Genomic DNA, 65,069 nt, shown 5'->3' with positions numbered 1-65,069 from the left:
CTTTCCATCAATATTTTTTATAGATAAATATCTAATCCATTAAAAAACTACATAATTTTTAGCTTTAGTTTTTTCTCTATCTCCTCTCAGCCACAGAAGAAACCCAGCTTGAAGATAAGTTTTTCAGTGATGTTTGAACAAAATATTTCAGCCACAGTCTCTAATATCCTACAAAATTTTTATTTTTAATTTAGTTCACAAGTTTTTCTAGTGATGATTTTTTGAGTTCATTGTATTACAACTATTTTATCTAGTTTGGAAAGAAAACAGCCAGATTAAATTATACAAGTTAGGAAGCCTATATTTACTTAGTAGTTCAATAAAGTAATAATGAAAAATCATTTTTGTTAATTTTTTAAGATTTATAAATTAATATTATTTATTTAACTTAAAAGAATAAAAATCTTGAAAAAGAAAAGGTTTCCATGAGAACTAAAACTTAAATTCACACATTTTATAAGGATTAAAAGCTGTAACTTAAAATTTTGGTGAAATAAAAAGTAAAAAGAAAAAATGCAGAATCTAAAATCAAAACTCACCCATCTTATTAGAAACAGTGGTTTCAAATTTTATAAAAATTAAAAGAAAATACCTTATTAGAAATCAAGTTTATTCTTGTTAATTTTACAGAGGCTAAAAATATATTTAAGGTTTTTTAATTTATTATGAGAGATAAGAATGAATGTAACATCCCAATATCTCACATTGGATAATTCATAATTTATATATTGTAACATTACATTTACGGTAACATCCCGTAATCTCACCCTTTAAAAATTCACAGTTGATATATTTTAAACTCAGATTTCAACTATAAACTCCTAAATATAACTTGAATTCTTCTAACTTATTCTTCTATCTCTCTCTTCATTGGCATTGGATCAGACGACATTCCTTCATCTGCTCCCGTATAACGAATTATACGATCATCGCACATACCCAAACAAAACAAACACAAACAAGTAGGGTGAGCTAACATGCAACAAATCATTTATAAAACATATATAATTACCTTGATATAAACATCATATAATAATTATGTTCGACACTCTCATACCACAATTCCTATTAGACATTCGTCTCACAATACCCAATAGACACCACAATACCCAATAGACACTCATCCGGATGATACGTTGATGAGCGGTCACGGGAGGTTATGCACTTGTAATGACTTCTACTTCTTTTTTTTTTTTTTTACAAATACACTTTCAAAATACTTCATACCATTCACAAGGTTAATCCCCTCACTATGTCCAAAACCGGCACATAGACCAGGACCTCCTGCTCCTCTCACCACATAATTCATCCCTCTCTACTTGAGACTAGATGATTATTAGAGTATCAGGATAACCTCCAACTACGGGACCCTCAACATCAACATATACACAAATACCATAACATTTACTTAATCTCTCCACAAGACTCATACCATACTAATATTCCTCAACTCACATTATACCCTTACAAAATTTCCCCATAATACTCATATCATGTTCAGACGCATAAAATGCAATAATCACAATTATAATTCATAATTTCATATCTACCACAATAACATGAATTAATCAAACATTTCCATTCCAACAACATATATTGCATAATAATTTAACAGTACAAAATCTGTTCAATAGGATTTAAGTTAAAAACTTGTCGAGTAGACTTCCAGGAAAGAGAGGTGCGTCACAATAGACAACTTAAGTACCAAGTCTTTCCTTAGCCAAAGTGTTCCTCAACTAGTTTTTAACAAATTTCTTATTTACAGATTTAAAACAACAGCATATAATATTAACACCGAAATTTAATATAGATATCAAAAAAATAGAAATTTAGCAATATTGAGATCCCTGAGAAGATACGAAATTAATATCTCTAAATCTGTAACTCCGATTTCAAATCTGAATGGTCACAATAATTCACTATTTGTTATAAACTACATATTAAAATTTCAGGTTGATCCAACGGTTAACTAGATAGATATTGAGGTTTTACCGAGGTAACTCAGGTGCAGAATTTTAAGTGGTTTTCGGTTATACTCAAAATGCGAAACTAATTTCCCTAATCACAGACATTTAATTACAAATCTGAACGGTCAAAATGACTTAATATGTCTTATGAATTACATACTAAATTTTGGGCTCAATCTAACGGTAGATGAAATATATATGAAATTTGTACCATGATAGCTTAAGAACAACAATACAGTGTTCATCCGATTGTTTCACACTTTCGAAATTTCTTTCTCTAAACATAGACCTTCAATTACAAATCCGATCGGTCAAATTGTATTAATATGTCCTAAGAATCATATATCAAATTTTGAGGTTGATCTAACGGTTAAATAGGTCAAAATCTATATTTTTACCGAGACAACTTAGTAACAGAACTACAGGGTGACTAATTTACTCAAACTTGCAGTATTTATTTCTCCAAGTACAGACTTCTATTTTCAAATCCGAACGGTCAAAGTTTAGTAATAGGTCTTAGGATTCACATACTAAAATTTTAGCTAAATCCAACGGTGAAAACAATTAATAGAAAATTTTCACAACAGTAACTCGAAAATAAGAAATTATAATAATGAAAACTAAATTTATATAAGTGAATAGATAACTACCATTACCAAATTTTAACATACTCATAACTCATATTCATTATCATAACATGGATAAAAATCATAAACAAGAAGGATTAGCTCCCCTACCTCTATTCCAGACTTAATCTCATGCTCCGAATTTGTTTCCCTGAAACCCTTCAGAACCTCTACTCTTCTTGCAACTAAAAATTTCTCCCTAACTCTTTCTTCTCTATTTCTCAAGCTCTCACTTGATTCCTCTTTTCTTGGTGCAAAATACCCTTCCCTCCCATGGCTATTTATAGTAAAAAAAAATTTACTATTCATTAATATTTTAATATTATTTATTATTTTAATATTATTTAAAAATAATATTTCAATCATTTTCTCACCAAATCTGATCCTAATTTCTACCTACTACTTTCTTCCATGCTAAGGAATCTTAATGCTGAAAATTTATTTTTACTATTTACTTTTTACTATTTACTATTTACTTTTTACTATTCCATTTAAAAAATTTTACTAAATAAGTTACCAAAAATTTGAACCTCTCCTTCTAAAATTACTATAATTTTATATCCAAAATTTACAATTTTCTATCCATTAAAATTATTATTACTAATAAAATACTAAAATTTACTACTATAAATATATATATATATATATATATATATATATATATATATTTTTTTTTTATGGGTCTTACATTCTTCCCAACACAAAAAAATTTTCGTCCTCGAAAATTCAAAAATTCGAAATAAAGTTATGATTATTTCACCTTATCTCCTAGTTTCCTTGTAAATTCATTTACTCTACTTATTTTGTGCATCAAATTTCTAGCATGTCAAATTTGAAATGTATTCACGAAAAATTTAAAATCATAAACCTTCAAAACACTTTTACTTGACACTTTTAGCCCCATGAAAACCACCATTAAACATACCTCACTAGTCTCAAAATAATTCATTAATGTTTTAAAAGAACTCATCACTCATAAACTATTAATCACAAGATTTCATAAAACTTTTCATTCCTACTATAACAAGAAAGTAATTCTCCTTATAGATCCCTATTTAAGACTTCCATGATCCCATTAAACTCTAAGAATCATTTTTTTTTTTTCCGTAACAACTTTCCATTATTTAATACAGTTTCTACTCCTAGAAATCGTACGCCTCCAAAAGCCACTTATGTTTACCAAAATTTTATACTAGATTGCTCCACCTTACCCTATACTTCTATTTTCCGTAAAATTTCTAATTACTCTGATGATTACACGGAGTCCAAAACTCTATTACTAAACAATTCATCCTTATGTTTTCTTTTCTATACCCATTTAACAAGGACTTGTCCAAAAATAATACTTATTTTGAGTATGCTTTATAACATCCATAGAAACTCTTCCACACTTAAGATTATGCATCATTTCCTTCACTCGTCCTTGATGAACTTATCTGATTCTCGGTAATATTGCATTCACCCTTAACTACACTTAATGTTCAACAATCAACTCACAATTCTTGAAGACCATAAACTTCTAAAAACATATTGTAACATGACCAAACTATCCTTTCGATCATACCCTAGACTGCAATATCTATTCTTCACTTGCATTGGTCAGACATCCCTAAAATACTCATCCTCATCCTTTACATCACCATTGAGGTTTGAATACTACCACATAACTATACCTGATGAAATTTCTCCAATCACAACCTACAACTTCTTAATTATTCCTAATTCCCTAATCACATTAGTGTTGCAACCCTCCTTTTTATCTATTTCCAAACTCTTCTTCTTCCTTATCTTGCCATATTCATAATAATATCAATTCAACCTACACTACCTCTACTAACTTTAACATTCCAAAATCAATAAAATTTACAACCATAAATCATGACATTTTAATCCTATCATAAAAATACCAAATATTTTGCATAAGCCGAAAGCCAAAATTTTCGTACCTGGATTTTCTCCACTACTCCTCATACCAAAATCACATATTCAAATCTTATCTCTAATGTATTTACTGAAAAAAATCTAACCATCTCCTTTTAATCATCCATTTATCTTAGAATCCTTCCAACACTTCATTCTTCTCTAAAGACCTCGTGTTCTCTTAACTTATAAATTTCTCCTCCTATTAAACTTTCTCTCAATCCTCTTTATGCCTTATACAACTTCTTATTTACTCTTCTTCGTCTAATATTTGATTTATTCTTAATCTACTTCAGTATTCCTATCCCTTTTTATTTTAAACTTTATCTTCAAATCTTCCACCATTTTCTTTCTTCAGATTCCAATCATCGCTGATACATCAATCCATGTTACCAATCTCACACAATGCCACTCTGTTTCTCATCAATACTTCCTTCTCTTCTGACTTCTAACGTTACTGATATACTAAACCAAACTGATTTCTCAAACCTTGCCACATTCATGCTTATCCAAAGCTTCTCTTAATCTAGCCTTTGAACTCAACTCCTTTTTGTGAAACGTAAGATATCTCATCTATTAATTTTGTTCTAGAAACTTCTAAAAATTTACTTCTAAACACCAACATCTTCACTCATCCATTGAAACTTAAACTCTAGAATTATATCTCCCTATCAAGGCTTTAACTAATTCTAATATATTTCCTCAAACCCTCAGAATTAAGAAAGGAAAATCATCTATGGTAAAAGTCATGGTAGTTAGACACAATACTCTACTATCTAGATTTAGAGGAAATGGTAAATTATACCATTTAGACTCAATTCTTCACAGAGAAGACACGGAAGACCCACAACACAGAGGTCATCCTAAGGACGAACTGCTCTGATACCATTAATGTAACATCCCAATATCTCACATTGGATAATTCATAATTTATATATTGTAACATTACATTTACGGTAACATCCCGTAATCTCACCCTTTAAAAATTCACAGTTGATATATTTTAAACTCAGATTTCAACTATAAACTCCTAAATATAACTTGAATTCTTCTAACTTATTCTTCTATCTCTCTCTTCATTGGCATTGGATCAGACGACATTCCTTCATCTGCTCCCGTATAACGAATTATACGATCATCGCACATACCCAAACAAAACAAACACAAACAAGTAGGGTGAGCTAACATGCAACAAATCATTTATAAAACATATATAATTACCTTGATATAAACATCATATAATAATTATGTTCGACACTCTCATACCACAATTCCTATTAGACACTCGTCTCACAATACCCAATAGACACCACAATACCCAATAGACACTCATCCGGATGATACGTTGATGAGCGGTCACGGGAGGTTATGCACTTGTAATGACTTCTACTTCTTTTTTTTTTTTTACAAATACTCTTCCAAAATACTTCATACCATTCACAAGGTTAATCCCCTCACTATGTCCAAAACCGGCACATAGACCAGGACCTCCTGCTCCTCTCACCACATAATTCATCCCTCTCTACTTGAGACTAGATGATTATTAGAGTATCAGGATAACCTCCAACTACGGGACCCTCAACATCAACATATACACAAATACCATAACATTTACTTAATCTCTCCACAAGACTCATACCATACTAATATTCCTCAACTCACATTATACCCTTACAAAATCTCCCCATAATACTCATATCATGTTCAGACGCATAAAATGCAATAATCACAATTATAATTCATAATTTCATATCTACCACAATAACATGAATTAATCAAACATTTCCATTCCAACAACATATATTGCATAATAATTTAACAGTACAAAATCTGTTCAATAGGATTTAAGTTAAAAACTTGTCGAGTAGACTTCCAGGAAAGAGAGGTGCGTCACAATAGACAACTTAAGTACCAAGTCTTTCCTTAGCCAAAGTGTTCCTCAACTAGTTTTTAACAAATTTCTTATTTACAGATTTAAAACAACAGCATATAATATTAACACCGAAATTTAATATAGATATCAAAAAAATAGAAATTTAGCAATATTGAGATCCCTGAGAAGATACGAAATTAATATCTCTAAATCTGTAACTCCGATTTCAAATCTGAATGGTCACAATAATTCACTATTTGTTATAAACTACATATTAAAATTTCAGGTTGATCCAACGGTTAACTAGATAGATATTGAGGTTTTACCGAGGTAACTCAGGTGCAGAATTTTAAGTGGTTTTCGGTTATACTCAAAATGCGAAACTAATTTCCCTAATCACAGACATTTAATTACAAATCTGAACGGTCAAAATGACTTAATATGTCTTATGAATTACATACTAAATTTTGGGCTCAATCTAACGGTAGATGAAATATATATGAAATTTGTACCATGATAGCTTAAGAACAACAATACAGTGTTCATCCGATTGTTTCACACTTTCGAAATTTCTTTCTCTAAACATAGACCTTCAATTACAAATCCGATCGGTCAAATTGTATTAATATGTCCTAAGAATCATATATCAAATTTTGAGGTTGATCTAACGGTTAAATAGGTCAAAATCTATATTTTTACCGAGACAACTTAGTAACAGAACTACAGGGTGACTAATTTACTCAAACTTGCAGTATTTATTTCTCCAAGTACAGACTTCTATTTTCAAATCCGAACGGTCAAAGTTTAGTAATAGGTCTTAGGATTCACATACTAAAATTTTAGCTAAATCCAACGGTGAAAACAATTAATAGAAAATTTTCACAACAGTAACTCGAAAATAAGAAATTATAATAATGAAAACTAAATTTATATAAGTGAATAGATAACTACCATTACCAAATTTTAACATACTCATAACTCATATTCATTATCATAACATGGATAAAAATCATAAACAAGAAGGATTAGCTCCCCTACCTCTATTCCAGACTTAATCTCATGCTCCGAATTTGTTTCCCTGAAACCCTTCAGAACCTCTACTCTTCTTGCAACTAAAAATTTCTCCCTAACTCTTTCTTCTCTATTTCTCAAGCTCTCACTTGATTCCTCTTTTCTTGGTGCAAAATACCCTTCCCTCCCATGGCTATTTATAGTAAAAAAAAATTTACTATTCATTAATATTTTAATATTATTTATTATTTTAATATTATTTAAAAATAATATTTCAATCATTTTCTCACCAAATCTGATCCTAATTTCTACCTACTACTTTCTTCCATGCTAAGGAATCTTAATGCTGAAAATTTATTTTTACTATTTACTTTTTACTATTTACTATTTACTTTTTACTATTCCATTTAAAAAATTTTACTAAATAAGTTACCAAAAATTTGAACCTCTCCTTCTAAAATTACTATAATTTTATATCCAAAATTTACAATTTTCTATCCATTAAAATTATTATTACTAATAAAATACTAAAATTTACTACTATAAATATATATATATATATATATATATATATATATTTTTTTTTTTTTATGGGTCTTACAATGAAGTAATAGAAGATATATAAGAAATTTCACGAAGTTAGAAATTATAAATGTAATTTATTTTAATGACAACAAATAAATTAGGGGCAACGTATAAAATGAAATAAACCACATTAGTGAACGGGGATGTCACAACAATTTCAAATATTAAAAAACATGAGATATTAAGAAAACATCTAAACAACGATTTTTTTTCTTCTAATAATTAACTCACAAAATCATTTTCATTATAATATTTAAATTAATACAAAGAGTACATATAGAGAGAGAATTATTAGTTTAACCACAGTTTAAATATAATTGCACCAACGAACCATGAAGGTTCTTCAATGTTTTTATGATCTCTATTTTAAAAAAATAGTTTTGGAAAAGTAATTGTTTTTGGAAATATGAGTTTTTATGTGAATGAACCAATATAATTAATTAATTAAATAGAATAATTTTTAAATAAGTAGAATATACTTTGTAAGTTGTACACGTCTTCTCTGAGAATCAAAGATTGTGTGATGAAGATATTAAAATTTAATTAGTCTAAAATTTAAAAATAAAAACAAAAATAGAAAGATTGTAATATAAGATAAGATCTTCTGGAACTGATTGATTTTGTTGAGTGAAAACAAAGTGTACTTAACCTACATAGGTCCCATTTTTAAACATTGATTCCACACTGTTATGGGGAAAGAAAATCACATGCATGGCTTTGTTAGGTCTTTCCAAGAGTAGTGTAGAGTAGAGTAGAGCTTCTTAGGTTAGGTCTACATATTCTTATATATTTTCATATCAAACAATAATTTCAAACGTATTTTAATACATAAAACTATACTTATACACTTTTTTCAATTTTTATTTTATTTTCCCTAAACATATTTTCTTTTGGAAGAAAATTAAAAAAAAAATACATCGAAATTAATAAAATCTCTTCATAGAAATTCACCATTAATAAAGATAGTAGACAATCAATTCACACTTACAGAAAATTACATACTAAAGATAGAGACTTTTATGAGAAAAATTCAACTTAATTTTATAATATTTTCTTTTTTGATTTGACACATTATTATATATACTAAATACCAACATTAACATTCAAAAAGTCAGTTCCCTACTTCACCAGGAACCATCACTTTTTTTTTCGTATATATACAATCTAATTAATATTTTAAATCATAATCAATCATTTAATATACACCAGCCACTTCCTTTCAATTCATTCTCCAATACAAAAGTATTTTTAATTAGTTCTCATTATATAAGATAGTTTTTCGTCGAATTTATCTAAATTATTTAGAAAAACTTTCACAATAATTATCACGTTTAGTCTAGAAGAAAAAAATTAATCTTTCACAACCTACTGAATTAAAGTTTGAATTTTTCATTAATATAAGAAATAATAAAATTATTATAGTATTATTTTTATTATTATTATAATTATGAAGTTAAATATAAATAATTTTTATAATTTTGTTATAAATAATTTTTATTTATTTATTTTAAAAATCGTGTACAGTTGTGTCACTACATAGCAAATATGTCCAGTTTTATTATATATTTATCGTTTCTTTTACTTTCGTGTGTAATTCGAATTCATATCAAATAATAACATTTTTTATTATAGAAAATGAAAAATAAGAAAACTATAAAAATTTTATATCATATTTTCTCAAAATGCTTAAAAGGAAAATAAATTTAATTTATTACAATATTATGTGACGACTAAATAATTTTTAAACCTTTTATATATAATTGTAGATGTAAACTTTTAAGAAAATAATATTCTTAAAACAAAAACGTATTCTCACTTGATCAACAAAAGAAATTAATATGATTTGCACATAAAACTAACCATCGGATCCGTTGACGGCTGATAGCGACTCTCCCATCCTGCTCTATCAAGTCTATCTACTCTATAATATTATGAACAACTTTATTTCAATTTTTTAAACTAAATTTTAAAAAACTACTTATTTAAGAAGTAGATCATTCTTTCTAGAAAAATATTGCTAAAATAAAAAAATTTGATAACTACATAAAATATATAAATATTTATTAATGTAACAGTTTACAAAATATGTTTGGAATAAAGGAACTCAATTATTTTAATAATAAATTTTTTAAATATAAATAGAAATTCTATAAATTAGTTTCATTAATTTAAAAATACATAATTTTTTCAAACTATTTTTCTCTTGTAGTTTTTTCCTTTTTCTTTAGATTTTTTCACTAATGATGTATTTGTTTGAAGATTGAAAACTGTTAGGATGATATTTGAAATAAGTTCTCCAATTACTTTTTTTAAATAAAGTGGATTTTTTATTCCTTTCTTCTTGGTTAATATGTTCTTTCTGTACATGTAGACCATCTTTGTTCGCATGTTGAGTCTTTTTTTAAGAGTCTTTACTAAACAATGATCTTAATGATATATCTTAATCATGTTTGTGTTATTTATAATAAAAAATAAAACTTCATGTGAGTCTAAGGGTGTTTTAAGGGTTCTTAAGCTATTTGGTTATCTTAGAGTTAATTTGTCAATAAGAAAAGAAAAAATAAGTTTCCTAAAATCATCAATCCCAAGTATTTTTTGATACTAAGAGAACTTCAACTTTTCTAGCAACAGGAACACTCAATCACACTTAAGGTACACTTAGTGAAAGTTCTCGTTCTAGTCACACTAGGATTTTCAAAGCTCATTTTCTTTAACAGGAAGAGTTTTTTTAGCAATCACAACTTTACATCTCTGAGTGAAATAAAGTCTTACTTTTGAAAATTGAATCAAAAGAGACCGAAGAGTCAGGTCACAATTGCCACTGATAATCGATTATTATGATAATTGATTATCACATAAATATTTTCAAAAAACATTTTCTCATTATAATAATTGATTACCAAAAGACGATAATCGATTATCACAAAGATACTTTTTGAAAAACTTATTTTAATTGAAAAATCGATTATCATTAGTTATAATCCATTATTATAAAGATTTTTATAAAAAAATAAATATTTTCTTGAATGTTTTGTTGCTTGGATTCTACTTATTAACTCTTGATAATTTAAATAACTTGATAATTTAAATAATATACAAAGATTATAAAACTTCAAAGACTAAATTGTTAAATGTATTTCTTAAATCTCAAAGTTTTTTAAATCTTCAAAACTTCTACATGAATTTTAATCATCAAAACTTAATAAGATGTCCATCTTCTTTTGTCAATAGGTTACTTTAGAATTCCAAGTTCAAATTTTATTTATTAAGATATTTCATAGTCTTGTAAACTGAAAAGAACACTAACCTCTACGAGAACTTTTTAATGTACCTGCACAATTTCAAATTTTCACTCTAAACCTTTAATGGTATAATATGTTGTAAAAATGTAAAAATTTATAGTACTTTGTCTGTCGTAGAGTCATAAAAATGTAAAAATATAGTATCAAACGTGACACCGAAAACTTCCACACAGCTGTTCTGATAGTGATTTAAAAGATAATGGATCATATTTTATATAACTAACTGCAAAAATTGTGGATAAACGATCTATATCCATTTTCTAATAAGTGCCATAAATAATATTTTCCTAGTTATAAAAACAGAAGAAGCAAATCTCATCTAAGTCTCTTATATTTTTCTCCATCTTTATTTATAAATTCCAATATTATAGTTAGTATAATTATGATTTGACGAATAAAAATACAACTGCTACTGTGTGAAATTAAGTTTCAATTTTATATTCATCATTGTCATCTTGAAAATGATTTATAATATTTACTTAACTATCTTTACATAGTCTTATAACAGTCAATCTAGTTAGATCTTTTCCAGGGTTTGAATCTCTTTTATATTGATACGTTCTAACTTTTATATATCTAAAACGTATGTTTGTCTAAAATATTTTTCAAAAAAAATTTCAAAACAAGAAATCTACAAGCCTTAATTTTTTGTCTCTCGTTATTTTGAGTTAATTATTAAGATAAATAGACTATAATATTATCTATAAATATCTCAAATGACTGTAATATTATTAGTAATATCATTTTCAATCAAAAATTTTAAAATAATAAATTTATAGTTTTTTTCTTTTATGTATTGTTCAATTTGAAAACAACCCAACAAATCTAATGCATCATTGTTTTAATTTATGTATTCGTGATCATTCTGTTAATTTATGTATTCGTACATGTATAGATATCATATTCATTATAGCGTGGAATTGGTGTGTGATGTCAGCGTAAGTAGCTGGATACAGGTGTAAGAGATGTTTACATTAGCACATGAAAATGAATAGGAAATAGTGTAAAAATGTTCACATTTAAAATGATGTTTTCATTTTCTATTACAATTATTTGTTTATTTTGTGTAAGCGTGTGAAAGAAGTTAATGGTCGCAGTCTCCACATTTATCATTGTAATAAGAGTCCCAGCCAACCAGGATAGTAGTTAAGACGTGGAAACACTGTTTTCAACTACGTAAAACAATTGCACGACTTAATCTCTTCTTCTTTATTAATTTTATTTTACCAAAATATTCAACAACATTTTTAACTTTTACACTTATTTCTATTTAATTAATGAAATAATTAATGAAATGCTGACAATTATAATTTAAATGTAATTTTATTTATAAATCTTCTTGTCAGATTGAACAAAATACTTTTTAGGAATAATGATACTTTGACAACATTCTAACTATCATCTACGTGTCATTCTGTGATTGGTCCATGTTGGTGTTTATGGTTATTGTTGAGTAATTTTGGACCAATAACAGAATGACACGTAGATGGTGTTAAAATATTGTCAAAGTATCATTATCTTATTTTTTTTATATAGAGTACGAGGTTATCACGAGTTGAGTTAATGTCTAGTAAAAGAGTTTCGATTTCTGAAGAGAAGTGAATGAGAAATTTAAGTGCAAAAGATTTTCTTATGGTTAAAACTCTAAGAGCTTTAAACAAATTACAATATATCATTATAATATAGTATGCAATACACAAGTTCTCATGCTCAAAATCCATAAATGAGATATATATGTACTTAATTGGTGGATGAATGAGTTTTATCACTCACTTGTTATCAACTAATTAATTATATTTCTAAATGATTTTAGAAGATTACTTTAACTTGATTAAATGACCATTTATTTAAAAAAAAACTCATATTTAATTTGGAATAGTTTGATGTAATTAATGGAATGCATTAAGTAACTTTGATTTAATTTATTTTAAGTAGAAATTTGATGAATTGATTCAAACTTTAGTGGATTTTATCATGTAAATAACTTTTGAATATTTATAATCCAAGCTTTAATGAGCTTAATGAATGATTTTAATTTGAGAATCTTTTAGATGAACGAGACTCGAACTTAATGATTTGACAGGTAAATAACTTGTGAATATATAAGATCTGACCTTAGTAACTTGTGCAGGTTAAGACATTCGAGTCTACTTGTATTATGATAACTATTCTTCAAGTGGTATGAATTTACTTACAATTCAAAAGATCTATGACAAGGTCGAAGATCAAAATACGTCTCTTTTGAATCTTATAATGTTTCATGAACAAGAGAACTTAAAAAACATAAAGATCATGAACACAATTAAAGAATAATTTAGAAAATTAGATAAATTTTAATTTTATTTTAATTTTGCAGGATGTTAAATTCGCTGGGCGAGCTAGCTTATGTATATTGGGTGAGTGAACCTCACTAGGTGAAAGCTCGTGTCTGTAATTTTTTATTTTTGTTTTTTATGTGTTTTGGGATTTCTTTTAGGGTTTCTAGGTTTTCTTAAACTTTTGTTTTCTTATGCAAACAATTTTTAATCATATTATATGTGTTTTCATTAAGAGGGGATTCTCTTGGTTTTTAGATTAGAACTTTGATTATTATAAAAAATTAACATCTTTATGACAGATCATCACTTCACTTATCAATCTGTTAGATTATGGCGTCCTCGTTTCTGTCTTATTTTGCATTCTTTGATTTATTTTTGTTGTTCCTCTTGAGAATTCAAATTCAGAATTTTCAAAGATTGAAAACATTTAACAAGTTCTCAGAAGAACTTTGAAAATTCTGAATTTGAATCCTAAAAAAACACAACAAATATAAATAAGAGAAAAATGTGAAATAGAATAGGGATGAGGACGCTGTAATCTAGAAGATCGATAAGTCAAACAAAGTTTTGCACTTAAGCGCTACAAAGAGACAAAAGTTGCTCGTAGCTCCTTCAAATATACTCACCACCACAACAGTGTCACAACCACCATAGGTCCTCCAGGTTGTCACAAGCAAACGAGAACTCGCCACAAGATTCACCATGCACAAATAAAAAAAAAAAGAAAGAAGGAAGAAGATGAACTAAATTGCAGAATTTATCGACGAAATTTACTGAGAGATTTTTTCTTTGATAATTAATAATAAATTTTTTCTTTGAAAATTATTGATGGAATTTACCAACATATTTTTCCTTTGAAAATTATTGAATACATTTTTATTGACATATTTTTATTCAATATAAGAAATGTTGTTGTCGATGGATTTTGACGTTTTTGACAGATTTTCACCATCAGCTATGCTTGTTTTATTTGAAGTATGTGACAATTATAGCGATAACTTGGGGGCAATGACTTGATGGCGATACAAAAGCGAGACGATGACATAGAGGTACAACGGTGGTGAAAGAGGAGGAGAAGTTGAAGGAGAGAATAAATATGATAAGTTAGAGGTGATAGCAGTTGCGACGGTGATGATGGTGACAGTGAAGGAAGAATAAAATAGATAAAAAAGAGAAGGGGTGGAGGTAAAAGAAGACTAAGTTGCTACTAACAAATTACTAATGATTAGAATTCGATAATAGTTACTGAAATATTTATTGACAAATATTTACTGATGAATTTTTATTATGATAATTACGATCAATCATGAAATTTGTCGATAAAATTTATCAACAACTTTAAGAACAAATTGTTAGTATTTGATAATTAATTAATAAAATTGAATTAATGACAAATTTTGGCTATTATCAATATATTACGTGTGCAATAATACACAATTATTTTTGAATGACATATATATACATATACATATATATGTATATGTATACATATATAATTATATTGATACTATTTTTAATATTTGAGAAATTATGGCTATAATTTGTTTATTTTGGAGACAATAGTCTTTAATATTTGTTTGGTCTCTCACCTTAATAAATTAAAGAAGTAATTTATTTTTAGAGACAAGAGTATCTTAAACAATAGTAATACTATAGAAGTGAAATTGGAATGTTTTGTGAATATTAAAGAGTGGAACTTTTTGCAAAGGCCATCTTATCTAACACCATAATCCTCTGTGGTGTCCAATTCTTACCATATATTTACATTAAAAAGATGATTATGAGTTAATGGTAGAAAGGAATTGAGAAATGAAATGTGATTACTGTGATTGAACCATGCCATTCTTTGTTTGTGATGTGTATTTATGCTATTCCTATTCCTCTCCTATGGCTATGGGCGAGCTAGGGAGGAAGGGCAGGCAGTCATATTCGAAAAAGGCAAAGCCCTTAACATGTGGGACCCTCCGTCATTAAAATAAAAGTAATATCATCATCACTGTGTGGCCATAAAGAGCTATACGACACACATGAACGCAGTACAGTGGTGAACCAATGAGACGCCGACAACGCATCCTCCATAAACTACTTCTCCTTTCCCAAACCAGAAACCAAAACCACTTGTCACCAAACCCCAGCTTCAGATATTTTTTCACCACTTCCATTTTGGTTCTCACCTTTTATGGTTACCATAACATTGCACACTTCCGCTCACTGTGCTTTTTTCCCATGACACCACTCTATTCCTGTCCAGAAGAAGAAACATCCATGAACTAACATTCCCACCCTCGCTTCACCATTTTTGCCACCCTTTTACCCTTCCTTCTTCCGTTTTTCCTTCCTTTTTTCCTTCTTTGGCTCCTGGGTTTTCTTCCTTCAAAATTTTACTAATTGCTTAACTCACTACCTTTATATACGCATATATAACTCACAAATAATCATTTAAACAAAATCAACGTAACAACAACTAAGATGGGAAGGGGTAGGGTACAGCTCAAGAGGATAGAGAACAAGATCAATCGCCAGGTAACTTTCTCCAAAAGGAGAGGTGGCTTGCTCAAGAAAGCTCATGAGATCTCTGTACTCTGTGATGCTGAGGTTGCTTTGATTGTCTTCTCTCACAAAGGAAAGCTCTTTGAGTATGCCACTGATTCATGGTAATGCAAATGCCCTATATTCTATCATAATAAATATCTATATCTATGCATATCAACCATATAGATCTATATCAGACATATATATATATTATGTGTGTTGGTCGTTAATTCAGGTCGTGTAAACATATATACCTAGTATATATATGCACTCAGTTTTCTATTTCAGTCTTGAATTATTTTGAACTACTATTTTTTTCTTAATTTTCTTGCCTTTTTTTTGCTCTAAGGGCTTTTTGTGGTTTGGGGTTCGAAACTTGAAAGGAAACTTCATTCCTCTCCTTTATTTTGTTAATACTTGTTTTTTATTTCATATCAAGCCTCGTTTATGATTTATATTGATTGTGCAGAGACAGATACAAAACCAGTTGATCCTTTTTTTTGAAAAGGAGGTATTGTTGTGCAGATAGTTTTCTCAATTTGAACCAGCAAAATATACAGTTACACTTCTCTCTGAGTTTGTTTGCAATTTTTGGGGTAAACACGCGTCAATGGTTTAGTAGTGCTATAATTAAGTGCATATATGTATATATATATATATACTCTTTCGAGTGTATATGTTTCTCTCATCAGAAAGAAGAAAATACATTACCCCGAATGCGAGATTCTGCCTGTCCTAGCTAGAAAATCATAGAGTACGACCATAACCGGTACAAGAACCCTAATTTTTGTTTTTCTTTTGGTGAAATTCAAGACGGGGTGAATCTCTTGCAGACTGTGTGGAGGTTGTGACAGTCCTTGCTTCATATTTGTCTTCTTGTTTTCTATCTTATGTCCTTTCAGTTCAGCACCTCAAGCAAGATTTGCTAGACCTTCTTTTGGTTTAGAGTTCTGTACCTTTTCTTCTTCTTTTGAATTATCAAAACTCAAAAGCATCACGATTTGACATTCTTGTTATTAAAGGGTTACTTTTCGTTGATGGGTGCAGCATCCCAGATAAATAATTTTTACAGTAAAACTGAGGAAATTCCTTAATTTCATAGATTTGGATGAACTTATTTTAAAGATTGTCAAATAGCGCTATTAACATACAGGAACTTTTAATTTGAACATGATAAAATATCTTCACAGTAACTACTAGAGTCATATCATACAGCATATATTTATAAACACCTATTTCATCACGTTATTGCGCAACACAGATATATTTTGTTATTTAAACGCAGTAATATGTACTGCAAATACAGTGTAAATTGATATCATCATAGGAGAATAATATTCATTGAGAACTCTTATGATTGAACAGCATGGAGAAGATACTGGAACGCCATGAGAGGTATGCCTATGCAGAGAGGCAGCTAGTGGCAAATGATTCTGAGACACAGGTTTGTCTTGAAATATACACACTCCTGAGTGTAGGCATGTGTAAATTCTCATTTGCATCATTATTTTGCATTAACGTTCTGCAGTACACAATTGATTCTTGTTATACAATAGGCACACAGTTTGGTCTAAGCTATATAGGAACTTAAAAGACTAAGTCATGCATATATGAATGTGTTGGAAATATGCAATGCTGCAAAAGTGATGGAATCAAAACCAATATTTAAATAACAGTACCGGGCAAAACTACAAAACTATGCTCTACATGTATATGTGTAAATTGTGCAGGGAAACTGGACCATTGAATATACTAGACTCAAGGCAAAGATTGACCTTTTGCAAAGAAACTACAGGTACACGAGGACCTATATCTAATCTACATTCATGCTTTAATTTTCTGTCAGTTTGATTTGATCATCCTCTCACACTTGAACCCTTTTACAGGCACTATATGGGAGAAGATTTGGCTTCGATGAGCCTCAAAGAGCTTCAGAGTTTGGAGCAGCAGTTAGATACTTCTCTCAAAAACATCCGCAATAGGAGGGTACGCATAGAACATATACCTTATCATGTTAATTTGCTTTCATATTTCATGTGTATGTGTGTAACTTTGGCACTGATCTGTGTTATGTTTTAATAGAACGATCTCATGTACGAGTCTATTTCTGAGCTTCAGAAAAAGGTGTGGCTTTAACTTCAAGTTTCTCTTGGCTTTATTTTTAGCTTTCTGTCCCTAAAGTGAAAGATAATTATAATATTGGTGGAAGCAAATATAAAATGGTTGTGTCTCTCTGTCTAAAAGAAACTGATATGGAGATTTGTACTGTCTTCTGATTCTCTATGTGTGACAGGAGAAAAGGATACAAGAGCAGAATAGCATCCTTGCAAAGAAGGTGACCAAGATTTTCCTTTACAACTTTCCTTTTTCTCCGACCAGCTAAACTTCATTTTACCACAATAATCAATGCTTAATTTAGTCCAGTTTGTTGCTTATAGACACTATTGTAAGAGTGTTTCATAATATTAGTTTGATTGTTCTATTACTTTTTCACATATATTCTCTCTTTTGCTTGTTAATTCTTAACCTAATGTGGTCATAACATAAGAACTTCTAGATGTTGAACAGTGAAATTATTTGTATTCCTTAACATAAAATTCCTCGACAATTATATTCATTTGAGTAAATTTATAAATGTCCAATGAGTTACTTAAGAAAATGCTATCTTCCTATTGGTCTCACAAATTCATACACACCTTTCTTACAAATTATTTTTTCTTCCTGATTTAGCCCTAGGTTTATATCCATGCTTCCAATCATCTTAATCAAATCTTTCCTTCATCACCACAAAACCATTGTTTCATGTCTCATTCCTGTTTTAACAATTAAAAGAACTAACTGAATTTGAATCTAATAATTCTCTATAATGTTTCCATATCCCAGTATACATTTTATTTCTAAAGAAAGTTTCAATTTTAGAATCATATTTATTATTTGTATAAACTCACCTTAGGTTACAATTGCCATTGAAACTAATACAAGGTTATTATTGTCTTAACTTTTGACAGTTATAGTTGTAATTTGTAACTGACAGAAAGTGATCTTTCCTATAATTATGGAATGAGAACTCAATGAATGAAGTTTTAGCCATATTATTGTAGGTTGTTATTGCTTTATTGTTAGCCATATATGTGTCTTCCTTTTAACTATATCTGATACGAAATCAGATCAAGGAGAAAGAGCAAGCTGTAGCACAACATGCTGTACAATGGGAACAGCCAAACTACAGGGTTGACACATCTTTCTTACCACAGCAGCAACCACTTCCAAGCTTGAACATAGGGTAGGGTAACCTTTCTTATGACATGAAGTTATAATTTCTCATCTTCATTTTGTTTAATTACCCTTTTAAATTTTTTAGTTACAAAAACATTATCTTTTATCTTACTTAAAAAAACCATCTATTTTACTGAGAAAGTAAAAAGAAAAATTGCAGTTGCATTTGTCCATATTCTTGTTGGAAAATTGCTTTACCTCTTTGGAATTCTTCTTTTGGTACTGCAACCCTCCCACCATGTGTAATGTTGTTTGTGCAGTGGCAATAATTTCAATCAAGATGCTGCACCAGAACTAGGAAGGAATGGTCTTGATCTGACCCTGGAACCACTGTATTCTTGCCACCTTGGATGCTTCTGAAAACTTGTTTCCTCTCTGAGGTGGATAACACTATATAATTGTTCGCATATATAACCATAAGTAGTAGTATGTTTTAATGCTTTATATGTTTATTTGGGTCTATGGTTTTACCCTACTTTGAAGACACTAGTTTGAGAAACTCTTGTTTGTAAACATATTGAATTTGAAGCCTAATAGTGTAAACTTTTGTTAATTTATACTGTTTTCCTTACTTTGAAGATCACCTTAATTTGTAAGGTTTGTGATATGTAATTTTTAGTGTTCCTTTTTTATGTGTGTTGTATATTTTATCTTTTGTTGAGTCTATGATTTTAAGATTATTACATTAATTGTATTGGATAGGAATAAAGAAAAGGGAGAATGGTTAACAAACAAGTGTAAATTGTTTAGTTTAAAAATTAACAAGACATCAATAATATTGATTAATGATGATCTTATACATGCACTTCTAAAAATCTGTCATATTTATTATTTTTATTCACTTGTGTTAAAAAATAAAATCTATAATATATCCTTACAACTCTTTCTTCCTTCTTCTACTTCTTCTTTTACCAAATACCACTCTATTTATTTATCTCTTTTCTATTTCCACTCCTTTGTCATTTTATTTCTACAAATCATATTTCGTATTTCCATTATAAGGTATAATTATGATGATATTAACTAAAAAATAATGCTTGAAATAAATTGAAATTCTTTTGTTCTAAGTAACTTGAATTTGGATATAAATTGTATTTTCGGATGTGATGAACTTTTTCATAAAACACGTGAATTTACATACAACCTTGTCAAAATAGATCATTTTTATATACATTATGATATTTTACCTATTTATTTCCTTTAAGTTTTCTCTTTTTTAATTTTTACATTAGAATTTAATAGTTTTAAAATGAAATTGTCAATATTCAAAAAATGTCACAATTTAAATGATATATTATAAATCTAAAATATAATTTATATAATTGTACGGAAACTTTCCAAGATCATCTCAGTCACCTAATATGATAAAATCTCGGTGTATTCTCAATATTGACTCAAATCAATAAGTACCTAACATCTCATATCATGTCTAGATGACTGATATTTCCTTGATCAACACCAAACAATGTCAGCTAGGACTTAGCAAACTTGGAGATAAATTTATTAGTTAAGTTAACCGCTAAAGCGTCTTGACAAAGCATTAAGCAAATTAATAAACCTTATACTTGTGGACAAGACTCATGAAGGTAAAAGTCTATGAATATAGTATAAATAACACAGTTCACGAGGTAAATTAACTATGTTCATTATTACAACATTTATTACTTCTAGATGTATACTCCTAACTTGAGCGGAGTGTCTTTTGCTAGCACACTTCTTTCAATTTGGAGCAATACCAAGATCTTGAAGCATTTTGGCTTAAGAGTTGAAGAGCTTACTTATGAAGTTTTTGTAGGGTATTTTTGGTCATGTAAGAACAATAGGCAAATATATATGTTCTTATAAAGTAAAATATATCTGCCTATTGTTCTTACAAAAAGTAAAATATATCCTACGAAAACTCTAACAAGCACTACAAACACTCAAAGCTTCCAACTTCAGGGGTACTTGTCCTCTCCTAGCCGAATAGGGGTTATGTCTGCAGAAGACACTCTAACCCTTAAATTATTTAAGTGCGTTAGTGATGAATGCATATTGATATCTTCATTTAGCCTTTAATATTGGATTCTTAATTAGTTTTTATAATTTTATAGAATATTTTAATTAGGATTTGCTATAATTGGGTTTATTTAGCATGAGATACAAAAACATGTTAAAAATAGTTTTTTAGTTGCATAAATGTTCTTTGGATATTTTGAGGTGTGTTAGTGCAACTGCAGTTAAGTTGAACTCATTGAGGTGTGAAAATAAATTAGTTAAAGTTTCATGATACCTTAAAGATAAATCCAATGATAGCAAATAATCAAGACCATAAGAAGTCAATCCAAGCATAGCATGAAAAAGTGAAGAAATTTGGCTAAACCAAGAAGAGGGAAGATGCATCAAAAATTAGATCTTGCGGTTTTATTTATTTATTTATTTTTCTAGTACACCAGGTTTGATAATTGATAAATGTTTATGATTAAAATAATTTGGGGAAATATATCTTAAAATATTTTATTTGATATTATTTAACTATATCAATAAATATCAAAAGATAATATTTACCAAATCTTTTTTAATCTAGTGTATATCTTCTCAAATATTTTTAGATCTTCACAACAATCAAATATATTTTGAAGATATTGGATTATTTAAAAGATAATTAGAGGAGATTACATTATCATTAAGAAGATTACATCAACAAAAAAGCCTTAAACAAAGCTCAATCCAATTTCTATATAAAAAGACTTAGGAAACACATTAGGGAACTTAGGAACCTTTTGGGGGTTCAAATTTCATCCTCTCTTCTTTCATGTTCTTCATCCTATATTCTTCTATTTTCAGGTTATTTCATCATTCCATGGATGTTAAGTCTCTAGGGTTGATTGTTTCCATTTGTCTTGGACAATTTTCGCAATTTTGATCACATTTCTTGTTCTCATGCATGGTGTTTTTAGAGATATTTTCTAGAAATTCCAGTTTTGATTTTAGACTTTCATTTTCACTACTTAGAACCTCTATTCTATTTTTCAGCCACTTGTTTTCACTTTTATACTTGTTGTTTGAGTACTAGAGTTTTCTAGCTTTCTCATGCAGTTCTTGAAATACATCAAGTAGTTGATAATACTTATTTTCAATGCTTTCAAATTCAAAACTACTCACACTGCTTTCAAATGATGTAGATTCGGCCATCAAGCAAAAATTTGTTTCTTCTTCAAAGTTCTCATTGGATTCATTAGAGGTGTTGGATGCATTGTCCTCCCATGCTTTCTTTTTCTTTTTGTGTCTATTGACATCATTTTTCTCTTCTAGTTTCTACTTCAGTTTCAGTACACGACACTCTAGCTTGATATGTCATACTTTTCCACATTCAAAAGTGGATTTTGCAGTAGTTCTGACAACAGATTTCAACGCAATCGTGTCTCTTTTCTCTCCTTCTTCTTCTTTGAGTCTCCATAATTTCAACTCGTGTTCTCTCAATTTTCCAAACATTGTGGCCATGTTCATTGTAGTGAGATCTCTGGATTTTGATATTGTAGTGACTTTGGGCTGTGACGTTCTGTTTAAGCTCTTCAAAATCTTGATGTCTAGTTCCTCTTATCAAATGTTTTTTCCAAGAGCCAATAGATGATTGACTATATGAGTAAATCTTTTCTACACATTACATATGCTCTTTCCATTTTTCATCCTAAACATTTCATACTCTTGAATAAAGGTGTTCTAGCCCTTTTAACTTCATATGTACCTTCATGTGTTACTTGAAGAACATCCCACATTTCTTTAGATATTTCACACATAGAAACTTTATAGAATTCATCAAGGGTTAGTGCAAATGATATTATATTTTTACCCCTCACATCATAATGTGCCCTCTTATTTTTCATCCAGATTCCATTATGAAAACTCCTTAGGCATAATTTTCTCATTTTCAATCTTTGTAGGTTGAAAAGGTCTGTTGACAACAACATCCTATACACCTTTGTCCACTGATTCTAAGATTTTCATTCTACTTTTTCAAAAAAGGTACTTTTCTCCAGCAAACAAAGGTAGTCTATTTATGGGTGCCCCTTCGTAAAAGTTTGAGATATATTGACCATGATAGGATCATTTTATTGATTAAAATTCGATTAACAAGCTCTGGTGCCAATTGTTAAAATTGAATGATCAATATATCAATCAAGAAATGGGTGAATTGGTTTAAAACTGGTTTTATCATTGGAAAAATTAGGTGTATAAAATAGGTTAAAGAGGAACTTGTCAATTTTTTAAAGAATTAAAAGATTAATAAGTAAGAACAATAAAAGAAATCACACAAAGATTTATACGGAAAGCTTGAACCTTTGAATCTTCACAATTTATGTTGGCTCCTCCAAAATTACTCCAAAAATTCTCACAAAGGATTATTGTTTCACACATTATAGTTATGAGAATATTTCATTACAAAATTTGGATGATATGTGTTTTCAAAACTTTACGTTATTTATATATATCAAAATTTGGATCATAGAAGAATTTTCCTTGTGATGAACGAAAAATCATACATCAATATCAAAATTAATTATTTAAAGGGTCCATCAATAATTAAGATAATAAACAATAAGTAAAATTGAAAAAGATTTAATATTATTCTTCATTGTTTACTATTAATAAAAACTAAAATCCTCAAAATAACCTATTTATCAATTATTTGTTTTCCTAAAAAAGAAATTCAAAAACACAATTAAGTAATTAGCTTATCGCATATAAAAAGAATTCAATCACTACCTTTAAATACCATCACTAGAAGCAACGACGTTATTTTTAAAAAAAATCTAAATATTGCAAGCAAATATTGATGTATTAAAGTAAATAAATAAAAATTTAAAATGTTCAAGGTTTTTGAGATAAATTCGATAATCTTGACAGATAAAATTTTAATATATCAAATACATAGTCTTTAATTCATATTTTTCCCCATCATTATGGAATCAAGAGGATGTAGAAATTCAATAGACTTTGAGAAAAAGAAGTACAACGAGATAGTAAGCCATGATATACCAAGAGAAGCATATATGAAAGAAGAAGAAAAAATGAAGACAAGAAAATGAAGAAAAAGAAGGGCTTATTGGGTTGGGGAAAAGATAGAAAAGAGTTATATATTTTTTTTCCATATTATTTTTATTTTAGTAATTTGATTTACCTTTTTCTTTTTCAGAATTTGATAAGCCACTTTTTCAGAATTTGATAAAGCCAATGATTTTTTTCCTTGTTTCATGTTAACTAATCGATTACGATAAATTGGATTGGATTTTGCGGTTTTTTCTTCTGCAGTGCCTCACCGTGACATAAGAGAATCCATTTTTTTTAGAACTTTTAGAAGGGTTAAAATTATTTATTTTGGCTTTTTGGCACCATATAAGATCTCCCTCCAAGCGATACATACGACTTCCATAGAATATGGCTTTCCAAAGAATTTTATATGTATTATGATATCTAGTATGGAATTCTGTGTACTCAAAATTGAGTCCGTTTAATAAAAAGTTTGTTCCAATATATAACTTTTACTAATTTTCCGAATTAGTCTATAACTCAACCATGATGGTTACAATATATTTTAAATGACTTAAATCTCTAAAGAAGCTAACAAATTAGTTGAGATTACACAAAATAAAATAATCTAAATTACGATTTAAATATAATATTCACGGATGAATGGAGATGTAAATAAAGAAAAAAGAAAATACATAGTCTTGATTCTGTGTTAAGCTATAGTTCATCAAAATCAATCACCTGCACCCACATAGGAACAAAAGAGTGTCAGTGTTATATATATCAAATCATGCATTTTCTGAGTCTTTGTATAAGAATAAGAGTAACAAATTGTTTAACTAAATTTTATCTCTGGAAGATTTCATGTACTTACCTGCCTACAAAATGGACAGGTGTTATTTCGCTCCTGCCACTCTAATATACAGCAAAGGTGATAATGGTGATTGCACTTTGTTGTAATCTTGGGGTTTTCTTCGCTGTATTCTGTCACATATAAACAAACATGTACCCTAATTATCAATTCAATTATAAGTATATGTTAATATTCCTAATCTTTTTCTCAAATGGATATTTGAAAAATATTTATTAAAAATCGTAACTGCATATACGGAAACTATCATTCACTAAAATATAATATATATAAAACAGATTAACTCTTCCTTTATCCTTTATCAAATTTAATTTCAATTTTTCAAAAATTATATGTATGAGTTTATAACAATAACTAACACTTAAAATTTCAATTTCAATTTTTTCAAAAATTATATGTATAATTTTTTAACATAATTTTTATGAAAAAACAAACTAACAAAAAGTCACGGATAGTCATATGAAGAAAATTTCGTCTTATATTAAATAATTAAATAATTAGAGAAGATATTACTCACTTATAAAAAAAATTAATTAAAAAATATAAAAAGTAGAATTTAATAGACAAAAATATTTGATAAAAAGTCAATAGAAAACATTTAAACTTAATTAAATTATAATAACATAAAACTAAAATCACCTTCAAAACAGGTAGGACAGTTATCGTCGTCGGAAGAAGAGTTAGGAGTCGATTTTGTATAGTCCTCCATACTTTTGGGCGGTATAGTTACACCAGCTTCCGCCGCCACCACATGTACAGGTGTCACTGAATTATTTGATCCATTCTGCCTTGAGGGCTGTCAATGCCAAAACAAAAACAAATATCAAATAATCAATTTATTTTACTATGTAAAAAAACTAAACAAATATGTGCTACTGCATGAGATGAAGTTATAATGATGAATTTTTCCAAAGAGAATAATGAATAGAAAGAAACAAAGACTAATAAAACATAAAAATGACCTTGTATTTCAATTCAAAATTATAATGCAATAAGTTTATGAGACATTTTTACATGAAAAGAGAAGAAGAGGAAGTAATCACCGCAAGGAATCGCAATTCATTGACAATATCTATATCATCTACATTTATCTCATCTTCCCGATGTTGCCTTCCCCTAAAACAAGAAACAAAGCAACCCATTATAAACTTTATCACTAAAACCAAGTCTTCAAAACACACTTATATATACACACAACAGAATAAGTTACAAATCTTCTTTTTATCAAATCAGTTTCTAAGAATAACTACCACATAAAGTTTTAATTTTCAAAAATGATATGCATATATTCTTTTATATTTTTTTATTGAGTTTTTTTTATTGGTAATGATAATGATGATTAGTTATTTACCATAATTTATATGAAAATTAAAAAAAATAGCAAAAGTCACTTAGAGTCCAAAATAATGTCGTATATTAAAAATCAAACTTCAAATTTCTTAATGCATGAAAGTTGGTTAAATAATTGGAAAAGATACAAACTATATTACTTGATAAAAAAATTAATTAAAAAATAGAAAAAATTAAGAATTTAATGGACAACAATATTTAATAAATGGTCATTTAAACTTAATTAAATCACATTAATTTAAAGCTAAAATCACCTTATTCAAAAGAGGTAAGACGATTTTTTTTTTCTGACATAACAGAACGTATTTAATATTACCCAAATAGCATACTGTTTTATATTTACATTAGCACATTTTTTTAATGTCAGAATTCGAATATTGGAAAAGCGAATTTTAACATATATTTTCTTTATAATCTTACGATAGAATTCGATTTCTCGGAACCGAATCCTGAATTATATATATATATATATATATATATATATATTCGCAATTTATTTTCCGAAAAACCAAATTCTAACCTAAAATTAAAAAAAAAACAAGTTAAAATTCAAAAACCAAATTCTGACCTTAAAAAAAATGTTACTAAGTAAAGATAAAACTGTGCTATCTGCGTAATATTAAATTCATTATGTCCTATGAAAAAAAAATGGACAGAGATAGACGAAGATGTTACTACGGTGGATTCTGAATAGTCCGTACAATTTGGCAATGTATATAGTTCCATCAGCTTCCGCCGCCGATACAGGTGCACTGAATTTACATTCATCTTATTTTATCTTGATGCCAGCTGTCAACAACGCAAAAAGAAAATCAAATATCAAACAATCAATTTATAGGAATTGTTATTACATAAAAGAAATTAAGTTTAATCATTTCGGAGGTCTCTATTTGTAGACAGAATCTCAATTTGGTTCTTTTTTTTCTCGGTGTCTCAATTAGGTACTGTTTTTGTAAAAATTGCAACAAATTCGGCCCTTGCCGTTAAATTGAGTCAAACGGCGTCAGTATCTTATAAACGTGGCACGCTGTACTGATTTGTACTGATTTTTTTGCTTGACGTGGATAAATGATGTGTATTAAGATAGTTTTAAAATTAAAAACCTTGTAAAATTAGGAGAAAAGTTAAAGGATAGAGTGGAGGGATTTTAAAACCCAGCAAAAAGAATTAGAAGCTGATTGACAAAACAAGAAACTTCATCAAAAATTTCAAAACAATTATTTAGATCAAGGCATGAGATGTGCAATTTTCCAATAAGCTTTACAAATCAGTAAATAACATACACAATCAATAATTACAAATCCAAAAGTAAATGACATCCAGGCATGAGATATGCAATTTCCCAATAAGAAAAGATTAAAAACTTAACCTTGGGGAGGGGAAATAGGAAATAGGAAATGGGGTTTGAATATACGAACTTACTTTCCCTCATAGACTTTAGCATGAGTTCCCTCTTCAATCTGTGGCCCAACAAAGAGATGCTTAGGATCAATCAGCCATTTGGGGTCCAATCTGAACTCATCAACTGAGTAGAACCTAACTCCAGATTCCATTTTGTTTTTCTTTTGCTTCTGCAATAATGGAAAAAGATTTTCTCAAGTAAAATTCTTCATGAGCCAGTAATGAGCCTCCAGCTTGGGAGAGTGAAATCAGATGGAAGAGAACCCTAGAAGAAGGGAGGCATTGTAAGAAGGTGGATTTGCAGAAACCACATCTAAAAAAGTCAGTGAAATTGATTGAACTTTGCAATCTGTCAACGTGGAACGACAAGGGTTTGGGTTTGTGCATGCTCTCTGTCAACGTCAACTTAATTAAAACCTAAATCCCCAAATTCATACCCTAAAGGTAAGAGCTCTGCCTCCTCTAGACTCCATCGACGACCACCGTCAGGGTCAGTGGGTTTCTCCCCAGCCGCCACCTCCGCAGCTACCATTTCTGTCTTTAGCACCATCATCAAAAACACCAAAACCCTACTTTTCATTTGTTTGTTTTTAAAAAAAATATAAATATACACGTCAGACAGAGTAGCCCTTACACATACTCATTCCAGCGTGCCACGTCAACAAGACACTGACACTGTTGGGTTCAATTTAACGGCAAGGACCGAATTGTTACAATTTTTACAAAAATAGGACCCAATTGAGACGCCGAGAAAGAAAAGGACCGAATTGAGATTCTGCCTAAAAATAGGAACCTCCGGAATGATTAAATCAAGAAATTAAAAGTTAATTTTTATATTATGGGTACTATGCTACATGAATTTTAATGATGAATTTTTCCAAAGAGAATGAATAGATACAAATAATACTAACAAAACATAAGAATGATTTAATATTTCAATTAATAATTATATATAATGGAATAAGTTTCTGAATTTTTTTTTACATAAAAAAAGAGAAAGAGGAGGTTACCACGAGAAAGAGTAAAATTTCATCTTCATACAATAAGTATATCAATGAATACACTATACAAACACACACCACAAAAAAAAACATACAGATATACATACAAAGACACACAAACATACATATAAAAACACATACACAAGCACAGAGACAAACACATACAAACATATTGAGACATAGAGACACACACAAAGATACAAACAGAGATACACATATACACAAACACATAAAGACATAGAGACATACAAATACAAACAGAGACAGACACACAAACACATATAGATACATATATGCGCAAAGACACATCAACACACACATAGACACAGACACAAACACATACACAAACATAAACGCAAACAAACACACAGACACAAAAAAACACAAAGACATAGAGACACACCAACACAAACAGACACAAGCACACATAAACACAAACAAACACATATGTAGACACAAAAACATACAGACACACGGACATCACAAACACAAACGCAAATAAACACACACAGACATAGAGACACGAACACATACACAGACACAAACGCAAATAAACACACACAGACATAGAGACACGAACACATACACAGACACAAACACAGACACAAATAGACACACATACACACAGACACATGTAAATACAAACACATACAAATACTGACACAAACAAACACATACAAACATAAACACACAAACACATACACACTTTCTCTTTGTACGCTTGTTATATGTTGTGGTTGACCCAATCAAAGAACATGGTGTTGATAAGTATAAGATTAGAATGATTGGGCTTTGTATATGTTTTGTTTTAAAAATTTTAGCATATTTTTGACTCAGTGTAATAATATCTTTAGTTACATAAAACATGTATATATATGTATGTTTTTTATATTAGAGTTATATTTGAAATAATTGTAATGACATAATGTATGTATATATTTTTCTTGAGCTATATGTTTTTTCATGAGGTTTTCTTTAATAGTTTGATACTATTAAAATGAAATGTTATAAATAATAAATTAATATTTTATTGAGATTTATTCGTGATAACAAATATTCTATTTTTCTCGTTTAAGATGGTAATAAGACTATTATTTAAAGAATTAAAAATTACATATTAAATGTATTCATGTTTAGATAAATATTTAGGAGTACAATAATTTTTTGAAGAGAAAAAAAAAACGTATAAGACATGAATTTGATTTATTAAATTAAAATTAATTTATATATAAAGTAAAAGCATTTCTTTCTAAATTACACGTAAAAGGCTTTGCAAATTAATCATAATAATATGTATAAAAAATAAACCTATTTCTTTTAAGGAATGTACAAAACCCGATATACATTAAATTGAAACTCATTCAAGTTTTATTTATAATTTTCAACATTAATACTCTATTAAAAATATTAAAAAAATTAATCAAATTAAATTCACCTGTGTGCATATATATATATATATATATATATACATATATATATATATATATATATATATATATATATATATGGGTTTGCTAACACGCGTACGTCTGTTTTTCCGTACGTCTGTTTTTCCGTTGGTACATTTTAGCAATGTGTACCGGATTTTAGTATACAAAAATACCCTTATATATCATGGATTCTAAGTTTTAAGGTTAAGGATATTTTAATAATTTTTATTCTCAAACCCCAAACCCTTACTCACCTCTCTCATTCTTCTGAATCCTTTCTCTTTCATCTCTCTCACTCCAACCTTTTCTCTGTCATCCCCACTGTAACCCCAATTGAAAAAATCAGAAACACTTGTCTTTAAAAAATTTGCCTTTGTAAAGAGTTGAGTCATTGACATATTCACCTTCAAGCAAAGCTTCATTCAAGATCTCTTCAATTTCACCATCTTCACTAACCGCTCTAATTTCATCATCTGCATAGGTTGAATCATCATCTCTAAAGGCCAATTACCAATTCTTTCTAATGTCATTATGCTTGTGAAAATTAGATAAAATTATATACGACAAAAATTATAAAATGAAAACTCATTATAAAGTCATTTTTTGTAAGAAATTGTTTAACAATGAGTGTTTCTGATTTTTTTCCGAGCCAATTACCAATTCCTTTGATGTCATTATGCTTGTGAAAATTAGATAAAATTAGATAAGACAAAAATTATAAAATAAAAACTCATTATAAAATCATTTTTTGTAAGAAATTGTTTAACGGCGAGTATTTCTGATTTTTTCCAGGTCAATTACCAATTCTTTTATGCTTGTGAAAATTGGATAAAATTACATAAGACAAAAATTATAAGATGAAAACTCATCATAAAATCACTTTTTTGTAAGATTGTTTAACTGACAGTTTCTGATTTTTTCAATTGGGGCTACAGTAGGGATGACAGAGAAAAGATTGGAATGAGAAAGAGAAAAGAGAAAGGGTTGAGAGGAATGAGAGAGATGAGTAAGAGTTGGAGTTTTTTTTTAGTTTTGAGAATGAAAATTATTAAAATATCCTTAACCTTAAAATTTAGAATGCATGATATATAAGGATATTTTTGTCTACTAAAACCCGGTACACATTGTTAAAATGTACCAACTGAAAAACAGACGTATTAGCAAACCCATATATATATATATATATATATATATATATATATATATATATATATATATATATATATATATATATATATATATATATATATATATATATATATATATATATATATATATGAATAAAAGAATTCGTTAAGAACAAGGATTTTTCGATACTGAAAAAAGTAGAAATTCTGCAGCTTATAATTTTTGTTTTCCACTGTTTATATACATTAGAGATTAACTTACATAGTTTTTAACTATAAAAAAATATTTTCAGTTGACTAATAGTGTTGTGCATTTCTCCCATTTGAAATCGTAATATGTCCCATCATCTGCATTTTTTTTCACAAACAAATATTTCATTTAGGAGTTAAAAACTATTTAATTTAAAGAAAAATTGTATTAGGTATTCAAAATAAAAATAAATCTCCAACTTATGTATACCTATAAGGAAAAGAAAAAGAAAACAGATGTTGGACCTTCAGTGTGGGCTTTTTTATCTTTCCTTTTTCAATTTGTTTCTCCCAATTTGATTAGGGAATAAGGTGAGCATTCCTAAATTAGACAACGAGGCAAACAATCACTTTTCAAATTGACTTATAATTTTCTTGTTTAGAACAAAAGCAAAAATTAGAAAAATCTAAAATAGATAAAGATTTCATGAATGTGACACCATAACTAAAATGGTAATTAGAAACAAGTTGAAGTCATACCAGGTTTCACTCAAATAACCTAATGACTTTTACCATTCCAATCAAGAATGGTTTTGTTGGTAAGATGGGAGAATCTTCTTTGGCCTTCAAATCAATTGAGGATTGGAGATTTTAGGTGGAGAGTCAAACTTAGAAGTTATAATGTAGCTTTCATGTTCTTCCTTTTTCTCTTTAATATTGGTGTTTAAAGTAGCATCTCCAACATTAGTTGTCCAATTTACTGCCATTAATTTGCATGGACAAAAAAATAAGCTTTGTTAGGAGAGACTTCATGTGCATCACATGTCACTTGTTCATTTGCTTCTAAATTGTCTCCAAATGAACATTTTCACCTAGGATGCCAAAACTTAGAAATTTTTTCAACTCATAATTAGAGATGTTGGACCACAGAATAAAATCATATAACTATGTCACATTAAAGAATCACCTTTTGTAGTTTGATTTTTGTGTAAGAACTAACTGGGTTGATATATGTCAGCTGCCCCTGTTCATAGAATATGAATGTCAAAAAACTGCATAGTTTTTCATTTTGGTTGGTGTAAGAAAATATGAAATGTCATTCTCAGAAAACATGACACTGAAAATATTGATAAAAAGCTGGATAATGTTGAGGGAATATTTTATTTTATTTCAGTTTTCTTAGATGTCACAAAACCTTTGAAGTTCTCTTTTTTGAAAGAGAAGTCATTGACATTATTTGAAGGTGAGCCTTTATCACATTAATAATTGTTTTATCCTTTTCTAATGGGGAACATGACTCTATTATTAGTATCATCAAAATGAACAAGAGCATGAAGCGTAGGAAGAAAGCCAAATGAAAAAAAGAACTGACTATAGGTTTGTCATGATAGTTCACAACGTTTTTGACAAGAATTTCTGCAATAATTGCAACCCAAGTTCTCTAATCTCTTTGCCATTGTAGCAGACCTTGTTTTTGTTACAATAACTGATTTTCATGACTGATGTGTATATATAATAACCAAAAGCTGCATCATACTATGCCAAGAGTGAAGGGTACACAGTTATAGTCTTTCACAACCATAGCATTTTAAAGCTGAGAACCTAACAGTCCTTGGTATACCTTAACAAAAGAAAACAAATAAAGTTGGAAAAGCAAAAGGTAAAGAGAAACATCCTGTAATGATAAGCAAATGGGGCTTTCCAAATTGCAATCAATCAGAGAACAAGCCTCCAATGAGTTGTTAGAAGGAGAAACGAAGTGGTCTAATAATGAAATTGATTTTTTAACCATGTTTGAAGGGTCCTACTGCTTGATGAGAAGCACGTTGATGTGGAGCAATTCAAGGCCCCCCACACAAAGGAGAAAATGGAACCAAAAGAAACCAAGAACTAAGAAAATGATAATCGGAAAAGTAAAAGAGAAAGCAAAGCAGAAAATGAGCTATGTCCCAGGCCAACATTTTACAAAATTTGTCAGCCCCAGCAGGTATTATTGTTGCTCTTTCTCTGTTGTTCTGTTCATTTCTCCCTTATAATATAATTGGTGTCTTTCTCCATCTACACTGCAAAGCATGGGAAAGAGAGGAGCAAGGTTACCAGGCTTCTGCCTCAACAGAATAAGGCCTCATGCAAGGGTGCGTTCACCTCCTGCACAAGCCAACAAGCATGAAAACACCACAATTGCCACCACAATTGATCAGAAAACTGAGAATTCTTGCAGTTCGTGTGAGGAGAAATCTGATGAAGGTGTCAAACAAGGGTCTGTGATTGGTAGGAAGATCATGATTGTGGTTGATTCTAGCCTTGAGGCCAAGGGTGCTGTGCAGTGGGCACTCACTCATACAGTTCAGAACCAGGACACTATAGTTCTTCTTCATGTCATGAAGCCTTCTAATAAACAAGGTGAAAACATTTATCATGGCTTTGTTTTTCCATTCAACGTTGACTTATTTGTTAAGAAAGAAAGTGATTGAATTTGGTTAACACAATGTAGCAGGCACAGATGATGAAGAATCCAGCAAGGAAATAGCTCCAAGGGCTAATGAACTTGCTTCCTCCTTCAAGAACATGTGTCAAGTAAAGAGACCTGAGGTGAGCTCAATTAGTTCCCTTTAGACTTTGTAGCTTAAGGTATATACCATTTACCTATAATATTCAACATTTTCTTACCCCCATCAAACACCTTGTTTGTAATGTGTCTCAAAATGCTAGAATTAATCAAAAGTAGGTGACCCATGTAAAAAGTTGTTGAATTTCTTCTTTGGATTTTCAATCAAAATTGCACATTCACAATTCCATTGAATTACACGATGTTGGAAAGTCATCAATGGTAATAAGTGAGGCATACATATATATGTATTACCACTTAATGAACTCATATCAAACAACATGATTCTGGTAGGTACAAACAGAGATAACAGTGATAGAGGGAAAGGAAAAGGGTAAAAAAATAGTGGAGGAGGCAAAAAAGCAAGGCGTGGCACTTCTGGTTTTGGGGCAGAAGAAGAGGTCCACAACATGGCGTCTTCTGATGATGTGGGCAGGGCAGAGAGTAACTGGTGGGGTGGTAGAGTACTGCATTCAGAATGCACATTGCATGGCCATTGCAGTGAGAAGAAAAAGCAAGAAGAGTGGTGGATACATGATTACTACCAAGCGTCACAAAGATTTCTGGCTATTGGCTTAATCAATGAACCAAATTTATGGGGTGTTTTGAGCTTCAAGATATATACAAGTATAAATCATGAATCATGTTTTTGGTGTCTGTAATCCACAATGTTTGTACATAATAAAGTGTGCAGAGAATGAAAAAAAAAGGGATTGGAATTAAGAGTGGAAAAGGAGCATGGTGTCCTTATGTGGGCCATTATCCATAATGGGTACTACATGGTGGCATTGTGAACTTTAGGTTCCTTGCTACAGAGCAGAATCAGAGCATGTGATGAATGAGGGTTTCACCACAAAGACACAGACAGTTATGGCTGCAGTAATAATACATTAAATTCATTTTTTTAGTTGAAAGCATATAGATCAATTTAGTTCACAATAGGTAACCCTAACTTTGGTAATAGTTAAATAAAGGGTTTAAAAATTAATACACAATTGCTGCCTATGTTTATCACTAATTAAAATTACAATTTTACTTGTAAAATCTAGTAAGCCCTTTTTTTATTTTTAACAAATTTTAAAACAAATTATTAAAAATTATATGCTAAAATGTGGCATTCTTGACATTTTTCTAAAATTTGTGCATGATTTAAGCCTTGCAATTCTTAAAGACTATATAATGTTTGAATTTCATAATCCATTGGTTGACTTGGTCGTTACTAACCAAATTGCGGGTGTTCATGAAATTCAAGATTGAGTTGAGTGGTGTACATCAAATTACACCAAAATAACTTATAAGATTATATTGACAACCCATTTAACATTAATCCAAACGACAAATTTTTTTATCAAATAATTTTTTTTAAAAGAAATTATCGAAATAAATCTATCTCAACATTATTTACAAGGAAATACGTCTTCATTTTCCAATTCAGAATTTGATTTGCAAGAAGCCTAATTTTGAACCATAAACAATGGTTTATATTATCGAAAAATTGGTCAGAATTTGATTCGTTGAATATTAAATTCTATTTGGTTTTTCTATTTCTTTGCAAAATATTAAAAAAAAAAGAGATTAAAAAAATAATAAAAATTAAAACGTAATAAAAATTATAAAAATAATAGCAAATATTTAATATGATTTTGTTTTTGGGTTTTAAAATAATATCATAAATTAAAAATAATCTACATAATAAAATTAAACTATTTAAAATAAAGAAATATTGATTTGGTTTGTGTAATTTAATTTAGAATATAAATTGTAATTAGTATAATTTTGTTTAATAGTTATGACTTAGTTAATAAACCATAATAAAAATATTTAATAAATAAGAAAAATGATGTCTTGTAGTAATTAATCATGATAAAAAAATATTAATGTAAGCAAGATAGATAAAATTGGATAGAATCTATTCAAGATAAAAATTGTAATCCCTAAAATATTTACATCAAATACTAATTTAAGCAAACACTATCACCACATAACAAGATTTTGATATAGCATGGAATCTTGGATCAAGAAGACTTTACAAGAATGTAATAAGTCAAGGCAAAGGTAGATAACTTTTAGATTTTACAAGAGAAGAGCAAAAGAAAGAACAAATGAACAAATATTTGAAAATAACTATATTTTTTCTTACCCTTTGAACAATTTTTTATTTGTATTTTTTCCTCTTCTTTCTTTTCACTTTTTTTTTCTTTACTTTGTCAAAGATTTTCATGGCAAACTATTTTGATGGAGAAATATTTTCATGGAGAGGTTACTACTCCCACACTTATCAACAATCTATTTTCAAGACGATTCCGAAGTTTCTTTATCTTTCAATATATGAAAAAATATAGTTTTTTTCTTTAAAGGTTCTGCAATAATCTTAAAAACAAGAAAAAGGATTCACAAACTTAAAGTAGTTACAAGTAAATTATCATCATGGTTGCAATAATCTTAAAAACAAGAAAAAGGATTCACAAACTTAAAGTAGTTACAAGTAAATTATCATCATGGTAAGTTACAGTGAGTGACCTAAAACAAGAAATATTTCAATCATCTCAATTCATGCATGTAAACAAAGTTGCAAAACAGATAATCAAGGTAATTATTAAAGAATAAGCAAAACATGATTGAATTAAATTAGGAAAATAAAAATGGACAAAGTTGTCCTAGGTTGAAGGTCAATTTGAGTCGGTCTAGGTTGAGGGCCTAGCCAACTCATCCTGAGCCCAAGGTTGAGTCAAATAGGCATGGGTGTAGGTTGAGTTAAGTTGATATGCAAGGATGAGTCTCAAGTAAGCTTTGGTCGATGTTGAAGTGATGCAACCAAGACCAAGTCAAGCTAAATTAACAAGAACTCAGTTAACACGAATCCATCTAAGTCCAGGTCCAATAAACCTAATTATATTGTATATTAAACCGATTTTATTATATTCAATCTAATTCACAAAAATAAAATTTCTCCAAATTTATTCCAAATTAAATTGAAAAAAAAAGTCCAAATCTAGATATGAATATATATTCAATCTATTTTATTTAAATTAAATCTAAACTCAATTTTGAAAAATTTAATCTATAACTACCTTTATTAAATGGAAAGTGGGAATGGCATGAATATTTGGTGTCATGCATCGATGAATACGAGTTCACTGATTGAGTAGTTTAGCTGACTCCAAGCCCCTTCTTTATTAATGTTGTTTTTCCTAGTCCACGCGGAGAGTTCAAATGTTGGCATTTTGCCATAGACAATACAGAAGTGAACGTATTCTGCAAGGACATCAAAGTCCCTTTCATAAGCTGTGAAGTTATTGTTCTTAATTGGAGTATGTTATACCGACATATTAGTTTGATATCGCGGTCATTCTTTTACGGATTTTCCCACCTCTGTGGCTGTTATGGAGGTAATTAAGGTTGTTTTTCATTATCAACACAAATGAGTTATTTTCTTTTACTTGTTGTATATTTCAAGGTTTCTGTGATCGTTTTACCTTTTTGTTGGATGGATTAATTTGTTGAGATATTTGTGTGGATTTTTTTCAGGCTTATTTACGGAAGATGGGTTTTGGCTAGAATGGGATGCTTGATGTTGAGTCTATGGATGGTCTTGTTCTTTTGTTGAATAATATCTTGTTTTGCCTCTATCTTCAACTTCTAATGGAATACTACCCTTTTCTTTTTCAAATGTAAACAATGGGGTTTTTGGTCATTCCTCCCCTCATTCTGGTTGAAGGGTCTCAACCTAGTTTTGAGATTTCTCAGGTTGTAGAGAGGAAAAGTTGAAAATAAGATGGGCGAAGATAGTAACTCTTGGATTAGAAGGACTAAGTTTTCGCACAGTATGCCATGTTTGGATCCATTTAGGCCATGTTCCCATGATGTGAGAAATTAATTTGGTTGCTGTCCGGAACAGATGAAAAGGAAGAAAAAGGAACTTTTGCAGCAAAAATATTGAGATTTTTTATTTGATTCGTAAAATTAATTTTTGCCACATGTACTAACAATTGTTAAGTGTTAAGTGATGTGTCAATATGTCTTACGGGAATGTAGCTCTCTTAAATAAGAGACTACATCCATGTTACCATATTTCATAAAAGAATGTTAATATAAATTCTTTTGACATTAATTTAGTTTGGAAAGTTTCAAAATTCCATTAGAATTAATATTTTAACAAGTTAAGTCGGCAGCATAAGTGTTTAAATAGTTTTGTAATTTCATACGGTACAAATTGCCAATCACATTGAATAAATGACACTACAGAAAATCAAGAATTGACAATGGGGACAATTTCCTTACCTATAGTCAAGGCTACTTGAAAGATATAAGTTGTCATTCGTAGCAAACTAGTAATGTTGGCTGGATATTGGAATATATTATCAATGGAGGTCTCGTAAGGAAAAACACAAGCTTTAGTGGCCAAGTCAACGTTGAAACTGAAAATAAGCAAACAATTATTTTGTTGAAAAATCAAGCTATATAATTAGGAAATTAGGATAAAGTGCTATAGCTGATAGTTTTTTCCTTTCTCAAATATCTTTGTTGAGACACAAGATTGATGAGAAGAATTATGAACCCTATCATATGCTCAGGCTACATTTTTATATTGTATCTCTCAAACCTACAACTAGTTGCAGTTGCTGATGATGGTAGTTATGTTCCTACAGAGAACATAGTTCTCAGCTGCGGCTCCAACACTTCAGAATATGTTCAATATGATGGAAGGAATTGGAATGGGGATATTGTTTCACCGTATGTTCCCTCTGATGCTGACACCAAGTCCCTGGCAGTGAGAGCCCCTAACACTCTTGAATCCATTCCAGAAGTTCCCTATATGACTGCAAGGATCTTTTACTCTAAATTCACCTACACCTTCAATGTAACTCCAGGTCCCAAATTCATTCGCCTTCACTTCTACCCAGCTTCCTACATCAATCTCAACATCTCCGATGCTTTCTTATCAGTAAGTGCTGCTAACTTCACTCTTCTCCATAACTTCAGTGCTTCCCTCAACGCTGATTACTATAACTTGGCCTATTTCATGAAAGAATTCATTGTGCATGTTAGTGGGAGTGTTTTACAACTCACTTTCTCCCCATCATATAATGCCTCTCGTGCCTTTGCATTTGTGAATGGTATTGAAGTTGTTTCAATGCCACATAATTTATACACGATGGGTAGTGATGATGTTCCTCTTCCCTTAGTTGGCCATAACAATGGTTTGGACATTTATAATGACACTGCCATGGAGAACTTGTACAGATTGAATGTAGGAGGTGAGCAAATCCCACCCAAATATGACACTGGCATGTTTCGGAGTTGGGACTCTGATGAAGTTTACATTTTCGGGGCTAGTATTAGTTTTCAATCCTTTGATATAAGCATGCTCGTTTTGTATTCTGATAATGCTCCACCATATTCAGCCCCAGTAGACGTTTACCGCATATCCCGCTCAATGCCAACTTTTTATGATGGACTTATAAATTTAAATTTCAATTTGACATGGTTTTTTCCCGTTGATTCTGGTTTCCTTTATCTGGTCAGGCTTCACTTCTGTCAAATTTATCAAGGTATAACAAAGGTCAATCAGGTAGTTTTTACCGTATTTTTAAATAATCAAACAGCTGAAGAGCAAGTTGATATAATTGCTTTGGTTGGGAAGCCCGGAGTTGCTGTACACAGAGATTACGTAGTGATGGTTCCACACGCTAACGAGGGAAAGCAAGATTTGTGGCTTGATCTGCACCCATACAAGGATTCTAAACCCATGTACTATAATGCTTACTTGAATGGTGTGGAGATCTTTAAACTCAGCAATTTTGGTGATAAGAGTCTTGCAGGGCTCAACCCTTCCAAAAGCTTCTTGTCTGGGTCCGATGAAAAGGCTTCCCATGTTGCACATTTTAATAAAAGTTCGAAGAAACTCAAATTCGTCCTGATTGGATGTGGACTTCTTGCAGTGGTGCTGCCAGTTCTCCTTTGCTTACTCCTAATCAGGTTAAAGGTGATCAAGCTTAGAAGGGTCGTTTCACTGTGCGGTCTCACTGTCCACACACCTAATCGAATTGAAAAAGCAAAAAAGTGGTCACTTTGCACTCAATTTTCAATGCGAGATATAAAATTGGCGACAAATGACTTCCATGAGGATTTACTTATAGGCACTGGTGGATTTGGCAGTGTTTACAAGGGTAGCTTCACCGATGGTGCAACTTACGTGGCTGTTAAACGTGCCAATCCAATGTCAGAGCAAGGTATTTCAGAATTTGAGGCAGAGATCCTTTTGCTCTCACAGCTTAAGCATCATAACCTGGTATCCCTTTTGGGTTATTGCAATGAGGATGGGGAGATGATATTGGTGTATGACTTCATGGCCAATGGAAGTCTGCACGATCATCTTCATCTGAGGCAGAGAGATGGATCCCCTTTGGATTGGATTCAACGTCTTGAGATATGCATGGGAATTGCAAGGGGTTTGCACTACCTTCACACTGGCACAAAGGACAGGATCATTCACCGCGACATCAAGACAACCAACATACTCTTGGATCACAACTGGGTGCCCAAAATTTCAGATTTTGGGTTGTCAAAGGAAGGTTTCCCTTCCTTTGTCACTACCAACGTGAAGGGTAGCATTGGTTACTTAGATCCCGAATGCTATGAAAGCCACAAGTTGACTGAGAAATCTGATATATACTCACTTGGGGTGGTGTTATTGGAGGTTCTGAGTGCAAGACCTGCTGTAAGTGTAGGTGAAGATGATGAGCATATTAACTTGGCTGAATGGACTGTGTCGTGCCTTGAGAATGGAAATGTGGAGGAAATAGTTGATCCCAACTTGAAAGAAAACATAATTAAGGAGTGCTTTGAGTTATATTTAGGAGTTGCAATGAAATGTTTGGCTGAAAGAGGAACGGAAAGGCCATCCATTGGTGAAGTGCTAGAGAGCCTTGTTCTGGCAATGCATCTTCAGAAAAATGAAGGCAGTGTCCCAAATGGAAATCATAATGCTGCTCTGCAGGGTAATTCAGATTTGACACCTGGGGTTGAGTTCTCTGAAATCATGACGCCTATTGGTCGGTGAACGTGATCTTTCCACAAACAAATTGCCTCAATGCTTTTAGACATTAAGACATTTCCATTTCAAATAATGTGTTGTAGGAATCAAAAGCACTATTAGAAATCATTTGTATTGCGCTACCACTGCTGCAATTCTGAGTTTTTTTCTGAACTTTCCCGTAAACAACAGGCCAATTGCTTCGTACAAATGGCTTACGGCAAGTGCTAGTATGTAAGGGGAATTCTGCATGCAGCCAACATCCCATTAATAGTTTACAACATATAGAAAATAATTGAAAATTTAGTATTGAATAATCTTTAACATTCCAGTAGATTAAGAAACTATCAACCATTTAAGAACAATATGTATGTTGAAAAATGAAACTAATTTGATTGCAATTAAAGAAAATTCAGTAGTTATTCTCTTTTACTTGCGTTATTTTAAACTTTAAATATTAAAATATCTAAATTGTTAATAAAAAAATTATTATTTGATCTCACAAATTCCATGATGAAAATAAATTTTATCTAAACAATACATATAAATATAACGTTGTAGACTCTCAAACTTTTATTCATAATATTCATGACTTTTATACTATTTATTTTTCAATTGAATTAATAAAGGCCTTTCCACTTTTTTAATTAAATTGACTATAATATTTTTCAACAAAAAATCCATGCCTCCCACGCGTTAACATCTACTTTCAATATTTGAAAATACAGATTGAGTTGCAATCGCCAAAAGGCCGAAAAATTACTTCCTCATTTTTATTAACCACAGATCTTGAAATGTGAAAAATATGATTGTTTGTATCATAATTGTTCTGATTGCTAAGTACCCTAACTAAGGTTATAACAAATTATCCATTTTTAATTATTTAATCAAATTTTATATTAAAAAATATGTCGGTATAACATACTCCAATTAAGAACAATAACTTCACAGCTTATGAAAGGGACTTTGATGTCCTTGCAGAATACGTTCACTTCTGTATTGTCTATTGCAAAATGCCAACATTGAAACTGTCCGCGTGGACTAGTAAACACAACAGTAATAAAGAAGTGGCTTGGAGTCAGCTAAACTATCAGTCAACTCGTATCCATCAATGCATGACACCAAATATTCAGGCCATTTCCACCTTACATTTTACCACAATTTCTAAATCTCATAATGGATAAATTTTGTGGATAGCACCAAGTATAATAAGGGTGTTTTCAATAGTGTTTTGTTTGAATTGAAATTGAAATATTATATTGATAATCAAAGGCTAAATCTATCTTCAGTTTTCAAGGGTGGTTGGGTGTCTCCAGCTAGAAGCATTGTTGAGCTTTCAATACAAAAAAGTTAGACCACGCAACAAAATTAGGACTTTGCATTCATAATTTTACATATGAACTCATAATCTATGCCTTCACACCATATTCCTGAGTCACCATGATGGAATCCCACATGATAGAGTCAAGTAGGAATAGCATCAATAGCTGTGTACTACTACACCTCTTTTTGTTGGTAACATTCATCCATTTAATCTCTTGTTATCCAATTAATGTCCCTGATAAAATCCTCCTAAACTGTGGTACTTCTGAAGCATCATCATTCAATGGAGAAATTTGGGTAGGAGATGGTGTATCTAGTTTCTTGCCTCCACAGTATGGCAACAGCTCTTCCACACTCTTGCTCTCAAACATGAAAGACTCTCTAGTACCAAAAGTTCCATACTCAACAGCAAGAATAACTCATTCTCCATTGACCTACTCCTTTCCTTCCTCCCCTGGCCTTAAATTCATTCGTCTTTACTTTCTCTCATCTTTATATCTGATGATGATCCCCTCTGACAAGGCTTATTTCTCTGTAAAAGCTGGGCCTTACACTCTTGTAAGTGATTTCAATCCATCAGATTTTGCAGAAGAGCTAAACTCGAAGTTTTTCACCAAGGATTTCTTACTAAATGTTAGGGAAGACAAACTGACCATTACACTTACTCCATCTCCTTTAATTTCCAAAGCATTTGCTTTTGTAAATGGCATTGAGATATTCCCGGTGCCCAAAAGTATATACTTTCCGTTTTCCAAGGTTCCTGTTCCTTACCTTGGGCACCAGCAAATTTTGTTGACTAATGATGAATATGCTCTAGAGACGCTTTACAGAGTTGGCATTTGTGGTGGAGAAAATGCTTTTGGAATGTGGTCAGATGATTCTAGATACATATCTCGTTCACACATTGGAGGTGTCCTCAATATAAAGTCTGTTACTGTTAGCTTGAATTACACCACTTTATCTTCAAAGGATTACAATTATTCAGCACCGGAGGAGATATATTGGACTGCCAGGACAATGGGTAGTGATGGAGATGCTAACATGAAGTACAATTTAACATGGTCTTTCCCTGTTGATTCTGGATTCAAGTACCTCGTTAGGCTTCATTTCTGTGAGATATCTATTGGGGTAACGAAGCCCAATCAAAGGGTGTTCAAAGTGTACATAAACAACCAAACAGCAGAGGAGAGGATGGACGTAGTTGCTTCTGCCGGAGCACCATTTACTCCTTTGCACAAGGACTATGTTGTTATGGTTCCTACGGAAACTGGGAGGAGGAAAGATTTGTGGATCTCGCTTCAACCAAACTTGGAGTCAAAACCAAAATATGCCGATGCCATACTGAATGGAATGGAGATCATGAAGATAAGTGATAGTAATCATAGTCTTGCAGCAATGTTCCAGTTGAGAAGCGAACAAAGAAAGAAGAAAGGTCAACATGTCATCATTGTGGTTGCTGCTACTTTAGGTACTATCTTCGGACTGCTCTTCACACTCTTCATTAACATCCACAGAGCAGGGAAAAAATTGAAGTGGAGAACTTCTAATATACTTCCATCAAATTCTAGTAGAAGTCACAAAAACATTCAACCCACAGTAACCTCAGGTCTTTGCCATCAATTCACACTTGAAGAAATCAGCATAGCTACAAGCAACTTCAGTGAAGATCTAGTCATCGGGGAGGGAGGCTTCGGAAAGGTGTACAAAGGCATCATGCATCATGATGGAGTTACTGATGTTGCAGTAAAGCGCTCTAATCGTAGATCTGGTCAAGGATATAAAGAGTTTCAAACTGAGATCAATTTTTTCTCATTCTGTCACATGAATCTAGTGTCACTGCTGGGATACTGCCAAGAGGGAAATGAACTGATACTTGTGTATGAATACATGGCTGAGGGTCCTCTGTCTGACCACTTATACAAGAAAAGAAAACAGCCACTGTCTTGGATTCAAAGAATAAAGATCTGTATTGGTGCAGCTCGAGGACTACATTACCTCCACACTAGCACAAGGCACCCAGTGATTCACCGTGATGTGAAGTCAGCCAACATATTATTGGATGAGAATTGGGTAGCCAAGATTGCAGATTTTGGGTTGTGTAGAACAGTTCCCTCACTTTACCACTCACATGTAAGCACGGAGGTTAAAGGTACTTTAGGATATTTAGACCCTGAGTACTATAAGAGAAGAAAACTGACTCAAAAATCTGATGTGTATTCATTTGGAGTGGTTTTGTTTGAGGTGTTGTGTGGAAGAGCAGCTGTGAATCCTGTGGCAGTGGAAGAGGAAAATGAGAAAGTTGGATTGGCTACATGGGCCGTGCACTGTTACAAGTGTGGAAGCATCGATGAATTAGTTGATCCTCATTTAGCAGGGAATGTTAGGCCAGAATGCCTGAGGGCGTTTGTGGACTTAGGCATCCACTGCTTGGCTGATAGAACTGCAGATAGGCCAACTATGGGAGAGGTCCTCAATACTTTAGAGAGGATCCTTTACTTGCAGGATAGTTTAGAGGAACAAGAACCTCATACAATTTCTACAATAGCTTGTGATTAGTGTGTAACCTACTTGCAAATACTTTATTACTAATTGTGATTAAATTATATGATCAATAACTTCAAATATTACATTTTCTGTTTATCTTTATGTCATATGAATGCAAAATGGACCAACTTATACCTAAAATCACTTCATCGTCCACTTCTTCTCCCGTGTTCCTCTGCACAGCGCCGCTGCACCCACTCCATCACCTGCACCTCCATTTCGTCCATCAATGGTGATAAATCAAACAAAATTTCATTGTTGCCATCAAATATCTAATACATGAAGACCATAAAGGGATCCCACCAATGAAGAACGTAAGTCATTCCATGAGAAGGACTCAATTTCAAGCAAATTGGCTTCCAAATACTTAAAGATAAGACACCAAAACTCACCTTCGTAACCAAAGAAGGACTCCTTTACAGTGGTAAGGTTAGAAGCAGTCCAGCAAGGATACTTTCCCAAACAGCGTATTCTTTGAATCCAAAAAAATATTTTAACTAATATCCAACTTAGAATATACTTTTTTTTTATATACTTATTGAATGTTTTAGAATATTGTTTTTGAAATATTTTCTGTAATAATTTGGAAAATTATTTGTATATTTTAGATTTATTTTTTGATCAGGAAATATGACTTAGAATACTTAATTCAAAAAATATTTTTATGAGATTACAAGTTTTATGTGCTGCAAGAAGAAAAACATGAAGGTGCAGGAAGAAAAACCATTAATGTCATCCATACATACCCTTTCAAAACATGAGTGTTTCATCCTACACCTCCAAAGTTTCATCCTGCACCTCCAAAAATTCCACTTTTAACCTTCTGACATCTCATCATCATTCTACACCTCCAACTTTTTCAAAACTTTATTTCTAACTTTAATAAATATTTTTCCATTTCTTTTCTTTTTTATTAAAAACAATCTTCATTACCTTAATAATAATTTAATTTAATTTATTTTAAAATTTAAATATTATTTTAAATAATTTTGTATTTTAAAAATTATTAAAATATAATTTATATTATAATAATAGTTATATTAAAAACATAAAAATAAAATAATAATAATAATAATAAATAATAATAAAATTAAATTTGATTTAATATATTCAAATATATTAAATTATAATAAAATATTAAAATAAATTAAATAATTATTAAATTTTAAATAAAAATGAAAATTTTAAAAAGCTTATTTATATATTAAAATCTATAAAATATGTTAATACTTTGCTTTTTATTTAAAATTTAATAAATATTAAACTTAAATAAAAATTATAATATGTATTTATTATATTTATATATTTTAATAATTAATAAAATATAATTTATATTTTTAAAATAGTTTTATTAAGAAAATTGAAAAATAATAACTAAAATAAGAATAAAAATAAAATAAAAATAATACTTAAAATCATATTTAATATATTTAAATTTTAAAAAACCAAAAATTTTGAAAAATTTGTTAATCGGATATCGATATCCGATAAGTTATAAATCGGATATCCATATCCGATAAAGAATGATTTTTAAAATTTTATTTTATATATAAATTTTAATAATTATTTAATTTAATTTAATATTTTAATATAATTTAGTATATTTAAATATTTTATTTAATATAATTTTATTTGTTATTTGATAAATAACTGTTTTAAAATTTTGTTTATTATTTAAATTTTAATAATTATTTAATTTAATTTAATATTTTAATATAATTTAATATATTTGAATATATTAAATATTTTATTTAATATAATTTACTTTTTTGTTATTCTTTTTATTTTCAATTATTTTATTTTTTATTTTTAATATAATTATTATTATAACATAAATCATATTTTAATAATTATTAAAATATAAAATTATATTAAATAATATTTGAATTTTAAATTTAGTTATTATTAAGGTGATATAGAGTCTTTTTAATAAGAAAAAGAAGAAAATAAAAATATATTTATTAAAATTAAAAATAAAATTTTCTATAAAGTTAAAGGTGTAGGATAATAATGATATGTCAGAAGGTTAAAAGTGTAATTTTTGGAGGTGCAGGATGAAATCTTGGAGGTGTAGGATGAAACACTCTCAAAACATTAGTCACAATTTGACCCACTCAGGAATTAATCTTGACCCACGAGTCAGGGAAAAGTATCCGATAAGAAAAAACTTATAGGTCAAATTTGTCCAAGTGTCGTTATGTCCTACAAAAGTCTTGAACTCTCGGAAATAGATTCTTAAACCATAATGGACCATTGTTGTTTTAGATGCATGAGCAAGATCTTCATGGAAATCAGAAATAGCTCAAGCTATAATGAGATCATGCTTATAATGATTTCTTGAAGGCTTATCTTGTTTGGATAAGATAATGTCAAAGCTATTGTAATTTCATTTTTTTCAATTTGTAATTTCATTTTTTTCAACGAGAACAATTTTTTATTCAACAAATTAAAGATTAATTGGTTATAAACATGTAGTGATAACTGACGTAAAACAATATTTTATCATTGTTCAGTGCCAACCATTCACAAAAATGGTTGCTCAACAATGAATGTTAGAAGTAAATGGTATGGAGCACAACTACAACTGCTTGCAGACTTGCACAGTCAAGCTACACTCAGCGTCACACCGCACAGCTCAACGTCATATCAAAAATCAATAACTTCAACATTGTGATTTAGGGAATCATAGGCCTATAAAGATTATCAAATTGGTATTCCTGACTTAGTGCATGGTTCAAAAATAGGTTTAGGTGTTAGAGTGAATACCAAATTGCTCAATTGACCATATTTTGAGTCCCTTAACTCAACACCAAATCAACCAAATACAAACAACATAAAACAATCAACACAATAGAATTTCTACATGTCAAACTCCCAATTTTAGACCAAAACAAACATGCAACACATTATCAAAGCATCAACAACATTAAAACGTGGTAGTTAGCCTTAGAAGATCAAACTGCTCTAATGAACCTAGAATGACTCCAACCGCTTAAGGAACTCTATCTACTCCTACAAATCACAAAAACATGATCAAGACATATCGTTAAGACCACTGATCAGCAAAGAGTCCTTTAGAAGACTTAGATGACACATGCAATAGATAATTGTTCACATGCGTGGAGAAACACACTGACTAAAGAAAATAATAGAAACTAACTTACTTTTTTGCAGAAACTGATTGCGCAGACTTGAAGATCTTACCTTTGTGGTCATTTAGGTGGTATTTGATTTTAAAACAGATGAACTAGATGTTAGAAAAATAAAAGAGATGGTAAAGATCTCTTAAAGAACATGTTTTATAGAGAGATGATATGATTTTAGATAATGAGACTGGTTAACTGAAATTATATTCATACTTTGAAATTTTAATATTAAAATAAACGAGTCTTATTATTTAGAAGATACTATAACTCTTAATATACTATTTTCTAAGTTCTTACATTTGCATGTAAATTTGCCATCATACTTATAATACAACTTTTAGTATCTTCACTTAAATCACAACAAAAAAAATGTAAAAAAAAATACAAACAACAACAAAATGAGTGTTACGAGGCTTAGTAAGAGATGAGAAAATTATACAATAACCAAAAGATCATATTTGATTTGATATATGATGTAACACCCCAATTTTGGATGTCAAAAATAAGTTATAAAATCCTTCTCTCTTGCGGAAACTAAAAATTTAAAACCTTTTTAAACTGCAATCGTATTCATTTAATCTGAATTCGATTAAACCATAGCCAAAATTTGAAACCTTCAAATGAAGTCACGAAAATTTTACATTATTAAATAAAAAATTGTTCAATACCCATAAGTTCCCCAACTACTCACTAATCCTTGCCGCTTTATTCATCAATTGTTACATCTGTAGAAACTTTACTTGCTTATTAAGTACACTCCTTTGTGATCCTAACAAGGCTTTAAGGTTAGAGCTACCTAAAGTGAATTTTGACAATGTGTTCATTAGGTATTTGATTCTCTCTAATTGTATTGGACAGTTTGTACATTCTTAAACTTTCACCTCACTCACTTTTATAGTTTGCCTAGGTGAATTCTTCAAACTTTCCAATTCAAATTTTAGGCTTTCATTCTCTTTGTGTATCATTTAAGCACCCCCTTCTCACCTTTAAGCCTATTTACTTGGTACTACATTTTCATAGCTTCACCATGTAATTCTTGAAAGGCATCAAGTAGTTGGTAATACCTGTCTTCAATGGATTCATCTTCAAAGCTACAACCACTGCTTTCAAAACAAATTAAACCTGTCATCAAACAAAGATTTATTTCCTCTTCAAGGCTCTCATCTAAATTGTGACATCCGGGCACTAATGAGGGTAAGGAGTGATCGTCGGTGCAAGAGGCACGAAGTGTAAGGGGCTGACAAGGAGCGGCTCCTTGCAGGCTTCTAGTGGAAGGGGCACATGGACGAATTGAACATACACCGAAATGAAAGGGATCTAGAGACTGTATAGGTATGAGACTATACAGTTAAAGGATATCTTAAGGGGATTGATTTGGCTACTCATATCACCAAATGCATTTGCTTTTTGGTAGCCTAACCCATAAGAACTTCATGGTTAAGCATGCTTAGCCTGAAGTAATTTAGGGATGGATGACATTCTGGGAAGTTTTCCTGGAAAGTGTGCGAGTGAGGACAAAGCCTGGAGTAATTTAGGGATGGTGACCTTCTAGGAAGTTTTCCTGGAAAGTGTGCGAGTGAGGACAAGTAATTTAGGGATGGGTGACCTTCTGGGAAGTTTTCCTGGAAAGTGTGCGAGTGAGGACAAAATACATTGGAAAGCCTCATGGTGATGTGTGGGGGCAGTTAATATTTGTCTTGACTACTTTTATCCTCCAGCTTTTACTTCATTTTTATAATTAGACAGTTAGGCTTAATGTGTCCAACTTTACCACATTCATAACATGTAGGAGCAACAATGACTTTTCCTTTCCTCCTATTTGTCCTTGTATTACTTGCAAAATCATAATTGGTTTTGTTTTTGAACTTCATGAATTTAGATAACTTTTTTACCATAAAATTCATTGCTTCATCATATGATATTTTAGTTTCAGAATCATCTTCTTCAACATGTCTTCTTGAGCCTGTTTTGCTTGTTGTCTTGAGAGCAGTTGTATGTTTTTTCTCTCCTTCTTCCTCTTCTTTCAATCTCCCAAGTTCAAGCTCATGTTCTTTCAATTTTTCAAATAAAGTTGTCATGTTCATTGTAGTCAGATCTCTTGATTCAAATATAACAGTGACCTTTGGCTGCCAGCTTCTATTCAAGCTCTTCAAATCGTGATATTTATCTCTTCTTTATCAAATGTCTTCCCAAAAGCAAGAAGATGGTTAACAATATGGATGAACCTCTTTTGTACATGATATATATTCTCACCACTTTTCATCATGAACATTCCGTACTCTTGGATCAAAGAATTCTTCCTTGCTCTCTTCATTTCATTTGTGCCTTCATGAGTCACCTCCAAAACATCTCATATTTCCTTAGTCGTTGCACATATGAAAAATCTATAAAACTCATCAATAAGTGTAGAAAAAAAATGTTTTTGGCTCTAAATCATAATGAACTCTTTTATTTTCATCAACATTCCATTCAAAAAATTTTAACCTTGGTTTTTCATTCCACTACACATCCCAAATTTGTAAAAATAAGAATAAAATATAACATTTACTCTTTTCCAAGTTATTTTCCAATACATCAATATTTGTCCTAATAATTTTGTAACGTAGGAATCACATAAAGATTTTTATTTAATTTTTTATCACATTATTTTGTTTCAATTTTTTTTTATAATAATCCGATAGTTTTTCATCTCTGTCTAAAATAGTATAATTCAAAGAACATATTTTTTACTAAGTCAAAATTAATATCATCCTTGTAATTTAAACCGAACTACCAATCAATCACTTACTCTACTCTGTCCAATTATTTTTAATTTATTGATAACTCCTTCGGGAATGTCACCAATAGTTTTATGACAATCTTGCATAATTGTAAAAATCAAATTAAAAAAGAAAAAACAAAGAAATTTCCTAAGTTTCTATCCGATGTTGTCTTTTCTTCGTGCCTTCCTCCTCCTTATCTGGATAAATTCGTTGAAATTTTAATTTATAAGCTTTACAACTTGAATTATTTACTTTGCAGAAACACAAGTCAGCTTTATTTCCTGAGTAATAATATTTGCAAATCATATTTCCATTTCACAATTTGCTTAATTTTAAAAACTGATCTTTCATTTAAAATAGCGAGATGAGAAGTTACAGTTTCCAATTTGTTCAATTTATAATTATTAAATGACACTTCTTTTTATTTCCAACAATTTATAACTTTCAACTTTTATCTCATGAAGATGCTCTTAATTTTAATTTTAATTTTTTTACGTTTTACCAACTTTCATTGGTCAAATGTTCCCGTGAGAATCTTGGTATTAGCATTAGAGTATCCCTTCAATCTTCTATATTTTCAAGTTTGAATAGTGTCAAAACAAAAGATAAAATGTTCAACATCTCACTAGTTCCAAGCTTGTATTGGAAAATGTTTTAACAGTTTGATTTACATGGTTCTGCTTTATGGAGTGGTATTCCTAGTCAAACTTTATGTGGTATTCTAAGTATAATAGGAAACCTAAGATATCTCAAAGAGTCAAATATTCAAAGCACTGTGAATTTTACAACTCTCAATATGGTTGCTTCTTACATTTATATTAAGATGGGTCTTCTGCACTACTTTTCAACAAGATAGGAACACTTTCCAACCTTTATCCATTGTTCTCTCTCACAACTTCTTAGCTGGGGCGAATTTTTCACTTTCCAGTTCTAAGAATTACATTTGATTATATGAAAAAACAATTATTTGATATTTCATATATATATATATATATATATATATATATATATATATATATATATATATATGTTTTATGTTGATATTTAATATTGGAAGTAATCAAAATTATATTAATAGTAATGTTTAAACAACTACAAATATAAATAATTAAGTGATAAATAATGATATCAAAGCAATAACTAATGTCTTTAAAATTAATTTATGTGATCGTTCATATTGAATAAAAGGAAAAGAAAATGATGCAGAAGGAAGGAAGAAAAGAAAGAAAAACACAATATTGTTATGTACTATTTACAAGATTATATATATATATATATATATATATATATATATATATATAACTAATTTGATAACTAATTCTCAATTAAAAAAATCAATTACTAAAAAAAGACTATTATTAGAAAACGATATATTGTGTCTAAATGATTAAAAAATATAGTAATTATTAGTTATTGAATGAGTACTGATTTTTTTTTAATTTAATGATTGATTATCAAAGTTTTAGTTATTCAAATTGGTTACTATGTCAATTATGGATACATAAAATATATAATATATGATTAATCTATTACAGTCATATATATATATATATATATATATATATATATATATATATATATATATATATATATATATATATATATATATATATATATATATATATATATATATATATATATATCAGAGAATAAAAGTGGGAACAAAATTTAGTATGGGTAAACCTCAATCTTTATTATTCAACTCAACAGTAAATGATTGTGTGTTGTTCAATTTATACAGCAAAGTAAAAACAACAGATTATTCTAGAAAAATTGAATAACCATCCTAACAAACTAAAAAATAAAGCATATAATATACGGTGGGGTAAAGAGAATATTGCCAGCTGTGGAGTAAAACAGAAAACGTCTCTTTCTCATACCTTCCCTCAATATGGGTGGTGAATATTCAACAAGTCCATCTTGAATAAATTAATATTGAAAGATCTAGGATAAAGTGGTTCAGTGAACATGTCTATCAATTGATGCTTTGAAGGATAAGAAAAAATAATGAGTCCATCAAGAACCTTAACAGAAATGAAATGATAATCCACTTTAATATGTTTGGTGCATTCATGAAAGGATGAATTCTTAGCCAATTGAATGACATATTGATTATCATAAAATGTAAGGAAAGGAAGAGGTATTTGAAGATATAAGTCTCAACAATGTACTTTAGCCATTGTAATTCACAAACAACATAGGCTAAAGTTTTATATTCAGCTTCACTAGAGCCTCTAGAAATGGTGGATTGTTTCTTCGATTTCTAGGAGATAAGACAATTACCATAGAATACGCAATAACCAATTGTGGATTTTCTAGAGATACAACAAGTATCCCAATCTGAATCAGAAAACACCTGAAGTTTGTGAGGATTTGTGGAAGGATAGAAAAGGCCTAAACCAGGGCATCCTTTGAGATATTTCAAGATTTTGAATACAACACTGAGATGAGAGGATCTTGGTTTAGACATAAATTGACTAACTTGTTGGACATCAAAAGAAATATCAGGATGGGTATTTGTAAGATACTGCAATTTTCCAATTAATCTCCTATAGGAAGTAGGATCTGGAAGAAGATCACCATCATCATCTTTGAGCTTATCATTAGGGTTCGAAGGAGAGTGGGCAGGCTTGCATCCAGTGAGATCAAATTCAGAAAGAATTTCTAAGCAATATTTTCGTTGATTCAAAATAATGCCCTGTCGTGACCTAGCAACTTCAAAACCAAGAAAATATTTGAGGTTGCCCAAGTCTTTGATTCTGATTTCTGATTTAAAAACTGCTTAACATCAATAATATCATCTATGTTATCACCAATGAGCATTATATCATCAACATAGACCAGCAGAGTTGTAAAAGAAGTAGCAGAGTTGCACATGAGTAATCAGCAGGGCTCTGAGAAAAACCACAGAAAATTAAAGCAGATGTAAGCTTAGAATTCCATTGGCGAGAAGCTTATTTGAGTCCATAGAGAGACTTGTGCAGTTTGCAAACCAAATTAGGTTCTAGGAGGATCAAACATGGAGGAGGTTTCATATAAACTTCTTCATCTAAATCACCATGCAAGAAAGCGTTATCAACGTCAAGCTGGTGTAAGAACCATTTGCGAAACGATAATGGAGAGAAGAAATCTAATTGTTGGACAACTAGTGAAAATGTTTCAAAGAAATTCATGCCTTCGGTTTGTGTGAATCCTTTGGCAACAAGGTGTGCCTTATATCTTTTTATAGACCCAGCTACATTCAATTTAGTCTTGTAGACCCATTTGCAACTAACAACCCTTTTCTTTGGTGGCAATCAAACCAATGACCAAGTTTGATTCCTCTCAAGAGCCTGAATCTCCGCAAGCATGGCCTACTGCCAATGATCATGTTGACAAGCCTCTTTGAAAGAGGTAGGCTCAATGATGGTAGATAAAGACATGCAAAAAGCAGTGTGAGAGTCAGAACAATTGGAATAAGACAAGTATGACTGTAAAGAATAACGAGTGCAATAGGAATATTAACAAAAGAAAGATGTGAACAATCATAGTCAGACAAATAAGCAGGTGGTTTCCTAAGTTTAGTTGAAAGTCTAACACATGTGGTGGATACCCTTTCACTTGATAAGGTTAATCCCTTACTCTCATAAGAACTACATTGTTCTTTAGACAAAGATCTCCTATTACTCTCACATCCTAATTCATCATTCTCTATTTGAGTACAAACGATTAGTAAAGTCTCAAGATAACCTCCATTTTATGTCTCTACTTTAATGCATACCCTAAGAAACACACATCAAAAGGATTTTCTCCCTGAAATTCCCTATATCATCCATCCTTTCATTTATCATAGTATTCCACTCCAAATTACAAATCCACATCTAATAAACATTATATTTAAGCAAAATGAAGTTGTATGGTATCTTCTAACAACAAAGAATTTTCACCTAACGTCACAAATCCAGAGGCGCCACTGGAGGTTATTGCTCAACCTGGTCAACATGGCTCCCAAAGCGACTTTCTCACCCACCAACCCAAGACTTGTCTCACGAAACTGCCACTAGAGCTCCTAGGATTTAAATCCTGAAAAATGGTGCCCAACAGTAAAAAGTTCCGTCCAACGACAAACCAATCAGAGAACCCCTACATAAGTGGCACTCATCAATCCTGATCAACACTTAGTGGCACCAAGTTAGTGAACTCTCTAACTTTGGTTTCGCTCAGTAAGAAAAACCTTTGCCCAATGATAACTCAATCATTGATCAATCAAAGTAATGCTACTTTACTATAGCAACTTCAGTATTGTCAAGTCAATAGTTAACAAATTAGTTACGAAATAGTCAACCATAAGTCGCCTCTCAACAAACATGAAATTGATTTATAATAAATTAGTTCTTATAAAAACTATACAAAAAAGGTTAATCGAATAAAATAAAAATAATATAAGAAGAAAAGGATAAACAAAATAAGTAAAGATTAATTAACAAAATAGTAAATGAAAGAAAGAAATAAAATTAGAAAAATATAAAAAGAGATAAAAATAATAATAAACAAAATAGGTTGATTCCAATACTTTTCCAAGAGTAAGATTCATCATTGATTACTTAAGGATTATTGTTCAATTAATTATTTTCTTATATTTTCAAATTAACTAATGTAAATTCTCAGTTAATTTGTTCATGTTCTCACTATTAACCAAATTAATCATAACAAATTTAACCAAAGTACATTAATTTAACCAAAGTACATTCTTAGTTAAATATTATTATGTCTAATCATGTTTATTCTTTAACCTCTTATATCAAGTAAAAAGCTAATTAATCAAAGAACATTCTTGATTAATTCTTTTTAAAATTTTCACCTTTAATCAAAGTGCATTCTCAATTATTAGCAAAAATTTGTTCAATCACATGAAAGTTTCTAAATTTAATCAAAGTGGATTCTCAATTAAAATTAAAAACCCTTGGACTCAAATTATTGATATGATATGTAGATTTATCACTAGGCTAACTTTGCTATAATATAAAAATTATTACTTTTACTTGATTAAGAAGTAAAAGACATAAATAAAAATAAATCACATTAATAATCAAAAGAACAAACTAATTATTGAATTCTAACCTCATAATTCATTAAAAATTTTAGCAGAATTAACTCTAGAGACTTAACACTCCATTCAATGTAGAAGTAACATAAAAATAGAAAATGAGAGAGTAGAGAATGTGAAAGATGGTAGAGAGGAGGAAATTAGCACCCCGAAAGGGTTCCTAAACTTCCTTAATGTGTTTTCGTAAGTCATTTTATAATTTTGACTGGATTTTGTTTTAGGCTATTCAGATATTGTAATATTATTTTTGAAAGTTTAATCTCTTCTAAATAATTAAATATTTTCAAGATATATTTGATTATGGTAGATATCTAAAAATATTTAAGGACACATTTGTTGGATTAAAAAGACTTGGAAAATAATATATTTTAATAGGTTTAAATCTTCGGATGGTGTTCGTATTTGTACGAGAATCTCAAGTAGATCCTCATATTTCTAACTGTTTCAATTGAGTTCATATATTTGCAAAATATCTTAATTGAATCCAAATATTTAAACAATTAAGCCAATTAAGCCCTGTCCGTTAAGTTTTTACAGATAGGGTTAAAATATGCTAAAGTGGATATGCTGAGGTAAATATTTTATTAAAAAAATTATGCTGCCAATTATGACATGAAATTTAATAAAATAAAAAAATAAAAAAATTATGCGAGCAGCGTTCAGAAAACCCTAAAAGTTTCATTCATCCTCACCAACCGATCAAGTTCCCAAAGAGTCTCTGTGTCAACAGCCTCAATGTCTAGCTCGATATCATCCGCATCGTGCTTCAAATGCCTGTTACTCCTCCTTATGATCTGCACCACTTGTTCCATTTTCTATTCTGGCAAACTTTGTAATCCTAAATCCAACTTGTTTTTCTCTTCAAGTCTCATCTCCCTGTTGTTGGGATTCTTAGCCTTTGGCTTAGGCTGCTTCACAGGCTTAACGGGAGGGTCTCGCATGGGAGAAGGTGTGCGCACGGGGGACTACAGCAAAGTCAAAGGGTGCATTTTTTGTTCCTACACAGATTTACTATAATAGCGCGATTCCTAACATGTATAGTGAAAATCCTCAAGTTATGATCAATCCAACTAACATTGTTGCTTATTATGATGTTCAAGAAGGTAGGTTTGTTTTGGTACCATATGACAGTGAAGCAATTTCTATTTTTCTATTACTGTAAATATTCCTGTCCGACTCTGAGTAATTCCAACATTTCTTTAAATCAATGTGGTTTCCTTTAATTTTCCAGGAGTTGGTTCCAAGCCCATACCTGCTATCAAATTGTGAGGTTAATTCATGTTTTCAAATTGTCCCTAATGCCTTTCGAAGGGGCTCTTAATCGCCTCCGCAAGCTTTGCAAAATCAAATTGGGATTTTTCACTCTCTTAGGGTTCAAGCAAAAAAGAGGGAAAATGGTTTGCATCGAGCTTCTTGCGTCTATGGTGCCTCTCAGTGACGCTGCTTTTGGGTTCTGAATCATCCATTTTCATAATTAACTTTTTATAAGTAATTAAAAGAAAGAAACCTGAGCCGTAAATTATTTCTCCTAAATTTTTTTTCTTTCTAGAATATTTTAAGGAATCCAATTTACCATCTTTCAATCACACGGTACCCACAAAATAATCTCTTTCTTATTTTTCAACTACCTACTCCCTGCAACTTTTGAACAGAACCAGAAATAGAAGAGGGAAGAAGTTCATCCTTGCAACGCGAAATAGCGCAAAAAAAGAGGGAAAAGAAGAAGAACGCTCAAGACGCCGCCACGAGCCACCACAAATGCCGCTTGGTCGCGCTATCACGAAGCCATCGCGATCACTTTCCTTGCGCGAGATAGAAGATCAAAATGAAGGAGAAGAGAACGACCAAGGATTGCCATGTCATAATCTCTTAAATTAAAAAAAATCCACGTAATAAAATATTTTGACATCAGCTAATTAATTATGCAACACGTCAGCACCAACTAATGCCGTTTATGACAACTTAACGGTTAGAGCAAAATTGATTCAATTTTACAAATATTATGACCTAATTGAGACAGTTGAAAATATGAAGACCAACTTGAGATTCTTGTACAAATACGAGGACCATCCAAGGATTTAAACCATTTTAATATTTAATCACATAATTAAATAAAATAATTATTTAAAAATATCAAATAAAATATCTAAAGATATAATTCTCTCAAATTATCTTTTATCATAAAAATTTAATAATTATCAAATCTCGTAGAAAATATTAAAAAAAATGGTAAGGTCTAATTGTTGTTCCTTATTCCTTCTGACTTAGCTAAAATTCTTTCACTTTCATGTTTTTTTGACTTTATGCAATGTTTAGCTTAGATTCTTGTTATTTAGATTATTTAAATTTAGCTATAGTTACAACATCTCAAAATATCAAAATAAAAATTATGTAACTAAAAAAGTTATTTTTAACATAAAGTTGAAGTTGTAGAAATTAGATGTAAAGCAGTAGTTTTCTTAAGATAAAATATAGATGATTTCTGAATATCATAATATAGTCTTTACTAGTAGTGAACTGAATTATAACGGAACCGGACATCCAACATCTCAACAAAAACTAAAACAAACATGGGTAAGATGTTCATAAAGATAAAACGTAAAAGCAGTTGATGAAGTAGTGGGTTGAAATTTCCTCACTCCATGTTTGTGTTTGTTATTTTAATAAGATATATCTAGAAGCTGCTGACACACCCCATCAAATCCCTTTGGAGATACTGGACACAGTTTTCAGGTGGATCATCATACTCCTGGTACACAGGATTAAAAGACGGATCACGAGCATTTTTGGCGAGCCTGTCAGCAACACTGTTGGCCATGGTGTTGATAACAACAAGCCTCACTTCCCCCTCAAAACGGGCTAGCTTCTCCTTTATCTGTTCCACCACATCGTAATCTTCGTGATTGGGCTTAACCCCGTTCTCCACCATGCTCACCGCCGAGTTATGGTCTGATTCCAAAACCACTTTCTTAAGCTTCATGCGTGAAGCAAACTGCAGCCCCGTGAGAATGGCTTGTAACTCTGTCTGGTGCGCTTTCAAAGATGAGTCCAGTTTTTAGCAAAGCCACGCACCCAGTTTACTGATGAATCTCTCACAACCCCTCCACAACCTGCAGAGGGTCCATTGGAAAGGTCTTGCGAATCATGCGAACCATCCACGTTCAGCTTCACCCAACCAGCCTCAGGTTTCTTCCACTTCGCATATCAATGTTAGGAATGTAAATTGCTTTCAAATCATGTGGGTGTGAAAAAATTAATGGTGGCGCCATTGTATACATGAGGTGAAATCCATAAAACAAGTATTGTGAGTGAAGAGAAAAAGAAATTATCATACCTCCAGGGCGGCGCCACCCTTATTATAAAGCTGTTCTTCTCTCTCACGCCTTGCGCCAAACGCTGCTTCATGCTCGGAGTTAGCAGATGATGATGAGAGAACGGCATATATACCGCCGGCTACGGCGACGGTAGCGGCGGCTGCACTGGCCACTTTCAGAAACCTGGAGGTCCAGCTGCTTCCTTCGTCGTCCTTGCTGCCACTCATATTGATGCTGCAAATGAATGAGTTTGGTTGGATTGTTTGATATATGTGTATGTTTGAGGAGGAAGAGTTTGAGGGCGGAATTTATACTCACACAACACCTTCTCTGTGTCTTCTCCTTCGATGCTAAGTTTCGAATTTTTCCACTTTTACTCTTTTCAAACACCACTCAGTTCTTAAAACAAATCCTCTGGTGGACCCTACTATCGTCTCACACCAAAAAAAATAAACTCAAATGAGTTTGGCTCCCACCATTGCCTTGTATTGTAATTAAAAGCACTCAACCACTACACAATAATTCATTAATTTTTTATTATTATTTACATTATATTAATATATATATATATATATATATATATATATATATATATATATATTAAGATAAAATCTCTAAGACAACATCATAAGTTGTATTAGACTCATAATAAAAGTTTATAGTACAATAAACTATTCCACTGTACATCCCAATTTTGTACAAATAAGAATAAAATATAACATTTTATTCTTTCCAAGTTATTTTCCAATACATCAATGTGTGTCCTAATAATTTTGTATTGTAGGAATCACATTATTATTAAAAGATAGTTACTATATAAAAGATATATTTTAAAATTGAAATAATTTTAAAATTGAAATAATTTTAAAATGTTATATTTTTAAGCAACGATAGTTCCAATATTAAATATTTTATTTTATTTTAACCATGTATGATTAACCCGGTTGACTCTCTTTTTTGTCCTCCTATTAGAATCGTAAGCCTATCTATTGAAATATATTACTTTTATAACAGTTTTTAATTTATTTTTTTATCACATAATTTTGTTTCAATTTTTTTTATAATAATCCGATATTTTTCTTATCTCTTTCTAAAATAGTATAATTCAAAGAACATATTTTTTACTAAGTCAAAATTAATATCATCCTTGTAATTTAAACCGAACTACCAATCATCACTTACTCTACTCTGTCCAATTATTTTTAATTTATTGATAACTCCTTCGGGAATGTCACCAATAGTTTTATGACCAATCTTGCATAATTGTTAAAAAATCAAATTAAAAAAAGAAAAAACAAGAAATTTCCTAAGTTTCTATCCGATGTTGTCTTTTCTTCGGCCTTTCCTCCTCCTTATTTGGATAAATTTGTTTGAAATTTTAATTTATAAGCTTTACAACTTGAATTATTTACTTTGCAGAAACACAAGTCAGCTTTATTTCCTGAGTAATAATATTTGCAAACCATATTTCCATTTCACAATTTGCTTAATTTTAAAAACTGATCTTTCATTTAAAATAGCGAGATGAGAAGTTACGTTTCCAATTTGTTTAATTTTATAATTATTAAATGACACTTCTTTTTATTTCCAACAATTTATAACTTTCAACTTTTATCTCATAAGATGCTCTTAATTTTTATTTTTACTTTTTTACGTTTTACCAACTTTCATTGGTCAAATGTTCCCGTGAGAATCTTGGTATTAGCATTAGAAGATCCCTTCATCTTCTTCTATATTTTCAAAGTTTGAATAGTGTCAAAACAAAAAGATAAATGTTCAACCATCTCACTAGTTCCAAAGCTTGTATTGGAAAATGTTTTAACAGTTTGATTTACATGGTTCTGCCTTTATGGAGTGGTTATTCTAGTCAAAACTTATGTGTATTCTAAGTATAATAGGAAACCTAAGATATCTCAAAGAGTCAAATATTCAAAGCCACTGTGAATTTTACAACTCTCAATATGGTTGCTTCTTACATTTATATTAAGATGGTCTTTCTGCACTACTTTTCAACAAGATAGGAACACTTTCCAACCCTTTATCCATTGTTCTCTCTCACAACTATGATTAATTTATTACAGTCATATATATATATATATATCAGAGAATAAAAGTGGGAATAAAATTCAACTCAACAGTAAATGATTGTGTTGTTCAATTTATACAGCAAAGTAAAAACAAGAGATGGAAAGCTTGAATAATCATCCTAACAAACTAACAAATAAAGCAGCAAATATAATATACGGTGGGGTAAAGAGAATATTGTCAGCTGTGGAATAAAACAGAAAACGTGTCTTTCTCACACCCTCCCTCAAAATGGGTGGTGAATATTCAATAAGTCCATCTTGAATAAATTAATATTGAAAAATCCAGGATTAAGTGGCTTAGTGAACATGATGTTTTGAAGCAACATAAGAAAGAACAATGGGTCCATCAAAAACCTTAACACGAAATGACAATTCACTTTAATATGTTTAGTGCATTCATGAAAAGATAGATTCTTAGCCAATTGAACGACATATTGATTATCATAAAATGTAGGGAAAGGAAGAGGTATTTGAAGATATAAGTTATCAATAATGTACTTTAGCCATTGTAATTCACAAACAACAGAGGCTAAAGCTCTATATTTAGCTTCACTAGAGCTTCTAGACACGGTGGATTGTTTCTTCGATTTCTAGGAGATAAGACAATTACCATAGAATACACAATACCAGTTGTAGATTTTCTAGAGATACAACAAGTAGCCCAATCTGAATCAGAAAACGCCTGAAGTTTGTGAGGATTTGTGGAAGGATAGAAAAGGCCTAAACCAAGGCATCCTTTGAGATATTTCAGGATTTTGAATACAGCACTGAGATGAGAGGATCTTGGTTTAGACATAAATTGACTAACTTGTTGGACAACAAAAGAAATATCGAGACGGGTATTTGTAAGATACTGCAATTTTCGATTTAATCTCCTATAGGAAGTAGGATCTGGAAGAAGATCACCATCATCATCTTTAAGCTTATCATTAGGGTTTGAAGGAGAGTGGGCAGGCTTGCATCCAGTAAGATCAAATTCAGCAAGGATTTCTAAGAAATATTTTCGTTGATTCAAAATAATGCCATGTCGTGACCTAGCAACTTCAAAACCAAGAAAATATTTGAGGTTGCCCAAGTCTTTGATTTTGATTTCTAATTTAAAAACTGCTTAACATCAATAATATCATCTATGTTATCACCAATGAGCATTATATCATCAACATAGACCAGCAGAGCAGTAAAAGAAGTAGCAGAGTTGTAGATGAGTAAAGAATGATCAGCAGGGCTCTGAGAAAAACCACAGGAAATTAAAGCATATGTGAGCTTAGAATTCCATTGGCGAGCTTGTCTGAGTCCATAGAGAGACTTGTGCAGTTTGCAAATCAAATTAGGTTATGGGAGGATCAAACCTGGAGAAGGTTTCATATAAACTTCTTCATCTAAATCACCATGCAAGAAAGCGTTATCAACGTCAAGCTGGTGCAAGAACCATTTGCGAAACGATAATGGAGAGAAGAAATCTGATTGTGGTTATCTTCACAACAAGTGAAAAAGTTTCAAAGAAATTCATGCCTTCGGTTTGTGTGAATCCTTTCGCAACAAGGTGTGCCTTATATCTTTCTATAGACCTAGCTACATTCAATTTAGTCTTGTAGACCCATTTGGCACTAACAACCATTTTCTTTGGTGGCAATCAAACCAATGACCAAGTTTGATTCCTCTCAAGAGCTTGAATCTCCGCAAGCATGGCCTACTGCCAATGATCATGTTGACAAGCCTCTTTGAAAGATATAGGCTCAATGATGGTAGATAAAGACATGCAAAAAGCAGTGTGAGAGTCAGAACAATTGGAATAAGACAAGTATGACTGTAAAGAATAACAAGTGCAGTAGGAAGTATTAGCAAAAGAAAGATGTGAACAATCATAGTCAAACAAATAAGTAGGTGGTTTCCTAAGTTTAGTTGAAAGTCTAGCAGGTTGATCAACATGTTGCATAAAATCATTAGAATCATCATTGAATTGCATAACTGGTTCAACAACAATAAGATCATTATTAGTAGAAACATGGTTAGACGTAATATGAGAAACTGTGAACTAAGTCTATCAAAGACAATTAAAGAATCAAATGATTGTTGAGATGTATTCGTACCAATGTTGTGATTATGAGAAAACTGTGTTTTTCTTTAACCATGTCATTATTATTAACCTTTTCTTGACTAATCTATATTAAAAATAGAGAAATACTATTTTTAATCAAAAATTATTTTCCTCCCATATTTTTTAGGTAGATTAAATTGCAGTCAAAACTTTATTTAAAAGCAACAAAATTATATAATGAAACTCACTTCACTGACTTCTTTTTACCTCTAGTAGGTTTAAACCAATCTACTGAAATAAATTACTTTTATAACAATTTTTATTTTTCTTATCGCATTATTTTGTTTCAGTTTTTCTATATTATAATTTGTTGTGGTTTTTTATCTTCTTCCAATTTAATGTAATTCAAAGAAGATATTTGGTCTAAGTCAAAGTAAACTTGATCCATGTAAACCGAACTTCCAAATTATCAGTCACTGTACTCTGTCCAATCACTATTATACTTGCATTGATAACTGCTTCGTTAACAAGTTTTCTAAATTCTTGCATAATTGTGAAAATCAAATTAAAAATGAAAAAGCAAAGAAGCTTCGAAAGTTCATCCGGTGAAGCTTTTTCTACGTCCCTTCCTCTTCTCACTGTTCAAATTTTTTTCTTTGAAAAGATAAAATGGAAATCTTTCTTAATTATTCTTGTGTCAACTTTTCTTCTTTTCTTATCTGGATATTTATCTTTCTACAATTGAATAAAGATGGCTGATATACTTTCCAAATTACTCAAATGCATAAATTTATATTATTTATCTTTGTATTATTAATAAAATAATTACGATATTTATAAACCCTCACCTAAAGGGATTAAGGTGGGTCTAGTGCTCCATTATCTCATAATCCAATTCTTTGATCCAAAATATACTAAGTTAAAAAATTTGACCGGATAAAATAGATTGACTCGTGGTTAAATAGAAAACATCGGCTTGTGTCGAGATAGATTGAAAAGGTTTGTTAAGTTTTATATCCACAAGATATAATGGGCTTGGTAAGTACATAAAATTTTGGTTTTGGATGCATTTAGAAGAGTATAAATTATATTGTTTCAATAATTGATTATGTATAAGTATAATTAATTATTGAAAAATTTTCTCTAATTTGTGTGCTTTAATTTTTGTTTTCCAATAAATATAGGAATCTTCTATTCATTCAAAAATATAGAATTGTATTATTTTCTTCTTTTTAATAAATGAAGCTTTATTTCTTTTCTTTCATTTTCACTATTACATGCTTTTTGGATACTCGAAGAAAATAATTAAATAAAATAAAAATAATTTTTGTTATAG

The 65,069-nt window shown here is 30.4% G+C and overlaps 3 protein-coding genes and 2 pseudogenes across 5 annotated transcripts; 4 read left to right on the top strand and 1 right to left on the bottom strand.

Moving 5' to 3' along the window:
- Positions 1-15,710: 15,710 nt before the first annotated feature.
- LOC148196012 (agamous-like MADS-box protein AP1) lies at positions 15,711-19,969 on the top strand. The gene is made up of 8 exons (XM_088094081.1): positions 15,711-16,256; positions 17,500-17,578; positions 17,865-17,929; positions 18,021-18,120; positions 18,217-18,258; positions 18,428-18,469; positions 19,302-19,417; positions 19,671-19,969. Exons 1-8 carry the CDS (start codon positions 16,072-16,074, stop codon positions 19,768-19,770), a joined length of 729 nt encoding a protein of 242 aa, XP_087950207.1. The 5' UTR covers positions 15,711-16,071; the 3' UTR covers positions 19,771-19,969.
- Positions 19,970-25,137: 5,168 nt separating this feature from the next.
- On the bottom strand, positions 25,138-28,574 carry LOC124844019 (uncharacterized). The gene is made up of 6 exons (XM_088095359.1): positions 28,480-28,574; positions 28,064-28,153; positions 26,335-26,407; positions 25,931-26,087; positions 25,295-25,404; positions 25,138-25,161 (listed from the first exon to the last, which is right to left on the bottom strand). The coding sequence occupies exons 1-6, from the start codon at positions 28,572-28,574 to the stop codon at positions 25,138-25,140; spliced, it is 549 nt and encodes a 182-aa protein (XP_087951485.1).
- A 4,872-nt stretch (positions 28,575-33,446) lies between these two features.
- Positions 33,447-35,330, top strand: LOC124844020 (uncharacterized). 3 transcript variants are annotated; one of them, XM_047320872.2, is made up of 4 exons: positions 33,447-33,776; positions 33,861-34,192; positions 34,284-34,381; positions 34,692-35,330. In XM_047320872.2, exons 1-4 carry the CDS (start codon positions 33,481-33,483, stop codon positions 34,974-34,976), a joined length of 1,011 nt encoding a protein of 336 aa, XP_047176828.2. In that variant the 5' UTR covers positions 33,447-33,480; the 3' UTR covers positions 34,977-35,330. The 3 variants fall into 3 exon arrangements, with proteins under 3 accessions (XP_047176828.2, XP_047176829.2, XP_087951028.1); XM_047320873.2 differs by having other exon boundaries at positions 33,458-33,776; positions 34,287-34,381; positions 34,692-35,327; XM_088094902.1 differs by having other exon boundaries at positions 33,619-33,798; positions 34,692-35,328.
- A 3,472-nt stretch (positions 35,331-38,802) lies between these two features.
- On the top strand, positions 38,803-41,607 carry LOC148196011 (receptor-like protein kinase FERONIA pseudogene; annotated as a pseudogene).
- An 802-nt stretch (positions 41,608-42,409) lies between these two features.
- Positions 42,410-45,383, top strand: LOC148196010 (receptor-like protein kinase FERONIA pseudogene; annotated as a pseudogene).
- The last annotated feature ends 19,686 nt before the right edge of the window (positions 45,384-65,069 follow it).

Source organism: Vigna umbellata, chromosome 7 (genome assembly GCF_029865625.1).
Source record: "Vigna umbellata cultivar VRB3 chromosome 7, Vumbellata_1.0, whole genome shotgun sequence".
Taxonomy (NCBI): Eukaryota; Viridiplantae; Streptophyta; class Magnoliopsida; order Fabales; family Fabaceae; genus Vigna; species Vigna umbellata.
The sequence above is the reverse complement of the archived record's forward strand: the minus strand, read 5'-3'. Positions and strand labels throughout refer to the sequence as shown.

What these genes read in the sequence shown, in the direction of transcription:
- LOC148196012 (XM_088094081.1), top strand. Translation starts at nt 16,072, where the DNA reads ATGGGAAGGGGTAGGGTACAGCTCAAGAGGATAGAGAACAAGATCAAT. An exon ending in GAGTATGCCACTGATTCATG is followed by an intron (nt 16,257 to 17,499) that starts GTAATGCAAATG and finishes ATGATTGAACAG; the next exon opens with CATGGAGAAGATACTGGAAC. An exon ending in AAAACATCCGCAATAGGAGG is followed by an intron (nt 18,121 to 18,216) that starts GTACGCATAGAA and finishes ATGTTTTAATAG; the next exon opens with AACGATCTCATGTACGAGTC.
- LOC124844019 (XM_088095359.1), bottom strand. Translation starts at nt 28,574, where the DNA reads ATGGTAGCTGCGGAGGTGGCGGCTGGGGAGAAACCCACTGACCCTGAC. An exon ending in GCAGAGCTCTTACCTTTAGG is followed by an intron (nt 28,154 to 28,479) that starts GTATGAATTTGG and finishes TGATGAGTTCAG; the next exon opens with ATTGGACCCCAAATGGCTGA. An exon ending in ATGAATTGCGATTCCTTGCG is followed by an intron (nt 26,088 to 26,334) that starts GTGATTACTTCC and finishes TGGCATTGACAG; the next exon opens with CCCTCAAGGCAGAATGGATC.
- LOC124844020 (XM_047320872.2), top strand. Translation starts at nt 33,481, where the DNA reads ATGGGGCTTTCCAAATTGCAATCAATCAGAGAACAAGCCTCCAATGAG. An exon ending in GAAGCCTTCTAATAAACAAG is followed by an intron (nt 34,193 to 34,283) that starts GTGAAAACATTT and finishes AACACAATGTAG; the next exon opens with CAGGCACAGATGATGAAGAA. An exon ending in GTCAAGTAAAGAGACCTGAG is followed by an intron (nt 34,382 to 34,691) that starts GTGAGCTCAATT and finishes TGATTCTGGTAG; the next exon opens with GTACAAACAGAGATAACAGT.